At 47.0% G+C, this 72,089-nt stretch overlaps 1 protein-coding gene and 2 pseudogenes across 1 annotated transcript in view; 2 read left to right on the top strand and 1 right to left on the bottom strand.

Annotated features, from left to right (window-relative positions):
• The window catches only part of LOC126991541 (proline-rich protein 36-like), a 2,000-nt gene extending 1,744 nt beyond the window's left edge, over positions 1 to 256 (bottom strand). Inside the window, exon 1 of the mRNA XM_050850279.1 lies at positions 1 to 256. This exon is cut by the window's left edge and continues 272 nt beyond it. Within this exon, the coding sequence (XP_050706236.1) occupies positions 1 to 256 (256 nt within the window).
• Positions 257 to 24,806: 24,550 nt separating this feature from the next.
• On the top strand, positions 24,807 to 24,965 carry LOC126991562 (5.8S ribosomal RNA; annotated as a pseudogene).
• Positions 24,966 to 25,528: 563 nt separating this feature from the next.
• Positions 25,529 to 29,891, top strand: LOC126991563 (large subunit ribosomal RNA; annotated as a pseudogene).
• Positions 29,892 to 72,089: the final 42,198 nt, after the last annotated feature.

Here is a 72,089-nt window from a genome sequence, read left to right as displayed (position 1 = left end):
TGGCGGTCGTGGTAGCAGCGGTGGCGGTGGACGAGGCAGAGGGTCGAGCAGCGGTGGCAGTGGGCGTCAGCCGAGAGCGGCGTCTACGTCTACCCTCCACCAGCACCCACTCATCATCAGACGAGGGGGGGACCGGGGCAAGGGTCGCCTTATCGCACTCGCTCTCAGACTCAAGGCGGAGCTGTTTGTCCAAGGGCGATCCGGAGTCGGAGACTTCCGGGTCGCTGACAGGGCGGTCACGTTTGTCAGAGGGCATCCTATCAACGAGACAGCCCGAAGGCTGAACCACAGCTGGATATAGAAAACAAAATAAAATAAAAAGTACAAAAAACAGAACTAGCCTAACAAAAAAGCCGCTAGCCTACAACAGCAGGGGGCTACAGCAAACCCACCCTCTAAAAGGCTCGGGAAACACTGTTGTTGCCCCTAATGGGTCTTGGGGGACCTAACAAGAGCCCCCTTATCCTAGGGGGCCCCCTCGTGGCAATGCCCTCGGGGTTCGGCTTCGTACCACACCAGGGTCTAATGGCTCAAGCACACAAAAAAAACAAAAGAAAAGAAAAGCAACAGTCACACAGTCGCGTGTAACAAACGACACGTGAACAGGTGCACGACAGTGCAACCTGACACGGCATCACGAAGCAGGAGTGCAGCGCGGGACAGTGAGTGAGGTGGCGGGCTGGGAAGCAGGGCTGCCAGGCGCAGAAGTGCAGGTGACAGCGTCAAATCAAATTCAAATTCAAATATTTATTAGATCAGGTTGGGGAAAATTACAGAGGGGTGGGGTGGGGGGGGGGGGGTTGTACATACAAGGATATATAAAGATATAACGATACATATCCATACACGGCCTAGTACGTACAGGGAGAAAAGTTTTGGAAAAAAACAGAAATAAAGGAGGAGGTAGAAAGTTGCCGAGCGGTTACGGCACTGCTATTTTTTGTATATAGTTTAAAAAGTCGAGGGTAGGAGGAAACATTTAAGGGAAAGAAATGGGAATTAGGGCTACAATGGCTTACCAGCCTATCACATATACATAATTTTAATCGCGGGTTGCATACAATTTTAGCGATTTACATAAAATTAATAAAAAAAAATGTTAAAATTAATTTTGCAGTTTACAGGTATACGATAACAATATGGCTACATAAGAGTGTTTACGGGAGACATGTAAGGGAGTGATTCGAAAAACAATATGGGCACAAGGGAAATACACATTTACGGGAGAGAGGGAGTGATGAGAAAATACGGACACGGGAAAATACATCGATAAGGGGAAGATACCTAACACATACAGATACATATACATATACATACATATACACACACATACACATACATAGATATACATACATATACATAGACATACATATACACACATACATATACATATACATATACATATATACATACATATACATACACATATATATATATATATATATATATATATATATATATATATATATATATATATATATATATATATATATATATATATATATATATATATATACATATACACACACACATACACATATACACACATATAGATATATATGGGAGGGTCGGCGAGGAATGCGGTGTTATGAGTAAGGATTAAAAACATCGCATACTGTCAAGGGGGGTAGCGTGTAAACGTACTAAAAGGCATATATGTGTTCAGGGGGTCAACGTGAGCATGTGAGGAAGGGGGCGTGAGCGTGGAAGTTAAAATATCGGTTCGGGATCATGGTTCGCCTCCAAGGCTAGGAGACTCCGCGGAAACCACGGATGACTCCTGCCCGGGGCTTCTCTGTGGAGGTCCCGAAGGGTCCGGAACTGCTCCCAGCCCTCCGTCTCCATCCGGGTCCATATATTAACCGACATCTGATGGAGCAGGATATTTAGGGGAGGAATGCTAGCTTCCTCGTGGAGGGAACGCGTGGTCCTGAAATTATCCCACCTTACGCTGAGGGCAAAGCGTAGTGCCGCGTTCTGCACCTTCTGGAGCCGACCGAGGGCCGTCGCACTAAGCCCATGGATGGGAATGGGCAGGTAAGTGAGGACAGGGATCACCAAGGTCTTAACGAGATGCAGTTTTATCCTGGGTTCGAGATCCCAGAAGCGATACAACATGGTCAGCGCCGCCCTCGCCCACGCCGCCCTCTCGGTGATGTGGGTGGTGAACCCACGCCGGGAGATCTTAAGACCGAGAAGACGTCCCTGAGCGCTGAAGTCAACGAGTTCGTCGTCGACAATGAGCGGGGCGGGGTTTCTGGACGCCAAAGGTATGACGGTAAACTTCGCCATGTTCACAAAGGAACACAAAGGAAGAACAAACAACAGCAGACCTGCTGGTCCTTACGAGGTTGTTTGTGACAAGCTACATTAACTATCTAATCAAAGGTGGAAGATGAAGGACAGCAAAGGCGAAGGCTCCTCCCCACCCCCCCATCCCTCCAGCCAAAGCTGGCAGGAAAGGAAAAAGAACCATGCAGCATGGAAAAACTGCATGGAATTTATGTAGGAAAGAGGAAAGAACTACCATTACTGCTACCACTAACCGGGCGATAAAAGCGGACAAGGACACCAGTATTCGAAAGAACTTAACGTTATTACGACAATGATTAATATCTAAGTTGCTGGTTGGATTCAAAACACTTGTCTACTCTATTCTTGAAGTCCGTAACTGTTGTACTATCAACGACATCACAAGGTAGAGAGTTCCAAACATTAACAACTCGATTGAAGAAGAAGTGTTTAGCTTCGTGCGACGAGAATCTTTTACCACTTATCTTCAAATTGTGATTTCTTCTTGTTCTATTTGATCGATCAATTGTAAAGTAATCTTCCGCATTAATATCACTGAATCCTTTGAACATTTTAAACACTTCTATTAGATCGCCTCGCATTCTTCGTTTTGATAGGCTGAATAAATTTACTTCTTTAAGCCTTTGTTCATATGACAAATTTCTCAACCTAGGAATCATCTTTGTTACTCTTCGTTGGACCCGTTCCAACTTTTCTATGTCTTTTCTGTAGTAGGGAGACCAAAACTGTACACAGTACTCTAGACGGGGTCGAACCAACGAATTATACAATTTTAATATTACTTTTTCCGATTTATTATTAGACTCGTCCGATGAAGCCAACCAATTTGTTTGCAGTTTTAACTACCTCTGAACAATGCTGACCGGGCTTTAAATCGCTTGATATAGTGATTCCAAGATCCTTTTCTTTACTTACTGCAGAAAGTCGTTCTAATCTGCCAGGCCTTCTCGAAGGCTCCGACCCTGGTGATCTCACTTGCCGTGCGGGTATTTAGCATCTCACGAGAGCGTCCTGGGTAGGGCACCACTTGGGACACGTCGTCCGCATACAGTATGTTAAGCCCAGTGCTGGAGTCTGGGCAGTCGCTGGTGAAGATGGAGTACAGCGTTGGGGAGAGTACACTCCCCTGCGGGACGCCGGTCTCCAGAGGGAAGGCGGGGCCGACGTGGCCGCCGACCCGGATCCGTGCTGTCCTATCCATCAAGAAGTCACACAAAATGCGCTCGACCGGGGGTGGGAGCCCCAGATGTAGCATCTTGTACTGGAGCCCAAGATGCCACACTTTGTCGAACGCCTTGCTGACGTCTCGGAGAACAAGGTTGCAGCGAGATCCGGATGCTAGGTTGATGGCAACCGTTTCCGTCGCCAACGCGATGGCGTTGACGGTGCCCCTCCCCCTGCGGAACCGTACTGGGCCGTGTTGTAGTGTTCCTCCCATTCTAGGTGGTCACGGAGACGTCTCGTGAGAACCATCTCGAAGAGATTCCCCGGGACCTCCAGAAGAGAGATGGGGCGATAGCTGTCTGGGCGGGTCGGGGCCTTCCAGGTTTCACTATCATCCTCATCTCTGCCTCCTTGAGGCGATCCGGGAAATACCCAGCCGAAAGTGCCGCGTTCAAAATGTCCCTCAGTCGGGCCAGGGCGCTGTCAGGAAGGTGGGAGAGTATAGTCTTGTTTATGCCGCTTGCGCCGGACAGGATGACTTGCTCCCCCTGTTGGCCTGTCGCAGCTCCTGGAGGAGATACGGCAGCTCAAGTGGGAAGCGCCGTCAAGCCTGTTCGGGTCAGCGACATCAAACGGGAGGGTCCTTGGGGCGTGCTCGGTGAGGTAGTTCCGGACAATGTCGTCGTTTTGTTCGTCTATGTCTACGTCTAAGTCTGCGGCGTCCCCCACGTCATCCTTCCGGAAGACTCGCTCCCAGTTGGACGTGTGGAGCCGGACCTTTTCTTCGTCAGTGCTGTGTCTGATGCCAGCGCCGTCGACTAAATCAGAGGCCCGACCCGAGGCTCTGCCGGAGAGGCATTTGAGCCTGTTCCAGAACTTCTTGGGGTCGGCGTGACAGGCGGGTAGCCCGGTCAGTGCCCTTCCCCAAGAATCCCTGGACTCGGCGAGTCTCGAGTCGTGGAGCTCCTGACGTAGTCGAACGAAGCGCCGGTACTCGTCGTACGTCCAGCCGAGTAGCGTCGCTCTGTCTCTCAATGCGTCGAATTGTATGCGCAAAAGGCACGTCGTGCGTGAGGGTCTAGCGTGTGGGATTAGTCGATACGTCGAGGTGGGGATGTGGCGGTCAGCAGCTGTCTTGACGCTCGACACCAAGAGTCGAGCGCCGCGTCAATGTCTTCTAACGTTTCTCCGGACATGTCCGGTTGGGCAGTCATGTCGAGGTTGTTATCGCTCTGAAAGGCCACCCAGTCGGTCTTGCGGAAGGCGTACCGTCTCGGGGCGGGGGTCAAGAGGGGAGACGTCGAGATGTCAATGATGACGGGGACGTGATCACTGGAGGTGAGGGGGCCAGGTGTGAAGCGGTGATTAAAGTGGTTGGAGGGGTTGGTGAGTACTCTGTCAGGTGAGGTCGCGGACCGAGGTCCGAAGTATGTCGGGAAGTTAGGTCCGATGTGTCGAACGATGTGTCGGCGTATGTAGTCGACGAGGTCTCGGCCGACACGGTTCGACGAGGCGGAGCCGATGTCGACGTGTCGGGCGTTCAGATCCCCCGCGAGAATCGGGGTGCGCCTGCGGAAGATCCTGAGGTAGTCTGGGTGAGGGAGGTACGGTCGTCTGGGCGGAAGGTAAGATGTCGTGACCATCAAAGGACCATCGGAGGTGTCGACTGTCACTGCGAGAGTTTCGGAGAGAAAGTCGTCCTCGACTCTGCAGTGCAATCGACATCTGACGGCGATGACAACCCCGTCCGAAGGCTCGGAGCTGAGGTTCCTTTGGTGGACTCTATAGCCCGGGATTTTGATCCTAGTATCGTCCGTAAGTCCGTGGCTGTTGAGAAGGATGATGTCAGGGTCAAATTGTCGGTACGTATTGTGCAAGTCAAACTTCCGTCTGTCCCAAGTCAGTACATTGTGTTGAACTACACGCAACCGAGTCACGGTAGGTCCGGGCGTTGCCTGGTCAAGCGGAGGCTGGGGAGCAGTTCCTGTGGGACAGGGCCGGGGGTGAAGGAGTGGAAGTCATCCTCGGGAAGGGAGTGGAGGTAGCCGGCCAGCTGCCCTGGGAAAGAGCGGAGCCAGCCCCTCAGGTACGGGATGGAGCCATCCGGGTCAATGTATCCTAGCTTGAAGCGACCGCCATCCAGGCCCTTTTCGAGGGATTGGTACGTGAGGCGAGACTGCCAGCGATCGGATCGGCGCCGGATGACGTAGGGCACAACCTGGCACAAGGCCCCCTCCCCAAGGTAAGACGCCTCCGAGGCGGTTAGTGAGCGGGCAGGGGAGACGGAGGATAGAGAGGAGGAGCGCCCTGAGGATCCCTGGGGGGGGGGGGGAGAGGAGGAGATGGGAGGGGGGGTAGAGAGAGGCGAGGAAGGCTGTGGCTGGGGCGGGGGCGTCGCCTCGGGCGTCACCGTCTCCTCCGGCACTGCCGGTAGTGGCGTGGCGGGGGACAGGAGGGCGATCGCAGCGTAGAGAGCCGTCTTCACGAAGTCTGCAGGCAGCCGAAAGGGGGGGAATTGGAGGTCGGGGAGGCCGTTCTTCTGAAGGGCCCCTGAGAGGACCTCCTGGAAGGTGCCAGGCTGCGTCGCGTTCAGGACGTGAGCGTGAAAGACGCAGGCAAGGCTTCCGAGGTTGAAGGACGGAGAGGGAGAGGGGGGAAGGTGCCTGCGCGGTCTGGGATTGAGCCGCCTGGGCGTAAGAGGAGGGGGACGTCTCTTGAAGGCGCCTCCGCTGTTGCCCTGCGGATGGGACACCGCATGGCCCGAGCACTGTGCTCTCCGTTGCAGTTGGGGCACTTTTTTTGCTCGGCAGCACAGACTCTGAAGGAGTGCGGTCCCGAGCACTCCGAGCAAAGTGGGGTGGCGTCAGGTAGGGGGTAGTTGGGGGTGGTGTGCTGCTCGATCTTATGGCAGCGGTTACAGGCCATGAGGGGGTGTACACCTCCGCCCTGATTTAATCCGGAGTCACGGAGAAAGAGCAGAGGAGAAGCCCGTTCTCGATCGCCTTCCGGGCCATCTCGCTGGACCGGAAGACGATCTTCAGGGTGTGGGAGTGAGGGAATTTATATATGTCCTCCACTTTCGCCCACCCATGAGCCCTTTCGAGCTCCACCCGGAGCTCGCTAGGGCTATTCTCCGTGACCAGCTCGTCTAGGCGGAAGCATATGACTGTCCGCCGACTACGGACCTCAGATGGCATGAGGGGAGTGAAGCCCTCTGCCGCAAGCGCCACCAGCAGGTTGCTTTCAAAGACAGCTTCGGTGTCCTAGTCCGAGGCCGTAACCACCACCACCCTGTCATCCGCGGCGAGTAGGCGAACGAACCTAAGTTTGGGCCCCAGCAGGTTGGATAGCGCGCATCGTGTCGCGATGGCCTCAGGCTGGGCGTGCCGAATTTTGACGCGGCCCATGCTCGGTTCGTGGGCCCGGGGTAGGGGGGGAGTGGTGTTAGGTGGTTGGGGAAAAAGACGCCGCAGGAACCCGCAACGTGAGGGGACATGGAGAGGCAAGGACAGAGGCCCCTGCCGTGAGGGAGGCGGGGCAAGGGCTGAGGGGGGACACAGGGGAGAGGGAGGGTAAAAACTGGGGGCTGGGGGTGCGGGGCCGACGAGTGGAAGCGGGGCACGGAAGTAAGGGATGGATGAGCCGGGAGAACCCAGGGAGGCGGGAAGAGGGGCGGGGAGTGGAGGTGGAGCCTAGGGGGGTAACCGTGCTACGACACTGGTGGCGAGAGGGCGGGGGAATGTGGGAGGACTCGGCAGGATGTGTCGGGGAGTCGCAGAGGGCGCGGGAGGAGGGAGTGGGGGAGGGGGTGAGTGAGTGGGCGACTAGGAGAAATGTCCCCTCTACGCCACACGGGCCCGAAGCAAGCCAAGACGAACCGCTCGATTGGGGAGTCCTGTCAGACGGGGACGGCGTCCCGGTAGACGACGGGGAGGTGGGTGGTGGGGGGATGGGTGAGGTGACTCGGGGATAAGCCCCTCAGCGCCACAAGATGTGCACGGGAAAACCGGGCGCACGCAGTGGCACAAGTAGATGAACCCTATCACATCAGCGACATTAATCAGTAATGAACATACCTTGCGTATCGGTTGTGCATACACCACAAACCAGATTCGGCCTGAAGAAACCACGGCGGCGGGGAATGGTAGGGAGGAGCAACGTAGTCAAGACTCAACTCGTAGAGCAGGCAGGAGAGGGGCCCACCACCGCCGGCGAGCGGGAGCGGGGCTGCCTGCCCCCGCCAATGAGAGGACGAGAAACCAGCCCCGCGCTTGGCCAAGCCACCACCGCTGGCTGCCCTCTGCCGTGTAGCGAGGGATGGCGGGGCGACACACACCCACAACCCGCCAATAGAAATGGCGAACCACGGAGTCACAGAGACATAGGCGCTCCGGGGACGACACTATCAGTCACCATCAATATGGGACGTTGCACGTGATATTTAACGGAAACGAAAACACCCGAAGACACACGGGCGACATTCGTCTCTCGGTGCAGGGCCAGCACAGAGGGACCCACCCAGCGAGCGGGAGGCGGTAGCTAATGGGAGGACGAGAAGCACTACCCACACACTCCCGGGCCCCTTGCCGAGTCAACTCTGTGCCGCCTGGCCACGGAGGAGGCCAAGCTCACCCCCAGCACACGCCGCTGGCGAGTCGGGACACTGAACACACACCACGGCACAGGGGGCCGCCACACACCGTCACTCGAAAGTTGGTACGTCGGAAGCACGCAGGGGCCACGGGGGCCGCCTGACCGGACTCGTGAGCACACACAGCTTGTTCAGGCCGCCGCCTCTGCACCCACACAAAACAATGAGCCCCGGCAAGAGATACACGCCCGCGGGCACCCAAAAAACAACAGCACAATGGAGAGACAATCACACGTGGTATTCAAACGGGGCGCGATATTGAGGAGAAATCCCCGCACTACGAGACGCTGGGGAGATGATGGGTGCACGTGGGACGGGAGCACCGCGGGAGAACAATGGAAAGAGGTAGCAGGTCCAGGGACGGGGAGGCGGGAGGCGGGAAGCGGACGAGCCAGACACAGCGGGGGTGGACGGGGCGCCCGAGAGGGACACCCGGCGGCGCCAGCCGCCCTTCGGGGGGAAGGACAGCGTCAGACGAGGTAACACTCCACGCACAGCAGCTGCGGCGCAGGCACGGGGTCGTATGAGGAAGGGGTGCCCGGGAGGGACACCCACGCCGCCTGCCGCCCTTCGGGAGGAAGAGCAGCGTCGGAGGAGATAAGGTCCTCGTCACGTGAAGCAGCTGCGGCGCCAGGCTCGGGGTAGTAGTGAGGGGGGGGGGGTGCCCGAGAGGGACACCCTACAGAGGCAGCCGCCCTCCGGGAGGAAGGACAGCGGCAGAGGCAGGCCGGAGGAGAACCCGACACACACGACAGCTCCTGGCCCACGCCCCGCTCAGCAACCGGGAGGGGAGGGGGTGGGATGCCCGAGAGGGACACCCGATGTCGCCAGCCGCCCCTCGGGGGGAAAGACGACTTCTGCTGGAAGAAAGGTTCAGCCACCAGGAGCGGCAGCCAATGAGAAGACGGGAATGGTCGTGGGGCGGCGTCGTCGAGTTCCTCTTCTTTCTTCTTCGCAGGGCGCGGGGTGGAGGACCGTCCTCTTCCAAGACGAGAGTGGGACTGTTCAGTTGATGAATGACCATGAATGAATAGCGTCGCGTGGTGGTGGTGAAGGATTTACCCCCTAAAAAGGGGGTTTGTCGCGTGTGTTGTGTGTGTTGTTGTGTGAGATTTACCCCCTAAAAAGGGGGAACGGGCCTTTGTCGATTGACGGCCCGTCGCGTGTGTGTGGGATTTACCCCCTAAAAATGAGGGAACGGGCCTTTGTCGATTGACGGCGGGTGTGGGGAAGCCTCCGCCGCCGCCACAGCCACGGGTAGAAGCCGGCGAGCAGCGACGGAGGCACGGGCCCTCCGAGCAGGCGCTCAGTAGCAGCCCGTAGCTGAGCCGAGCGAGCAACTCAGCAGTCTATAGGTGGCCCAGAGGCCTGGAGAGTTGCTCGCTCGACGAGTGCTGGCGGTCCACTGGCCACTGTCCCGTTACCGTCAGCAGTGGAACGCCAGCACACAGTGGACCGCCAGCACTCCTCGAGCGAGCAACTCTCCAGGCCTCTGGGCCAACTATAGACTGCTGAGTTGCTCGCTCGGGTCAGCTACGGGCTGCTCCTGAGCGCCTGCTCGGAGGGCCCGTGCCTCCGTCGCTGCTCGCCGGCTTCTAACCGTGGCTGTGGCGGCGGCGGAGGCTTCCCCCACACCCGCCGCACGCCAGCGGCGGGTTCCCCCCTGCGACGGGCCGTCAATGGACAAAGGCCCGTTCCCCATTTTTAGGGGGTAAATCCCCCAAAAAAAAAAAAACGCCAGCACTCCTCGGGCGAGCAGCCGGGTGGCCCTTCTGCGGAGGCGAGGTGGACCCGTGGGGTCATCCTCGCTTGCCCCCCCCCGCGCGGTCAAGTCAACCAGTCGGCTGCTCTCACGAGTACCGCTACGGGTGTCTGCTGGGCGCCTGCGCAGAGAGCCCGTGCCTCTGTCGCTGCTCGCCGGCTATTACCTGTGGCTGTGGCGGCGGCGGCGGAGGTGTCCCTACATCCGCTGCACGCCAGCGGCGGGCTCCCCCCTGCGACGGGCCGTCGTAAGACAAAGGCCCGTTACTCCTATTTAGGGGATAAATCCCATAAGAAGAAGAAGTTACCGTTAGTGGCACTCCTCGGGCGAGCAGCAGGGTGGCCCTTCTACGGAGGCAAGGTGAACCCGTGGAGTCATCCTCCCTTTGGGCGACCCTCCGCGGTCAAGTCGACCGGTCGGCTGCTCGCGCGAGTACCGCTGGGTGTCTGCGGGGCGCCTGCGCAGAGAGCCCGTGCCTCCGTCGCTGCTCGTCGGCTATTACCCGTGGCTGTGACGGCGGCGAAGGCGTCCCCTACATCCGCCGCACGCCAGCGGCGGGTTCCCCCCTGCGACGGGCTGTCGCTTTGACAAAGGCCCGATCCCTCTATTTAGGAGGTAAATCCCATAAGAAGAAGTAGTTATCCGTGGCTGCGGCGGCGGCGGAGGCGTCCCTACACCCGCCGGGACTTAAATTGCCCCCCCTTACAGGGCCGCCTTTGTGCAAAGGCCCTGCCCCCCTTTTTAGGGGGTAGATCGTATGAAGAAAAAGAATGGGCGCAAACATTGGCTTCCCGGACCTGACAGTGTGCACACCTCTCCCCCATCTTCTAGCAACAGCTCTCGCGGGCGAGCGATTGAGCTGCTCTGCTAATGCCATGCTGCGAGTCACCGTGTCAGTGTTCCACAAAGGAACACAAAGAAAGAACAAATAACAGCAGACCTGCTGGTCCTTACGAGGTTATTTGTGACAAGCTACACTAACTATCTAATAAAAGGTGGAAGATGAAGGACAGCAAAGGCGAAGCCTCCTCCCCACCCCCCCATCCCTCCAGCCAAAGCTGGCAGGAAAGGAAAAAGAACCATGCAGCTTGGAAAAACTGCATGGAATTTATGTAGGAAAGAAGAAAGAACTACCATTACTGCTACCACTAACCGGGCGATAGAAGAGGACAAGGACACCAGTATTCTAAAGAACTTAACGTTATTACGACAATGTGTAATATCTTAGTTGCTGGTTGGATTCAAAACACTTTTCTAATATATTCTTGAAGGCCGTAACTGTTGTACTATCAACGACATCACAGGGTAGAGAGTTCCAAACATTAACAACTCGATTGAAGAAGTGTTTAGCTTCGTGCGACGAGAATCTTTTACCACTTATCTTCAAATTGTGATTTCTTCTTGTTCTATTTGATCGATCAATTGTAATCTTCCGCATTAATATCACTGAATCCTTTGAACATTTTAAACACTTCTATTAGATCGCCTCGCATTCCTCGTTTTGATAGGCTGAATAAATTTACTTCTTTAAGTCTTTGTTCATATGACAAATTTCTCAACCTAGGAATCATCTTTGTTACTCTTCGTTGAACCCGTTCCAACTTTTCTATGTCTTTTCTGTAGTAGGGAGACCAAAACTGTACACAGTACTCTAGACGGGTCGAACCAACGAATTATACAGTTTTAATATTACTTTTGCCGATTTATTATTAAAGACTCGTCCGATGAAGCCAACCAATTTGTTTGCAGTTTTAACTACCTCTGAACAATGCTGACCGGGCTTTAAATCGCTTGATATAGTGATTCCAAGATCCTTTTCTATACTTACTGCAGAAAGTTGTTGGCCATTCATTACGTACCGAACGCGATTGTTATTTTTTCCGATGTGCAACACTATACATTTGCCATTGATTGGCCCAACGTGCAAGTCGATCTAGATCTGATTGTAAAGATTTTTCGTCGAGTGTCGCATTTACTTTACTAGCAATTTTTGTGTCATCAGCAAATTTTGATACTTTGCAAGTGAGCCCATCATGGATATCATTAACATAAATTAAGAAGAGCATGGGGCCAAGCACTGACCCCTGAGGTACGCCGCTTTTGACATCGAGCCAATTAGATGTTACACCGTTTAGAACTACTCTCTGTTTCCGCCAATTGTGAACGTTTCCCGAGATACCGTGCGCCAGTAGTTAGCTGAGCAATCGTTGGTGGAGCACCTTATCAAATGCCTTTTGAAAATCCAGATATATGATATCTACTGATCTGCTTTCATCGAACACCTCAAAAATATAGTGAAAAAAATTAAGTAAGTTAGTCAAACACGAACGTTTACTACGGAAGCCATGTTGCGAACTATTTATCATATTATTTTCTTTGAAGAATTTCACCATATTGTCGCGAATGATAGTCTCCATTAACTTACAAACAATAGATGTCAGGCTAATTGGTCGATAGTTTCCTGGACGAGACTTGTCCCCCTTTTTGAAAATTGGTGTGACATTTGCAAGTTTCCAATCCGACGGAGCTTTTCCAGCTGTTAAAGATTTATTGAATATGATGGAGAGCGGTTTACAAATTTGATGTTTGATTTCTTTTAAGACCCTAGGGGTAATTTTGCCTGGACCAGGAGCTTTGCTTACTTTAATCTTTTCAATTGTGCGTAAAATGTCACTTTCTACGATGAGCACGCCACTTAGCATCTTTTCGGCCCTTCTAACCTCCGGCGGTTGAAGTGATAAACAATCTTCGTCGGCAAATACGGATGCGAAAAAGTTATTTAGGATTGTAGCCATTTCATTTTCATCGTTCGTGTGGTTACCTTTTTCATTAGCAAGCGGTCCGATACCACAAGTGAGTGACTTTTTATCATTTACATAGCTGAAAAATTCTTTAGGATTAGATTTACTTGTTTCCGCTATATATTCTTCAATTTTTTTTGCTTCGTTTTATTAATTTCTTGGTTTCGCGGCGAATTCTGTCCAGCTCTAGTTTGTCAGCCTCGCTCTGAGTTGATATGTTTCTACTGTATACGCATTTTTTAAGAGATAGGCTATTTTGAATTTCGTTATTCCACCATTTGGGTTTCTTCTTAGAAGCTGAACGTCTCTTACGATAGGGTACGCATATGCTTATGGCATTGTGCAATATTGTGGTGAAGGCCCCCCAAGATTTATCAATATCTTTTTCCGCCGTGATTTCAGTCCAGTCAGAATTATTTAGAATTGATCGGAGTCCTGCGAAATTCGCTCTCTGATAATCAGGCACTTTTTCTTTACTAGGAGTTACTTTACTTTCTTTCATATTGATGCTGAATGTGATTGTTCGGTGATCGCTAGAACTAAAAATTGGACCAACATTTACTTCGTTAACTAGATCAGCTGTCGTTGAAAAGATAAGGTCATGTATATTATTTTCCCGAGTCGGTTCTTGAGCGTGTTGATGCAAATCACTTTCTAGTAAATTTGTGTACAGGTCGAGCCTTGTATGACAGTTCAACGGTTCACCCCATCTTTTCACTGGCAAGTTAAAGTCCCCAACAATTACTGCCTCGCAACTGCTACTTGTTTCTAATAATAATTCACTTAATGCGTGGTCGATATCAAGAGTCTGCCTTGGCGGTCTGTAGACAAGTCCAATTACTATTTTACGAGATTTATTTTTAATTTCAATGAAGACCGTGTCTGCATTGGTTATAATATCTGTTTTCACGGATACTGGATGGAGAGAGTTGTGGATATAAAAGATAAAGCCTCCACCCTGTCTGTTCTCTCTTTCATGACTAAAAATGGTATAACCCGGTAATCTATATTCCGCAATGAATTGTCTATTTGAAGTGTCTATCCAAAAGTCTGTGACTCCGATGATGTGATAATGATTTGTAGCTGCGAGGACTTCTAAGTCTTCAAATTTGTTACGTAGGCTACGAGCGTTTACATAGCAAGCTTTAATGTGATTCGAGTCGGGAGTTTATCGGTTTGAGTGCACCCTTACGGTGGAGCTGCTGGTGTTCTCGCCTCCGCGTTTTTTGGCTTTCGAAGAGCCACTTGGTCACAGAGCAACCTCCCGAAACGGGCTGCTCCAAAAGGGTTTAAGTGAATGCCATCAGGAAGGAACAAGTCTGAATCGTAGTAAAAATTGTTCCACAAGTTAGCGAACTGGACGTTTTCATGTGAGCAAAGGGACTGAAGTCTGTTGTTTGTGCTGAAGGTCTTACTGTAAAAGTTAGATTCGGCACCGACCCTCGGGAGGATTCCTGAGATTATGATGTTACTGGCATCCGTTTTACGTTTATACTGCTTGATCATGCGGCTGTATTTCTCAAGCAGTTCCTCAGAAAGAGTTGTCTTTACGTCATTTGTCCCCGCGTGAATGACAAAAAGGGTGTTTCGGTCGGCATTTCTCGTGACATCATCGCACGCTGCAGTGATGTCGTCCAGTCTGGCACCTGGATAGCAGTAACATTTTATGCTGCCGTTTGATGAACGACCACAGAACTCAACCAGCTGGCCACGCACCATGGAGTCCCCAACTAGGCGAGTCTCGAACTCATCCTCCATGGTGTCTGCTAGCACCTGGAACCTATTGAAGGTAGTGGGGGTCAGTAAATCCTTGGTTGCCTGCTTCGGTTTGGCTCCATTCCTTACAGGTTGGAACCCGACATCCTGTGAAGCAGGAAGAGAAGCGTTAAGTGGGGCAGGCTGGAAGTAGTCCTCTGAGGCAGGCTGGGAGTTAGCCTGTGAAGCAGGCTGGGGGTCAGCCTGTGAGGCCGGCCGGGGGTTAGCCTGTGAGGCAGGCTGGGGGTTAGCCTGTGAGGCAGGCTGGGGGTTAGCCTGTGAGGCAGGCTGGGGGTTATCCTGTGAGGCAGGCTGGGAGTCAACCTGTGAGGCAGGTAACACGTCCTCCCGTGAAGCAGGAGGGTCGTCTGGAGAGGGCACAGTCTCGGTGGAGGGCCTTTCCTCCATCGATGGTGGAGTCACTGCCACATTAGTTAAAACAAATTCCTGAAGGGCTACAATTTTTTTTTCAAGTTCATTGTGCTTGACTTTCCATTCAGTCACAGCCTTCTGAAGATGTAATCTTTGAACGCAGAGGCGGCAAGTTTTACTCAGCTGGAAGAACTGAGCTGCAAAACGTCCGGGACAGACGTCACACTTAAGGTTCGAAGACATTGTTACAAATTTAAGCGAGTTAACAGTTTGGGCAAATATTAAAAGCGCTTTCGAAATAACTTAAATTGTGACCATAAATTGAGTTGTATAAAAATTGTGCATGGAAATTAGATACTGCTGTGTTAGATGCCTCCAACACTGGGAGTTCGCCCCCACAGGGTCTTGAAAACGCCTCAAAGACCAATCGCTTGTCCTGAGCCTCGGTCACGAAAGACTTTCACAACCCGGCGCTTTTCAGCTATTGTCCCTGTTCACGTGTCACCTCCAGAGTTGCCAGCCCTCACCACGCGCCTTCCACCTCGCGCGCGCCGACTCCCTGCCCCGCGCTGCACACTTCACCCTGCTCCTCGCTCTGCCGTGCCAGTGTACACTGTCTACGTGTCACTGGTCACGCGTCGCAAGTTACACGCGACTGCAGCCTTCCTGCTGCTGTGTGCTTGTGCGTTTTTTTGTGTGTGTCTTTTGTTTGTGTGATTGAGCCTTCAGACCCTGGTGTAGTACGAAGCCGAACACCAAAGGGGATAAAGGGGTGGTTAAAGGAAACACCAGGGTTATTGTTAGGTTCCCCAAGACCCGGAAGGGGCGACAGCGGCGCCTGCCGAGCCCTTTAGAGGGTGGGCTGGCTGTAGCCCTCTGCTGACGTAGGTTACCTCTCTCCCCGTAGGCTAGTTTTTGTTATACTTTTTTTTTTATTATTATGTGTCTAGCTGTGTTCCAGCCCCCGGGCTGTCTTGTCTTTAGGATGTCCACGGACAAGCGTGTCCGCCCCGCTAGCGACTAGGAGAGCTCCGACTCCGAGTCGCCCTCAGATAAGCAGCTACGCCTTGAGTCGGGGAGTGAGGCCGATGAGGCGGCCCTTATCCCGCTCCCCGACTCTTCTGATGAGGATTGTGTGGTAGTGGGGAAGGTGCTTGACCGTACCCACCGCTCCAGCCCACCTCCCCCACTTTCCCCTTCCCGCTCCCGCTCGCCACTTGGCACCGTTAACTCTCCGACCTATGCTACCCCCACTCTGCCCAGCGGCTCACGCCCGAAGCCGTTCCCCCGTACTACTGCTGCTGCCACCTCACCTGCCTCCACCGCTGCTCCCTCTCGTGCCTCCGTCGCTACTGCCCTACCTGCCTCCGCCGCTGCCCATACCACCCTGCTCGGTGCCGTTTCGCACCCCGAGCAGGCTGCTACCCACCAAGCTGTTACGGCCCCTGTCAGATCCAAGGTTGTCGTCCCTCCTACACCGGGATTCAAGACTGCCCTCGATTTGGCGGAGGCCCTGGATGAGAAACTCGGGCACCGCTTCCAGATGCGCTTCCTGGAGAACGGCAGCGTGCTGGTCACCCCGCCCTCCGAGGAAGCCCTCCGCGCCCTCCTGGACACCAACCGGTGCACGGGAAGGCGGTGAAGCTGCGGCTGATGTGCGACGCAACCACCAAGGGGGTGGTGACCACTTACCCGGTAGCCATGCCTCTCAAGGCTCTCCTCCGACACCCGAGCGTCGTCACGTCGGAGCGGTGCCTGACGCGGGACAACCTTGCCACGAGGCAGGTCGTCATCTCGGTGAGGGGCCCCCTGCCGGGCATGCTCGACCTAGGGAGCTGGGGCATCTTCTATACGCGCTCCTTCAACACCGAGCACCAGCGGTGCTATCGATGCCAGCAGTACGGCCACCATCGCACCCGCTGCAATCGCCAGGCGGTGTGCGGCATGTGCTCGGGGCCGCACATGACGGAGGCCTGCCTGACGAAATACAAGGCCGGCTAGAATGTGCCCACCCTCTGCCCCAACTGTCGCCAGCGTCATAACTCATGGATCCGCCACTGCCCCTCCCGGTTGAAGATAGTGGACCGGGGAATACTGCGACAGGAGGAGTGGCGTGCGGCGCACAACCCCTCTCGGCCGGCGTGGACCGGGCGGTCCCGCTCGAGGTCCCAGCGTCAGCCCGCCCCACCCGGCAAGACAACGCTCGCCTCCCAAGAGCACTTCCCGGTCCTCCCACCACCGGGCGCATCTCGCGGCAACGCTGCTCCGGCTGTGCCACCGCCCGCCACGCCTCCTCCACCGCCCGCCACGCAAACGCAAGCGGCCTCCACCTCAACACCTGCCCCGCCCCCACGCCCGGCGTCCGCCTCGGGCCCCTCCGTGCAGCATAAGAACATAAGAACATAAGAACGCAGGAGTCTGCAAGAGGCCGGCAGGCCTGTACGAGGCAGCTCCTTTTAACTCACTCCCGATCTGCCTCCACCGGCCTTCCCCCAGCGCGGAACGCGTGGAGGAACCGCGCCCCCCCTGAGCGCCATGTCCCTGAGCGCCATGTCATGGTCACCTGGGCTGCGCTAGAAGGGATGCTGACGGGCTTCACTCTGGCGTTGACCGGCCTCCTACAGCTTACACCGGACGAGGCGACGCTACGAGTAATCGCGAAGGCGACGGTGGAGGAATGCTTCCACACCGTAGCTAGTCCGGCCGCGTCTCCCGCCACCCCGCTGCAAACTCCAGCTGCTGAGCCTCCAACTGCGCAGACCCGAGCCAGCGATGACTCTCCACCTCCCGTGGGGGAGGCCCGCATGGAGGTCGACACGCCCTCCCGGTCCTCCCAGCCAGCGGTGGCACCCGCCGTCTCGGTGGCCCAGCCGGCGCAGGCAACCCAGACCGCCAAGCCTCGCTCACACATCCCAGTGCGGGCGGCTCCAACCCGCTCCCGCATCCCGCAGCCCAATCGCATGGTGACCCCGAAGCGCCGGAGGCCGGCCCCCTCGCGCGCGGCGGCCCCTGTGACCACCCCGGGGGCCTCCTCGGCGACCGGCCGCTAAGCGTACTGCAGTGGAACGTATGCGGCGTTCGCGGCAAGGTTAACCTCCTGAGAGCCGCGATCGGCACCGACGGCTTTGATGTCATCTTATTTATTACAGGAGACTCTCCTTCGGGAAGTCCAGTCGGTGCCTTTTAAGGGCTACAGGGCCTTTTACCTCCCTGCCGTCGCCGGTGCGGCGCGTGGGTGTTCTATCTTGGTCAGGGATGTACTTCCCTGTTCTCGAGGGCATCGCCCCGTGCTGTGCGGTGCCGGCGTGGAGGTATTGGCAGTCATGGTGACCTTGCCGAGCGCGTGTGTCGCGTTCTACTGCGTGTATATCGGGCCACGTGCCGAGCCCGACTTCACCGATCTCCTCTCCCTGGCCACCGACGAACCCACCTTCATCGGGGGCGACTTCAACGGCAACCATGAAAGGTGGGGGACCAGGGGGAGGAACCGCGCCGGACGCCACCTTGCCGCGGCTTTGGAGGACGTGCCTGGGGTCGCTCTCCTCAATACCGGGGTGCTCAAGCACGGGGCTTAAATTACAGGCTCACGGAGTAGAGGGTAAAGTTTTGAACTGGGTCAAGGCGTGGCTTAGTAATAGGAAGCAAAGAGTGCAAATCAATGGTAAAAGATCTGACTGGGGAGGTGTTACGAGTGGGGTCCCACAAGGTTCGGTATTAGGTCCACTTTTGTTTATTATTTATATCAATGACTAAGATACAAGAATTAGTAGTGATGTTAGTAAATTTGCAGATGATACCAAGATCGGTAGAGTAATTGAGTCGGATCAGGACGCTATTATTCTCCAGGGTGAACTCAACAGATTGTATGACTGGGCGGATAAATGGCAGATGGAGTTCAATGTAGGGAAGTGCAGTATTCTGAGTGTAGGTAGGAACAACCCCTCACATAAATATTGATTAAATGACACTCTCATAAGCAGGTCTGGGTGCGAGAGGGATTTAGGGGTCTTAGTGAGCTCTGATCTCCGTCCAAGGGCACAATGCATTCAAGCTAGAAATCGAGCTACTAGGGTACTGGGATTTATTTCAAGGAGCGTAAGCAACAGCAGCCCCGAAGTCTTCCTCAAACTATATTTAGCATTAGTTAGACCTCATCTTGACTATGCGGTTCAGTTCTGGTCACCTTACTATAGAATGGATATCAAAATGTTAGAATCGGTGCAGAGGAGGATGACTAAGATGATTCAGGGGTTGATAAACTTGCCATACGAGGAAAGACTCAAACAGTTAAACTTGCATTCTCTAGAAAGGCGAAGGGTGCGTGGAGACATGATCGAGGTTTATAAATGGATGAAGGGCTTTAATAAGGGAGACATTCATAAGGTTTTGTTGGTAAGAGAACCGGGTAGGACACGAAGTAATGGGTTTAAACTGGATAAATTCATATTCAACAGGGAAATAGGCAAAATTGGTTTACTAACAGAGTGGTGGATGAGTGGAATAGGCTTAGCAGTCATGTGGTGAGTGCCAATACAATTGTCACACTCAAAAATAGACTAGATACATTCATGGACAGCGATATTAGGTGGGGTTAGATACACGGGAGCTTAGGGTCATAGGAGCTGCCTTGTACAGGCCTACCGTCCTCTTGTAGACTCCTGCGTTCTTATGTTCTTATTTTCTTATGCCTTCGGGATGGGGACAATGACAGCGGACTTCCAGGCAGCGGGGACAGTGCGAGAGGCGTAGGAGGCGTTGAAGAGGTGGAGTATCTCCGCTTCCATGGCAGGACCAGCATTGCGCAGCATGGAATAGCTGATCTTGTCCTCCCCTGGCGATGTGTTGCGGCCCGGAATAACACGCCGGAGCTCATGGACGAGAATGGCAGCATCCGCTGGATGTTACAGGAGGCAAGCCCGCTGGTACGCCAGCCACCTTCCAGGGTTTACCCGGCGTTGCCTCAGTTGGACCGCAGGGCGGAGACGAGCGGAGGCAGAACGGGAGGCGAAGAGCTCGGCGAGGCGTTCAGCCTCCCGAGGCCGGGGGTGAAGCGCCGGTCTGGTAACGGCCCCTCGGCTAATGGAGCGAATCTTTCGCCAGAGGAGGAAGACAGGCGTGGCGGAGTCGAGGGAGGCGCACCAGGCGAGCCAACGCTCCTCCTTCACCCGGTCGGTCGTTACCCTGGCTATACGGCCCGCGGCCAGCAGGAGGCGTCGAGTCTCCTCGGTGTTATGGCAGCGGTTGAGCTTTCTCGCCATGTTGACGCGGTGGTTTACCTCCCGGATCTCCTCGTCATAGTACCACCTGTCCCTGGGAGACGGGTATGGCGGAGTCCGCCGCGGAGTGGAAGGCGGCGAACAGGCGGGCCTCGGCAGCGTCAACCTCGGCAGGGCGGGGAGTTTCGGCCAGGTGGGTGGTTAGACAGTGGCGGAATTAATCCCAGTCCGCCCTGCCGAGATTCCAGCAAGGTGGACGGGGAGGGATAACGGGCGGCAGTACCGGAGGGTGACCACGGAGGCGATGTGGTCGCTCACGAAGTGGTGGTGGAGCTACCATGCCGCGTCTACCCTTAAGGGCCTCGACACAAAGGAGAGGTCTAAGACCTCCCCCGCTAGGTGTGTCGGCTTACCAGTGTTAAGGAGGGACACTCGAGGGGTCTCGTCGAGGGTAGCAGATAAGAGGCGCCCTATCCGGTTGCGCCTGGCATCGCCCCATCGTTCGTGGTGAGCGTTAAAATCTCCCCCGATGAAGGTGGCCTCCTCGCTGGCAAGCGTGAACAGCTCACCGAAGTAAGGCTCCTCCGCCGCCGGCCCACAATAGATGCAATAGAAAGTCAGGCGCGTCCGGGCAAGCGCGATGGTGACAGCCAATACCTCCACGCCGTCGCCGGAAGCCACGGGGTGCCGCACTCGAGAACAAGGAAGTGAATCCTTGACCAAGATACCACACCCGCGTGTCTGACCGGCCACGGCAGGGAGGTAAAAAGACTGGTATCCCCGGAAGAAGGGCACGCGCTCCTCTGGAAGGAGCGTCTCCTGCAGGAGAACCACATCCAGAGACTCTCGCGCCATTGCGGCACGCAAGAGGTTGGACCTACAACGGATGCCACAGATGTTCCATTGTAGGACCGTGAGGCGGTGGGCATCTACATGGACAGCTTTCTGGAGCGTGGGTCCAGGTCCACCACCGGGTCGGCAGCCCGCCCGCGTTCAGAGAGGTGGGAGCAGGGGGCGGTGCCACGGAGAATGCTGGCTGGTTGCAACGGGCAGGGGGGTCGGTAGGGGCGCGGAGCTGTTCGCGCGCACGAGGGAGGAGGGGGGGTCTTCAGAGCACGAGGGGGCGGCGTGGATGGGTTTGATGGCGGATCGCTGGGGGATGGAGCCTGAAGAGGCCGGGCCGGAGTTTCCGGGAAGAGGTTTCCCACTACCTGCTTGGCCGCGTCCGAGAACACTCTCGGTTCGACGTCCGACTTGAGTACCGTCGCTATTATTAAGTGGCCTTGCCGAGCACAACTATCACATTTTACTGCGTGTACAGCGATCTAATTGCTGTACCGGACTTCACAGAGCTCCTCTCCCTCGCTAACGATGAGCCCACCTTCATGGGGGGCGACTTCAACGCCCACCATAAGAGGTGGGGGAGCAGGAGGAGAAACCGCGCTGGGCGGCACCTCGCCTCAGCGTTGGAGGAGGTGCCTCAGGTCGCCCTCCTGAACACGGGGGAGCCAACGCACGTCAGGGGAGGGGTGCTAGATATTTCCATGGTCACGCGGCCGCTCGACGTCGGGGCGACGTGGGCCATCCACCACAGTATTGCGAGGGACCACCTTGCAACCCTCGTCAACCTTCCGGTTCCGCCACCACTGCTACCTCCCACACCGGTGCGCTGGAACCTAGGCCGAGCGGACTGGGCGAGATTTAGGGTAGACGTCGACGACACAGAGGGGGCGGAGATGCGCCTGATTGACGCCTTCCGGCGGGCGGCAGACGGGGCGATACCCCGCTCGCAACCTTTGGTGCCGGGCCGTAAGGACCGATGGTACTACTGCCCCGAGTTACGCGAGGCCAACCACCGCGTAAATCAGGCCCTGAAACTCAACCGCCGGGTCAACACTGAGGCGACGAGAGATCTGTTAAGGGCTGCCATCCGACTGGCTAGGGCGACTGCGGCCAGAATGCAGGAGGAGCACTGGCTGAAGTGGTGCGGCTCACTCGACGCCAGTGTGTCCACTGCCGTACTCTGGCGCAAGCTAAGAGCAGTGGCCGAGGGGGCGGTCGCCTGGCCGGCGCTTTTTTTTTTTTTTTTTTTTCTCCACTCTCCAACACCTTCGACTATACTTGCGTGGTTCGAATGACCCACTTTAAACAAATGATCCCTTTGCTATACAAAGGACCCTTCCACCTGTCACTTACTGTTCAACCTTTCGGTCTCCTGCAATCCCCTCCGTTCCGCTCACCTCCTCTTGCTGGACCCCACCAAAAAGGTATGTTTCTAATGCCTCCCACTTTACTTGCGTGGTTCGAATGACCCACTTTAAATAAATGATCCCTTTGCTATGCAAAGGTCTCTTCCTCCTGTTATCTAACTGTGCCGCCTTTTACCCTCATGGAATCCCCTCCGTTCCGCTCGCCTCCCTCCGACTATCAAGGCTGGACCCTATCAAAAGGTCCCTCCGCTATACGGAGTACTTCTCACACCATCCACTCCGCAAAATATACGTACAAACCACTATCGGCCTCTGACTTCCTTATTTTCAAATATTCACACCTTTCAGTCCTTGGGACCTGGAGTGGGGTTGGGTCGGTCTCTCATTGTACGCTGCGCACTGGCCGTTGGAGCCGCGCTGGGTGCGGCTCTGGCGTTTTTGGGCGGGGCGCGTCCATGGCTTAGAGAGATTAAAGAGAGAGACGGGCCAGCCTATGGCATACAGCCCGCGAGGGCTAACAACCCTCGAAACGAAAAGGAAGGAAGGAAGGCCCACTACTCCAACCGCGCTCCCTATTGGTCCGCGCTGCACCCGGAGCAGGCCAGGCCTCGCGACGGGAGACTGCCGCTCTTCCCACACTCCCTTCTGGTGCTACTTTTGATGCTGCCTCCCTGACTCTGTTGCTGCTGCTGCTGGCGCTGTAGCTCGCTACGACGCGACTGCAACCAGGAAACGTCGAGGATTCATCTACTGCATCATCGCGGCTGGAACACCATCGGTTTCCGCCATCCCCCGCTGACACAACAAAGAGCCCTTGCTCAAACAGAAAGAGATATTGTGTTTGTTTTTTTACCTACTCCGCATCTCTTTGCCTTTACCCCCTTCCCCCTCTCATCCTATATCCTTTTCTGGCCAACGCCCCAGACGCTGCCCTGCGTGAAGGTGAACCCCGCGGCTATATGCACAAGGGGGGCTCTTCTAGCTGCCTTAGGCACAGGATCAGCAGGGCACCAGTTCTGGACTGACGGTTCACCGCCCGGTGCATACTGTCACGCTCCGAACAGCCTCAACAGCCCGCTGGCTCGCACGGGGTGCTCTTCATCGAGTGTCCCGCGTGGCCGGCAGAGTTTATTTTGAAAAAAAAATAGAGTGCTCAGAGCAGGCTACACTAACGGCCTGAATGCCTATGCATGGAATAATGGAATAGGACCTCTGTTCTATTTTGTCGGTTTTCTGAACCCGAGGTAATGACTAATAGGAACAGGCGGGGGCATTCATATTGCGACGCTAGAGGTGAAATTCTTGGACCGTCGCAAGACGAACTACTGAGAAAGCATTTCCCAAGGATGTTTTCATTAATCAAGAACGAAAGTTAGAGGTTCGAAGGCGATCAGATACCGCCCTAGTTCTAACCATAAACGATGCTGACCAGCGATCCGCCGGCGTTTTTCCCATGACCCGGTGGGCAGCTTCCGGGAAACCAAAGTCTTTGGGTTCCGGGGGAAGTATGGTTGCAAATCTGAAACTTAAGGAATTGACGGAAGGGCACCACCAGGAGTGGAGCCTGCGGCTTAATTTGACTCAACACGGGGAACCTCACCAGGCCTAGACACCGGAAGGATTGACAGATTGAGAGCTCTTTCTCGATTCGGTGGGTGGTGGTGCATGGCCGTTCTTAGTTGGTGGAGCGATTTGTCTGGTTAATTCCGATAACGAACGAGACTCTGGCCTACTAACTAGTCGACGGATCTCCAGCAATTGGTGTCCAGTTCGCAGCTTCTTCTTAGAGGGATAAGCGGCAACTTTAGTCGCACGAGATTGAGCAATAACAGGTCTGTGATGCCCTTAGATGTTCTGGGCCACACGCGCGCTACACTGAAGGGATAAACGTGTCCTCCCCCTCCGAGAGGAGCGGGTAACCCGTTGAAATCCTTTCATGATAGTGATTGGGGTTTGCAATTGTCTCCCATGAACGAGGAATTCACAGTAAGCGCAAGACAAAATGAGCTTGCGTTGATTACGTTTCTGCCCTTTGTACACACCGCCCGTCGCTACTACCGATTTAATGATTTAGTGAGGCCTTCGGACTGGCGCTCTTGGATGCCGGGCCCACTGGGCTTTCAGCGCCTCGAACTGACGGAAAGATGTTCAAACTTGATCATTTAGAGGAAGTAAAAGTCGTAACAAGGTTTCCGTAGGTGAACCTGCGGAAGGATCATTAACGTGTTTGCCCGACGCTGGCAAAAAACTAAAACCAAGCACGCTGGGTGGCCGGGACTCAGACTGTCCCGGTCTGGAAGCCCATCCTTCCCTCCCTTCGGCTCGTGCGAGGCGAAGGCGAGGACCAACCAAGCGTCGCTGGCGTGAGGCGGGCAGAGCATCCGCAGCGGGCAGAGCTTCCGACGCCCCAGCCGGCGACTACTCTTCTTAAACCAACCCTTCCCCGGGTGGAATAAACACACAGTCAAACCCTAGACACTATGTCTTCCCACATCGTCTCCCGAGGCAGAGACGGCGGAAGTCTGATGAGAGTCGGCAGCGTCCGACGTAAAACAAAAATACATCTCTTAACGGTGGATCACTCGGCTCGTGGGTGGATGAAGACCGCAGTAAGCTGCGTGTCGGTATGTGAATCGCAAGAATACCAGATACATCGACAAGTCGAACGCACATTACGGGGGCGGCACTCTATGTGCTGCCGACACTCCTACACGAGGGTCGGATATACATTCCATGCATCGGCTTTGTCAGCTATGACATCGACCGCATTGGGGAGTTTCACCTGTTGCGACTAGCGGGCGTTCCCTTAAGGCCATGAATGGTTACCGGCCGCGTCACGTCTCTGACGGGCGCGTACGTCGGTGACACGGAGCTTATGGACACAGCGGGGAGGAGAAGGAGGAGGTGGTCTCCTCGGGACTTGGTCTCGGGACTGCCTCTTCTTCTTCTTCCTCCTCGTCTGCTGTTGTCGCTATCCGTGTCCTGTCTCGTTTCGGAACCCCAACCTGTGGCGCTATGAGTCGGACGGACTAAGGTGGCTCTGCTTTGCGTGATAGGCAGGAGAAGGCGACCGGGCCGGTTATTTACTCGACTAACCCGGATCACCCTACCTCTCCTTGCTGCGAGCAGACGGAAATAACCGCGGGATCACGTCCCGCGTGTCTGTGTGCACCACCGCCGACTGGCCGCCATTATTCAAAGGAAGGGACCGACGAGCTGAAGAGCGAATCAACTCCTCCCCTCCCGCCAGCAACAAGGATCTCTTATTGCTGCTACTCCAATGTCGACCTCGTGTTAGGGTAGAGTACCCGCCAAATTTATGCATATTAATAAGCGGAGGAAAAGAAACCAACAGGGATTCCCTTAGTAAGGGCGACTGAACCGGGAAGAGCCCAGCGCATAACCTGGCGTCGTGACCCGGCGCCAGGGGTGTTGCGTTTCGGAGGGTCCGGCACGCAGTCTCTCACCGCCAAAGTTATGCTTGAAAGCGGCCACTACCCATGGAGGGTGACAGGCCGGTGTGGCGGAGCCCGCGAGGGTACGCGAGATATTGTCGGAAAGGGCCCCTCCGTAGAGTCGGGTTGCTTGAGAATGCAGCCCTAAGCAGGTGGTAGACTCAATATAAGGCTAAATATGACCACGAGACCGATAGCGAACAAGTACCGTGAGGGAAAGTTGAAAAGAACTTTGAAGAGAGAGTTCAAGAGTACGTGAAACCGTTAAGGGCCAAACGGGTGGGACCTCGAAGGTCGAAGCGAGGGGATTCGGCTCGTCGGCCAAAGCTTGCTGGGGGGCGGGATTCGCTTATGCGACCCAGGAACCCTTGGGCGTGCCCACGTCCGAGCCGGCGCCGGCGGGCGTATTTCCCCTCGTGATGTAGGTCGCCGCGACCCGTTGCTGGGGACGTCGAAGGCCCAGGCGGATTGGTACCCCGACGTCTGCGTTTACGCGGTCGAAGAGGGAAAGCTCTGGTGTCCTGGCTGCCCTGCGACGGTCGTGCAGTAGAGGGGCAAACCCTCTCGCGGCGTGCAAAAGGTCGGTGACCCACCCGACCCGTCTTGAAACACGGACCAAGGAGTCTAACATGTGTGCGAGTCATTGGGCGCACTAAACCCAGAGGCGTTATGAAAGTGAAAGGGGAGCGTCCCGGGGTCTTCGGGCCTCGGTCGGCGTCCTCCGGGGCCGATCCCCGACCGGCCGCTGCCGCCGAGTTTCCCATCCCAAAGCGTGGTCGAGGGGGGTGCGCGGGGTGAGTCCCCTTACCCCGTCGCTTACCTCCGGCCTCGCGGGTGCTCGGTGCGCACGGTGGTCCGTCTCCTTCGCGGGAGGCGCTTGTACGCAGGGGGGCGCAGGCCCGGGACTTGCCATTCGACGCCGTCGTGCAAATCTGTTGTTGGCCTCGCAAGCGTTGCTTGGGCTCTCGGTTGGCGCGCCGCGCGTCAGGCGGGCTTCGGGTGGGTGTTTCGGCTCTCATTTGCCTTTCCGATCCTGCTCTGTCTAGAGTGGCCTAGCACGCGTGCTGTCGGCAAGTACCATGAGCAAACATGTTGGACCCGAAAGATGGTGAACTATGCCTGGCCAGGATGAAGTCAGAGGACATTCTGGTGGAGGTCCGTGCAAATCGATTGTCACAGCTGGGTATAGGGGCGAAAGACTAATCGAACCATCTAGTAGCTGGTTCCCTCCGAAGATTCCATCAGGATAGCTGGTATTCGCGGAAACGGAGGAGTTTCATCCGGTAAAGCGAATGATTAGAGGTCTTGGGGACGAAACGTCCTCAACCTATTCTCAAACTTTAAATGGCTGAGATGCCGAGCTTGCTTGAGCGCTGAAGCTTCGGCGACTAATCCGAGTATCTAGTGGGCCAATTTTGGTAAGCAGAACTGGCGTTGTGGGATGAACCAAACGTCGAGTTAAGGGGCCTAAACGAATGCTCATCTAGACCCCATCGAAAGACGTTGGTAGCAGGACGGTGGCCATTGAAGTTGCAATCCGCTAAGGAGTGTGTAACAACTCACCTGCAGAAGCAACTAGCCCATAAAATGGTATGGTGCTCAAGCATTCTCCCGATACTCGACCGCCGGTGGCACTAAAGGCCAAGCTCCCCTCCTCACCGGGGGGAGCCCAGGCCCCCAAGCCCCAGCGAGTAGGAGGGTCGCAGGGGTGAGCGCTGAAGGGATCCGGCGCGAGCCGGCCTGGAGCTGCCCCTGGTGCAGATTTTGGTGGTAGTAGCAAATAGTCCAGAAAGACTTCCCTTGAAGGCCGATGTGGAGAGGGGTTCCATGTGAACATCAGTTGGACATGGGTAAGTCGCTCCTAAGCCCAAGGCTAAAGCCTTATACCACGCTAAGAGGCAACGGCCAAGCGAGTTGTCGTCATCCGTGGCGGCTCATCCGTGAGAGATTATTCTCAGTTGCCGATGGGAATTCGTGGTGAAAGGGAATACGGTACTTATTTCGTAACCAGGCCTGGATGCCAACCGGGACTAGGTTCCTTCTTGGGCCGGCCCTTGGTGCAGGAACCTGGTAACGGGAACCAACTTGCGTCCATCGGCGGTGGTCCGGGGAAGAGTTTTCTTTTATGTTTAAGGCGCCGTGACCCTATAAGCCACTCGCAGAGCGAAAGGGTGTTGGTAACACGGTCTGCCGTAGAGCATCTCGATTCTTGCGGCGTCCCGCGTACCACTGCCGGTCCGTGAAACATGCGAGGCAGGTAACTGCATGGGGCGAAGCGGGGGGGTCTGCTGCTGCGTTCTGCGGCGTCACGGCTCGGCGCACGTGCGCACGCGGCCTCCGCGATGCACCCCAGTTTCGGGCCTGTGCGTACCCATATCCGCAGTCGGTCTCCAAGGTAAGAAGCCTCTGGTCGATAGACTAATGTAGGTAAGGGAAGTCGGCAAATTAGATCCGTAAATTCGGGATAAGGATTGGCTCTGAGGATCGGGCCAGTCGGGCCTGTGCGGGAAGCGGGCCTGGCCCTGGGCTCAGAGGCTCTGAGCTGCGCGCGGTGATGGGTGATGCCGTCTACCCTGCGGCACCAACGTCGCCGGTGTCCGATCATCCGCACTGTCTCGCCTTCCCCGGTGGCGGCGACCCATTCCAAATGCGGCCTCGCGTCGCGCTGTCCTTGTTACCAGCTCGCCGGTGCGGCGGTGCTTGTGTGGTCCGGGTTCGCAAAAGCGGCCGGCAGGCGATCACCGCGTCGTTGGGGCCCTACGGTCGCTCCCGGTCCCACTCCGCCGTCCGCGCTAAGGCCGGCGCGGCGGGGCAGCGCGTGTTGGGGAACCACCGCAGGGTTCGCGCAGCGCCGGTCGCAGGCGGGACACGCTCATGCGAGGTGGGGCCAACAGCCCGGCGTGCGGTAGCTCGCATTTCGCGGTGGCGGCTCTAGCCCTCTCGCCACTCGTGCCGAGAGCTCGGACCGGCGTGTCTCTGGCCCTCCCGTGGAACGTGCTAGGCTGCGTGGGCGCGGGGGCTCCGGCTCTCTCTATTGCCGGCTTTCGGCCGGTTAGGTAGCAGCAGTCGTCCTCGCTCCAAACCCACTTCGGCTGGCGCCCAGCGATCAACTCAGAACTGACACGAACCAGGGAATCCGACTGTATAATTAAAACAAAGCATTGCGATGGTCAAAGACAGATGTTGACGCAATTTGATTTCTGCCCAGTGCTCTGAATGTCAAAGTGAAGAGATTCAACCAAGCGCGGGTAAACGGCGGAGTAACTATGGGCAGAATACTTTCCAAATGAAGATGAACGATTCCCTGTGTTCGGCGGGGCTCCGCCCTTGTTCCCGCTCGCTAAGCTCCTTTTGTGGATTAGACAGTGAGTGGAGGATAAGCTGCGCGGCTAATAGGGGAGGAGGAGACCGTTGAGCCAAATGCCTCGTCATCTAATTAGTGAAGCGCATGAATGGATTAACGAGATTCCCACTTCCCTATCTACTATCTAGCGAACCCACAGGCAGGGGAACGGGCCTGCGCCTAACAGCGGGGAAAGAAGACCCTGTTGAGCTTGACTTTAGTCTGATTTTGTAGAGAGACATCAGAGGTGTAGCATAAGTGGGAGGTCGTCACATCAGGGGCTTGCTCCGTGCGGAGACAATGAAATACCACTACTCTGATCGTTTCTTTACTTACTCGGTGAGACGGAATCGGAGCTTCCCCACGTGGGATTGTCTCCTGTTTCTAGACTAAAGCGGCGGAAGCAAGGGAGCGCCGCGATCCGCTCCGAGGACATTATCAGGTGATGAGTTTGACTGGGGCGATACATCTGTCAAACGATAACGCAGGTGTCCTAAGGCCAGCTCAGCGTGGACATAAACCTCGCGTAGAGCAAAAGGGCAAATGCTGGCTTGATCCTGATTTTCAGTACGAATACGGACTGTGAAAGCAGGGCCTATCGATCCTTTTGACTTTATGCGTTTTAAGCTAGAGGTGTCAGAAAACTTACCACAGGGATAACTTGCTTGTGGCAGCCAAGCGTTCATAGCTACGTCGCTTTTTGATCCTTCGATGTCGGCTCTTCCTATCATTGTGAAGCAGAATTCACCAAGCGTTGGAGTGTTCACCCATAAAAAGGGAGCGTGAGCTGGGTTTAGACCGTCATGGGACTGTCCTATTTGCGAAAGTCCAATTTTCGTATCGGACCGTTTTCGACAACCGGCTATATCTCGGGAACTGAGGCAGACCCCGGGAATACGATTGCGCCATGTCCTGGGACTACAGCGACAATGGGTTAGGTGGGGTGACCACTTGAAGGGGTCGCTTAAGTAACAAAATAGGATAGGACCGTGGTGGGTGAGACGGTCCTAAACATTTTTTTCACCATTGTGCAAAAACTAGGCCACCGAGACCCACGAAACTCGAGTGACTAACGTATCAACCCATTGCGCGTCGAATGAACGCGGTCTCGTCAAAATCACGAAAAAACTACACCTACCACAAAAGACGCTCTTAAGTAACATTGATTCCACCTGACATGTTAGGCCACTTGAACGAAAAAAGGAAACCAGCGATAAAACCATTAGTATGCAGTCTTTTGAACTCATTTTCGGATATGATGCGGGCGGTGCACTAACGAATCAAATTATGGGAGCTCATCAAAATACAACGTGTTTGAAGGGACTTTAACTCGATTTTTCGGTTTCGGCCGTCATTTTTCTTAAGTAATATTTGGGGTCGACCGAGAAGAACTCAACACTGGAAACGCAGACTCACAGGTATAAGGTAGTTTTGCATGCCGAACTCAAATCTGAACTGAATGAAGCCCTAGCGATGCAACTTTTCGCACATCAACGCGATATCAACGGCTTAAGTACACTGAATTGACGAATCCCGCTTTTCACCCGTCGATTTTATAGAAGGACCGGGACAGTTTACACAATTTTCGGACACTGTCCTGGACCGTCCCGCTCATATCATAACACCCTTGTAAATAGGATGTACAGAGTCAGTAAACAGTGTTTCCGGGGCGTTGGAAGCTGGCGAGCAAGAATATGACCTCAAACTTGGCTGATTCGCAAATTGAAGTGGGTTTCTGAACACCTCAAATATGCTAAGAAACCGAATGGTATCAACACTCACTAAGTGCCCCATGCTTCCCTGAAACTTAGATCTTCAGTGGTATAGTGCACTTTTGCTATTTTAAACCATCTACGCCTACTTTGATCAATTTTCGAGCAATATCTCCACAATAATCGCCATTTTCTTAAATACTGGGGGTTTTGAAGCTGCTTAGACTATCCATGGGTACTATAAATTATTTACAATAAAGCCAGAGTCGAATAACCTTCCTACATAGGATAGTAAGGGATTTATCTCGTTCTCGTCGCTTAAGTAACATGAAATGTCTCAGTCCTAAGCTTGCTCTAACCGACGGGTCCTTTTCATCGTCCTAAGTAACATGAAGTGGCTTAGTCCTAGTTTTTATTAAACTGATAAGGCCCCTGCACACACCCTTACACACATATGAGGTTTTTGAAGCTGTTTAGACTATCGACGGGTACTATAGTTTATTTACAATAAAGCCAGAGTCGAATGACCTACCTACATAGGATAGTAGGGATTTATCTCGTTTTTATCGCTTAAGTAACATGAAACGTCTCAGTCCTAAACTTGCTCTAGCCGACATCGTCCTAAGTAACATGAAGTGGCTCAGTCCTAACTTGTATTCAACTGATAGGACCTGCACAAAGCCTTACACACATGGGGGTAAAAAACTTTGAAGATAAGGAAAGTGGGAAACAATCCCCCCAGAAGAGTAGTAGTCTTGAGGCACACACCCTTACACACACTGGGGGTAAATAAGCAAGCAACTTCAAGGCTCGTGTCCGGAGGATTTCGCCATCACGTTGCGTGACGAAACCTCCAGCCTTGTCAAATAGCTAGCACTAATGACGGGTACTATAGTTTATTTACAATAAAGCCAGAGTCGAATGACCTACCTACATAGGATAGAAAGGGATTTATCTCGTTTTTTGTCGTTTAGGTAACATGAAACGTCTCAGTCCTAAATTTGCTCTAGCCGACATCGTCCTAAGTAACATGAAGTGGCTCAGTCCTAACTTGTATTCAACTAATAGGGCCTACACATAGCCTTACACACATGGGGGTAAAAAACTTTGAAGATAAGGAACATGGGAAAGAATCCCCCCAGAAGAGTGGTCTTGAGGCACACACCCTTACACACACTGGGGGTAAATAAGCAAGCAAATTCAAGGCTCGTGTCCCGAGGATTTCGCCATCAGGTTGCGTGACGAAACCTTCAGCCTTGTCAAATAATTAGCACTATCGACGGGTACTATAGTTTATTTACAATAAAGCCATAGTCGAATATCCTACCTACATAGGATAGTAAGGGATTTATCTCGTTTTTGTCGTTTAAGTAACATGAAACGTCTCAGTCCTAAACTTGCTCTAGCCGACATCGTCCTAAGTAACATGAAGTGGCTCAGTCCTAGCTTTTATTTAACTGATAGGGCCTACACATAGCCTTACACATATGGGGGTAAGAAACTTTGAGGGTAAGGAATGTTGGAAACAATCCCCCCAGAAGAGTAGTCTTGAGGCACACACCCTTACACACACTGGGGGTAAATAAGCAAGCAAATTCAAGGCTCGTGTCCGGAGGATTTCGCCATCACGTTGCGTGACGAAACCTCCAGCCTTGTCAAAAAATAATTAACACCGTTAAACTTGACACTCAAAACACATAAAATACAGGTCTGTGTAGCGTAGCTCTATCTAATATTGAAAACATAAGAACATAAGAACGTAGGAGTCTGTAAGAGGCCTTAGGCCTGTACAAGGCAGCTCCTTTGAACCTAAGCTCCCGTGTATCTAACCCCACCTATTATCGCTGTCCATGAAATTATCTGATCTATTTTTGAATGTGAGAATTGTATTGACACTCACCACATGACTGCTAAGCCCATTCCACTCATCCACCACTCTGTTAGTAAACCAATTTTTGCCTATGTCCCTGTTGAGTCTGAGTTTATCCAGTTTCAACCCCCTTATTAAAGCCCTTCAGGAGGACATCTCGTGACTGCGTTGGCTCAAGCGCACGCCCTTTAGGCAGAAAGGCATCTCAAGCGCCCCTCGAGGCAGCGAGGCACCTCTAAGACTAGGTGTGAACACGATTGCCTTATTAAGGGCCGAGTTCGGGAAAAAAAAAACTTTCGGCAGGAAAGAGAGTCGTTGGGTGATGGACAAGCTGGGTCTGTCCATCTCTGTCTGTCAATGACTCTCTGTCCGTCTCTCTGTGGTATTCGGTACCTCTCCGTCCGTGTTTGTCTGTCTTTCCGAGTGTCTGGGCCTCTTGGGGACACTTTGGCGGCCAAGGCCAACCGTTGCGCTTCTTTCCCGAACATTTGTGATGTTAAGCCATCTAATGGAGTCGAGCGCTGCGCCGGCAGTGTTAAGTGACCAGTCATGGTTTCAGCTCCGTCACGGCCCTCTTTCAGGAAAGACCCGCTCCAGCAAGGCGGGCTAGTCGAATATCAACTCAGAATGGGACGGTCTAGTTGCGTCGGGTGAACGGGTGAACCGTCGGGTGAAGGCTCTTAAGTAATGTCTGAATCGTTCAGGTAATAATACAGTTGGCGAGTTAGTTTGCGGACTCGCCAATTCAGGCCGAAAATGTTACTTAAGCGGTATGGCGATTTTCCTTCTGGGCAGTCCGTCCGAGTTACTTAAGGGTTTCTGATATTGGACAGTTGGTCGCGAGACAGGTTAGTTTAACCCTATTGTTGGCAGTTGTGTCGTTGATACATCAGTCCTGCTCGGTACGAAAGGAACGGCAGGTCCTGACATATGATTCCGCTCTTGGTCGATCGACCAGTGGAGCGAGGCTACATCCGTGGGATTATACCTGAAAGCCTCTAAGACAGCATCCCGGCTGGATGACCAACGATACCGCGTACGGCCTACATCGGGATGGTCACCATTGAATTTTCGAGAGATTCGCTCCCCGTTCGTTCGCTGGCGAGACTAGAAGATGGACCCGTGCAGAAGGAACTCGGGAGTGCCTCAACAAACAGGTTCAGGCTCTCTCCCCCGTAGTAGAGAACACCCAGATGCTGATGTGCCGTACCGAATCGTTCGCAAACGACGTACGTATCGGTCACGGTGTTGTTGGCGGCAGAGCAGCATCCTCACTACGAACTCCCAGTGTTGGAGGCATCTAACACAGCAGTATCTAATTCCCATGCACAATTTTTATCCAATTCAATTTATGGTCACGCTTAAGTTATTTCGAAAGCGCTTTTAATATTTGCCCAAACTGTTAACTCGCTCAAATTTCTAACAATGCCTTCGAACATTAAGTGTGGCGTCTGTCCCGGACGATTTGCAGCTCAGTACTTCCAGCTGAGTAAAACGTGCCGCCTCTTCGTTCAAAGATTACAACTTCAGAAGGCTGTGACTGAATGGAAAGTCAAACATAACAATCTTGAAAAGAAATTCGAAGCCCTTCAGGAATTTGTTGCAAGCAATGAGGCAGTGACTCCAGCATCGATGGTGGAGAGGCCCTCCACCGAGACTGTGCCCTCTCCAGACGAATCTCCTGCTTCACGGGAGGACGTGTTACTTGCCTCACAGGTTGACTCCCAGCCTGCCTCACAGGCTAATCCCCAGCCAGCCCCACAGGCTAATCCCCAGCCAGACACACAGCCTAACCCCCAGCCTGCCTCACAGGACAACCACCAGCCTGCCTCACAGGCTGACCCCCAGCCTGCCTCATAGGCTAACCCCCAGCCTACTTCACAGGCTAACTCCCAGCCTGCCTCACAGAACAACTTCCAGCCTGCCCCACTTAACGCTTCTCCTCCTGCTTCACAGGATGTCGGGTTCCAACCTGTAAGGAATGGAGCCAAACCAAAGCAGGCAACCAAGGATTTACTGACCCCCACTACCTTCAACAGGTTCTAGGTCCTGGCAGACACCATGGAGGATGAGTTTGAGACTCGCCTGGTTGGGGACTCCATGGTGCGTGGCCAGCTGGTTGAGTTATGTGGTCGTTCATCAAACGGCCGCAGAAAACGTTACTACTATCCAGGCGCCAGACTGGATGACATTACCGCAGCGTGCGATGATGTCACAAGAAATGCCGACCGAACACCCTCTTTGTCATTCACGCGGGGACAAATGACATAGAGACAACCCGTTCTGAGGAACTGCTTGAGAAATACCACCGCATGATCAAGCAGTATAAACGTAAAACGGATGCCAGCAACATCACAATCTCAAGAATCCTCCCGAGGGTAGGTGCCGAACCTAGTTTTTACAGTAAGGCCTTCAGCACAAACAACAGACTTCATTCCCTTTGCTCACAAAAAAAACGTCCAGTTCGCTAACTTGTGGAACAGTTTTTACTATGATTCAGACTTGTTCCTTGGTGATGGCATCCACTTAAACCCTGTTGGAGCAGCCCGTTTCGGGAGGCTGCTCTGTGACCAAATGGCTCTTCGAAAGCCAAAAAACGCGGAGGCGAGAACACCAGCACCTCCACCGTAAGGGAGCACTCCACCCGCGAAACCCCCGACTCGAATAACATTAAAGCTTGCTATGTAAACGCTCGTAGCCTACGTAACAAATTTGAAGCTTCAACTTGAAAGTCCTCGCAGCAACAAATCATTATCACATCATCGGATTCACAGAATCTTGGATACACACTTCATATAGATATTTCATTGCGGAATATAGATTACCGGGTTATACCATCTTTAGTCATGAAAGAGAGAACAGACAGGGTGGAGGCGTTATCTCTTATATCCAAAACTCTCTCCACCCAGTATCCGTGAAAACGGATATTATAAACAATGCAGACACGGTCTTTATTGAAAAAAAAAAAATCTTGTAAAATAGTAATTGGACTTATCTACAGACCGCCAAGGCAGACTATTGATATCGACCACGCATTAAGTGAATTATTATTAAAAACAAGTAGCAATTGCGAGGCAGTAATTGTTGGGGACTTTAACTTGCCAGTGAATGGGGTGAACCGTTGAACTGTCATACAGGGCTCCAACTGTACACAAATTTACTAGAAAATGATGTACATCAACACGTTCAAGAACCGACTCGGGAAAATAATATACTTGATCTTATCTTTTCAACGACAGCTGATCTAATTAACGAGGTAAATGTTGGTCTAATTTTTAGTTCTAGCGATCACCGAACAATCGCATTCAGCATCAATATGAAAGAAAGTAAAGTAACTCCTAGTAAAGAAAAGGTGCCTGATTATCAGAGAGTGAATTTCGTAAGACTCCGATCAATTCTAAATAATTCTAACTGGACTGAAATCTCGGCGGAAACAGATATTGATAAATCTTGGGGGGCCTTCACCACAATATTGAACAATGCCATAAGCATATGCGTACCCTATCGTACAAGACGTTCAGCTTTTAAGAAGAAACCCAAATGGTGGAATAACGAAATTCAAAATAGCTTATTTCTTAAAAAAACGCGTATACAGTAAATATATATCAACTCAGAGTGAGGCTGACAAACTAGAGCTGGACAGAATTCGCCGTGTAACCAAGAAATTAATAAAACGAAGCAAGAAAAAATCTTGAAGAATATATAGCGGAAACGATTAAATCTAATCCTAAAGATTTTTTAGCTATGTAAATAATAAAAAAAAGTCACTTACTTGTGGTATGGGACCGCTTGCTAATGATAATGGTAACCACACGAACGATGAAAATGAAATGGCTACAATCCTAAATAACTTTTTCGCATCCGTATTTACCGACGAAGATTGTTTATCATATCAACCGCCGAAGGTTAGAAGGACCGAAAAGATGTTACGTGGCGTGCTCATCGTAGAAAGTGACATTTTACGCACAGTTGAAAATATTAAAGTAAGCAAAACTCCTGGTCCAGAAAAAAATACCCATAGGGTCTTAAAATAAATCAAACATCAAATTTGTAAACCGCTTTCCATCATATTCAATACATCTTTAACAGCTGGAAAAGTTCCGTCGGATTGGAAACTAGCAAATGTCACACCAATTTTCAAAAAGGGGTACAAGTCTCATCCAGGAAACTATCGACCAATTAGCCTGACATCGATTGTTTGTAAGTTAATGGAGACTATCATTCGCAACAATATGGTGAAATTCTTCGAAGAAATTAATATAATAAATAATTCGCAACATGGCTTCCGTAGTAAACGTTCGTGTTTAACTAACCTACTTGATTTTTTCATTATATTTTTGAGGTGTTGGATGAAAGCAGATCAGTAGATATCATATATTTGGATTTTCACAAGGCATTTGATAAGGTCCCCCACCAACGATTGCTCAGCAAACTATTGGCGCACGGTATCTCGGGTAACATTCACAATTGGCTTGTGGACTGGCTCTCTGAGCGGAAGCAGAGAGTAGTTCTAAACGGTGTTACATCTAACTGGCTCGATGTCAGAAGCGGCGTAACTCAAGGATCAGTGCTTGCCCCATGCTCTTCTTAATTTATGTTAATGATATCGATGATGGGCTCACTTGCAAAGTATCAAAATTTGCTGATGACACAAAATTTGCTAGTAAAGTAACTGCGACACTCGACGAAGAAGCTTTACAAACAGATCTAGATCGACTTGCACGTTTGGCCAGTCAATGGCAAATTAAATTTAACGTTGACAAATGTAAAGTGTTGCACATCGGAAAAAATAACAATCGCATTCAGTACGTAATGAATGGCCAACCACTTTCTGCAGTAAGTAGAAAAGGATCTTGGAATCACTATATCAAGCGATTTAAAGCCCGGTCAGCATTGTTCAGAGGTAGTTAAAACTGCAAACAATTTCGTTGTCTTCATCGAATGAGTCTTAAATAATAAATCGGAAAAAGTAATATTAAAACTGTATAATTCGTTGGTTCGACCCCGTCTAGAGTACTGTGTACAGTTTTGGTCTCCCTATTACAGAAAAGACAGAAAGTTGGAACGGGTTCAACGAAGAGTAACAAAGATGATTCCTAGGTTGATAAATTTGTCATATGAAGAAAGGCTTAAAGTAAATTTATTCAGCCTATCAAAACGAAGAATGCGAGGCGATCTAATAGAAGTGTTTAAAATGTTTAAGGGATTCAGTGATATTAATGCGGAAGATTACTTTACAATTGATCAATCAAATAGAACAGGACGAAATCACAATTTCAAGATAAGTGGTAAAAGATTATCGTCGCACGAAGCTAAGCACTTCTTCGATCGAGTTGTTAATGTTTGGAAGTCTCTACCCTGTGATGTCTTTGATAGTACAACAGTTACGGCCTTCAAGAATAGATTAGACAAGTATTTTGAATCCAACCAGCAACTAAGATATTACTCATTGTCGTAATAACGTTAATACTGGTGTCCTTGTCCATTTTATCGCCCGGTTAGTGGTAGCAGTAATGGTAGTTCTTTCCTCATTCCTACATAATTTACATGCAGTTTTTCCATGCTTTGGCTGGAGGAAAGGTGGGGAGGAGCCTTCGCCTTTGGTGTCCTTCATCTTCCACCTTTGATTAGATAGTTAGTGTAGCTTGTCACAAGCAGCCTCGTAAGGATCCGTTAAGACTTCTCCCTAACAAGGCTGGAGGTTTCGTCACGCAGCCTGATGGCGAAATCCTCCGGACACGAGCCTTGAATTTGCTTGCTTCTCCGCGGAGATCGATCCTCCGACTAATGAGGAGGCGCCTGCCTCATCCTAGTATGGTGGTGGGTGATCCAGCGTCATTTATTAAGTCGTGTGCTAGCTCCTACGACAAGCTGGATATGTTCCCTACAAGTGATGTGAAAATTTTCACAAGAATTTGGGAATTATGGCATAAGTCAAGGGGACACTGGCCATTCGTACAACATACAATTTGCTGTGTGGCGGGTAAACTTTGATTCTCGAGCGCCGGACGGGGCCCTCAGTCACGAACCGTGTGGCGGATAAACGGCTCGCTTTGTCTCTTGAGCGCTGGCCAAGGCAGCAGTCACTGACTGCTCGAGTGACGGATGAACGGCGGGAATAACGGACTCACACCTAATGCCTCTTGAGCGCTGGTCGAGACAGAGTCAGTGATCGAGTGGCGGAATAACGGACTCGCACCTATAAGGCCTCGGGAGCGCTGACCGAGGAAACCGGGTAATCGGCAGCGGTAGCTCGCCTGCTCGCCCGCCTGACCGCCCGCTGGCTTGTTGGTATGTGTGCCGGGTAAACGGTGAGGGTAGGTCGCTCGCCCTTAATGGCTCGCTTTGCCTCTTTAGCGCTGGTCGAGGCAGTCACTGACTCCTCGAGTAACGGGTTAACGGCGGGAGTAACGGACAAGTCAAGGAGACACTGGAAACGACATACAATTTGCTGTGTTGTGGGTAAACTTTGCCTCTTGAGCGCTGGACGAGACACTCATTCATGAATCGTGTGGCGGGTAAACGGCGGGGGTTACGCGCCAGCACCTGATGGCTCGCTTTGCCTCTTGAGCGCGGGTAATCGGCGGCGGTAGCTCGCTCGCCCCTACTGGCTGGGTTTGCCCCGTGAGCGCTGGACGAGGCCAGCGGGTAATCGGCGGGGATAGCTCTCGCCCGCCCGCTTGTCGGTGCGTGTGCGACTGTGTGCGCCTGTTTTTAAAGGCACAATACTTTAGTCTTATCAGCAGCTTCCCATAGCTTATCTGAACCCAGTGGAGGAGATAGCTAGGTAGATGAACGTAATAATCGTCTGTCAAGTACCCCAAAATTCGGACTGAGCCCTTTCCTGTTTCTTAAGACTACGAAAACGAGGTGATTCCCTTTGTATCCTATGAACGTAAGTTCTTCGCGTCTCACTTTCAATTTGTTAGCGTCTCTCTGAATCAGCACTAAGTAACTCACTCCAGGTAGGAAGGCTTCGCTAATGCTCCTCGTCATCGGCCCTGAAGGAAGGAAGGAAGGAAGAATCAGCAGTAAGTATAGTCCTGCGTGCAGACGGGTTTGGTGTTTGGTGCAGTGTGTTTGGCAAAGAAAAGCAGAAATGAATGAACATTCAAAAACATGACTAAGGAAATAAATCGGAGAAAGAAAAACTACTACTGCTACTACTACAACCACTACTAAAGTATCAGAGCGAGTGAACTGACTGACTGCCCCTGGTTCCCCGTCCGCCAGGAGAACCCACGACGGAGCTCTCTGCAATGTTCGTCTTAAACTTTTTTTTAATATATATATATATATATATATATATATATATATATATATATATATATATATATATATATATATATATATATATATATATATATATACTACTACTACTATTACCACTGAAGGATCCACACGAGTTAACATGACTGTCGCGGGTGACCCGCCCGCTCGGGGAACCCCCGGAGAAGCTCTGCAATGTTCGTCTTAAACTTTTTTTTTAATATATATATATATATATATATATATATATATATATATATATATATATATATATATATATATATATATATATATATATATATATATATATATACTAAAACAACAACCACTACTAAAGTATCTTGAGCAAGTAAACTGACTGACTATCCCGGGTTCCCCGCCCGCTGGGGGAACCCAAGGCGAAGCTCTCTGCAGTCTTCGTCCTAAACTTTATAATATATATATATATATATATATATATATATATATATATATATATATATATATATATATATATATATATATATATATATATATATATATATATATATATATATATATATATATATACTACTACTACTACTATTACCACTGAAGTATCCGACCGAGTGAACTGACTGACTATCCCGGGTTCCCCGCCCGCTGGGGGAACCCAAGGCGAAGCTCTCTGCAATGTTCGGCTTAGACTTTTTTTCTTATATATATATATATATATATATATATATATATATATATATATATATATATATATATATATATATATATATATATATATATATATATATATATATATATATATATATATATATATATATATAATACTAATACTACTGTTACCGTTAAAGTATCCGAGCGAGTTAACATGACTGTCCCGGGATCCCCGCCAGCTAGGAGGGCCCCCGGCGAAGCTCTCTGCAGGGTTCGTCTTAAACTATTTTTTTTTTAACTCCTGCAGCGCTGGCGGCGTACGCCGCAGTGTTTTACCCTTTAACAGCACTGGCGGCGTACGTTGTACGCCGCAATATTTCGCCATCTCCAACAAATTTCCAGGACTTTTCTGCCCTTTCATTTGGAGTTGGTATCACTCCCACATGTCAGAGGAATAATTGCCTGGCTCGGGAATCGCTCATCTGTGTACCTAGCTGCCCTGGTGTCACATGCTCGAAGTGTCACGCAAAAATAGTTGGAAACTACGCACATTTTTGCAATTACATATTTTTACCGATACTTGGTAGGGTGGAACTGAAAGCCGAGAGCTCCAGCTATTCCTCGATGCAGTTTTGATACAAAGAAATGACATATCAACGTCATATATGAGAATATTCGGGGACTAGGCTATTTAGTAAAAGCTACCACCTCACTGCCCCGAAACTAGTGTGAGATTACTAGATGAGATATCAGATTACGCTCCCGATATACAAATGTGGCATATATAAGTGATATATGGGAATTTTGTTACAATTAAGGTACGTCCACACGATTGAGCACTGCCCGTCGGGCAAACACTGTTTGTTACCAGATCACGATAGGAAGCGGAAAATGATCGCTGATGTCGTCACTTGTACCTATCAAAAATTTCCCATATATGACATGGATATTGCAGATCTTTATATTAGGAGCATAGTCTGATATCTCATCTAATTAGAGAATGCCAGGTGGAGGTGGAGAGGTAGGTATATCTGTACAATTAGCCAATTGCAGTGAGGTGGTAGCTCCCAGGTAGCCTATTCGCTAAATTTTATCATATATCATGCTGATATGCCAACCTTGTGTATCATAAGAACATCAAAAGAATAGCTGGAGATCTTGTCTTCCATTTAGACATTTCCAAGTGAGCATAAGATGTATATGCGTAAATGTGACTCATTTGCAACTTTTTCATGTGCCCAACTATGAGTATGTGACATCGGACCCAGACGCGCCATTTGGTCCCTGACTCTTGAACTGGGAGGATGGCTTCGTCGCGGCGCCGCTGCCTCAAAGACGAAGAAATTTATAAAGCCCTGAATGTTACTGTGTCATCCTTGGGATCTAAAAATGAAACTACGAGGAGAGTAAATAGTGATGCAACAGTGATCTGGATGACAGTGATCACGATTATGACTATCTTCCCTCAAGAATTGAGGATAGTGATGAATCAAGCGATGATGGTTACGATGTTATAAATAAACTTGTATTATTGAAAGGGGAAATAACAATCCCTGAGGGTGATGGTGATGGTGATGAGAGTGGTGGTGATGAGGGATAAGGTGAATCCGCGAATTGGCTATACTCGGAATCCATGTTAAGGAAAAAACGAAAGCATGAGGAAAGTGAGTGGGAAGACCAAGGTAAATATAGTCTACTGACACGTAAAATCGTCCCCTCCAAACGCTGGCTCTAAATTTGCGCTTCTGAGTGCGGGTGTGTGTGACGTCAGAGTGGGTAGGATGAGAAGTTGCAGAGCTGACAGCGGCTGAGTCTCAGACTTGACCCCGTGACGTGCAGTGAGTTGCAGGACATGCATGGGGAAATTCTCTACACGCATACATCACATACAGCATGTGACAAGAGGCAAACAAAAATATACCAATTATGTAGACAATGAAAAGAATAAATAACCTGCTCGACACAAAAAAATAAATCAAGACAAATGGGAGCTCCGTTGAATGAAGAGGCTCACCCACACCCAAGACCCACACTTATACCACTATGACGTCACGGGAAATGGGCGGAGTTTACCTATACCACTCTTTGACGTCACGGGTATGGGCAAAGTTTGGTACCTTGCCTGGGCGAGGGAGGGGGGATGATTTTACCTGTCGGTTGACTATATTTACCTTGGGGAAGACCATGCCTCCCGCGGTCACAGTTCGCGACCCTTGCCCCCCTCTCTCCCCCGTCTCAAGTCCCCCCAGCATTCTTCGAGCTGCGTTATATAGAGGGGGGAGTAAGCGGCGGTGGATGATCCACCTGTGGAAGAGGGTGGAGAGGCCACATAAACCACCCCCATCAGGCCTTCTGCCCCCTTCTCAAGTACACCAAGTAGACCACAAGATCAACACCACATCCATGACCGCCACACAGTACCCCCATTCATCTCCCCTAGTCTTCGCCCCCCAACTACCTACCCCCTCCACTCCCTTACTGCCGGCCAAAACCTAGGAGGAGCTTTGGCAGCACGAGGGAAAAAAATGACAGCCACTTGGTGGTGGGGGTGGGTGTAGGCGTGGGCGAGCTGGGTGCCGCCAAACACGTGTTGCTCCAGGTAATGGTGGAGGTGATGATGGATATGATGGTGATGATGCTGATGACCATGGGGGACTGGAATGGAATTGGGAAGAAGTTGCCGACTTTCAGACAGCTCTGCATCCATTCCTAGAGGAACACCTGTCAGGGAGCACCTGCGCCCACCTCAATTGTACCTCAAGTCGTCTTGCATGCTTCAAGAATTATTTTACTCATGACCTCGTACAATATATTGCGATGAATACAAACTTGAACAACTGAATGTACTTGAGGGTAAAGTTGTAAAAAAAAGCCGTCGCCTGGCTTGGGTTCCTGTTTCACTGGATTATATTTTTTTAGTGCTTGCTCCTGTTCTTCTGATGGGGATCATAAAGAAATCCAGCTACAAGAAATATTGGACCACTGACCCCCTCCTCAATACCTCCATATTTTTTCCAAGCTTTGTCCCTAAATCGTTTCGAGGATATTATGGGGAACCTCCACTTTTTTTTTTTATATATTAGGCAACAATGTATTGCCACAAGGGACCCAAGACGCCATGCGTCGGATAGGGCCGATTGTTGACTCTCTACGCAACTCCTTCACCAACTCCTTCCATCCTTATCGGAAATTTTGCATTGACGAGAGTCTGGTGTTGTGGAAGGGTAAGGCATGTTTCCGCCAGTATATTCCCAGCAAACGTCACAAATTCGGTCTAAAACTGTTTGTCCTGTGTGATTGTAACACAGGATAAATTCAGGACATGATTTTACACACAGGAGGGGAGACAGAACTGGCGGAACCTGCTGGTATGGGCTTGTCAGGCCAAATAGTCCAAACACTTCTGCAGAGGTACCTTGGCAGAGGACATATCCTATATACGGATAACTTCAACACCAGCCCTCTGCTTGCCAGTTACCTGCACGACATGGAAACAGGTATATGTGGGACGGTCAAGGCTAAAAGGAAACACATGCATCGCCAAGAAAAAGTGACTAAAAAGGGTGAAATGCACTTCTACGCTGCCAACAATAGAAGTAAAAAATTGGACTGAGTCCGTTCCAAGACGATGACAAGTAGGACGGATCGGTTAAGTACGAATTCGGATTGAGCCCGTTCACGTTACATAAGATGACAAGAACGCGTCGGTCACGTAAGAATTCGGACCGAGCCCGTTCACGTTACTTAAGATGGCAAGGACGCGTCGGTCACGTAAGAATTCGGATTGAGCCCGTTCACGTTACTTAAGATGACAACCCAGTAAACACAAGAACGTCGGGCATCCAGCGGGCCGACGTGTGTAGTTGCGGCGGCCCGACAGTGCAAAACTCTGTCGGCCTGATGTCCTTTTGCTCATCGTTTTAACGGAGGCCCGACGTAGTATACCGGTCATATGTCTCCCATATGCCGAACTTTGCCTCCCATATGCCGATCACATAGTATGCTAGCCCCAGCCCCACTCACCCACTTCCACCTTCACTTTTACCACAAGCCGCACTGGCTTATATATATATATATATATATATATATATATATATATATATATATATATATATATATATATATATATATATATATATATATATATATATATATATATATACTACAGCACCACGTATACATAGGGACATAATAAATAAATGTACTGCAACGACTGATATTGTAATTCTAAATATAGTATACTAGGGTTACTTAACTAAATCAATAAAAAATAAATTTGCATGTTAAGTTATACCATGTTGCAAATCACTTTTGCATGTCACATGTAAATCAAACTAAGTAAGAATCTTGAAGGGTATAATAATCAGTCACCTAATATAAGTATTACTGGCGATAATGAAACTTCATTGTCCACTTTGAATTTATGAATGATTAAATTACAGCAAATAAAATATAATGGTCTTAAACAAAATTATAGACACCTGTAGTAGTTTGTGGTAGATGTCATTACAACTTAAACTAAATTTGTTCCCAGGCATACATTTATCGTGCAATATACATATATATCAGACCATTTAAATGTATATTAATTATGATGATATATCAGCTATATAGATCCCTTCTAATTAACCATATCCTTATTATTCTGGTTCAATTATCTTTCCCATAGTTAATGTTAACTTTGCCAGAAATGGCGCATGAACTATATAACAACCGTCATGGAACTGCAGATCATTCGTAAATATTCCATTACCTGAACTTTTTTTGGTCCTCCGGCGCATAATTTGAACACATAAATCCTAGTCATTGACAGTAGGCTACATGTAGGTACTTGAAGTAAAAAAAAAAAAAAAAAAAATCTAAATTATTAATTAGTCCGTATAAAATTGTCACTTTTTTTTAGGAGCTGTTAGCTGCAACCGTCCTGTAGATTATTGGCATCAGTATGTTGTGTACACTTACACTAGGCAGTAGGCTATGCTTACACATAAAAAAACAAAAACATTATGCACCTACACTATGCAGTAGGCTATGCCTACTCAAATGCCCACGGACACGTTCTGGAAATTAATAAAAAAAAAAAAAATGCATTTACAATATCCTGTAGGCTACTATATTACTAAATATTATGACAACGAATTTGCCATTGACACATATATTATTACATTATTAGGAAAAGAATGTGATAATTTAAGTAAAAAAAAAAGACGAGAAAATGTAAAGTAGCTAGGTTATCGAGTTGTGAATGAGTTATTTCACCAGTTACAGCTAATCTTATGCACTTATTACAACTAACTACCACAGTACAACATAAGATACATGATAAGAACTTCAGCAGACTTACCTTGCACATAAAAGTATTTCAAAATACAGCAGGGAAGAGCAGACGCTTCACGTACCACGACCCACACCCGCCGCCCGCTGCATACTGTGTGCCGGCGTCCAGCGAACACATCATCTTTGCATGACTTTTTTTCCCCGTCACATTATGGGTATAGAACTCCACATAGTACATAATTTAATTTTGATTTTCATATATTAATAATGATAACACTATGATTGATTTACAAAAAAACAATCGAAGAAGGATTAACGTCACTGGTGAATGTTAATTGTGCTGTGTGTGTGTGTGTGTGTGTGTGTGTGTGTGTGTGTGTGTGTGTATCTCAACAATAATGTGCATGGCACCTGTATAGGTGCATAACACGCATATATGTGTTGGTTTTGTGGGGACGTGGGAGCCGAGTGTGCAGGGGAGGGAAGTGAATCAAGTGCAATAATTACGGAGTATATCCTAGCCTACTCTTGGTTGTTGGGCGAGGAGGAAGTACCGTATTTACTTTACGCTAACAGAAATATATGTCCTGACTTTTTTGTAGTACTATGATAAAGAAGTAACAAGAATAGGAATAACTATGGCGCCATGTAATTTATTACTCCTCCCTGTTTCTCTGCGTGAGGAAAGGTTTGGTGGAGGGCGTCCGGTGATGCAGGCCAGCTTCACGAAGCCGCCTCCTCTCCGTGTGCACTGCAACGTGGACTTCTATGTTTCTTGTTATCTTGACTGCCGTCGTGAGAGGGTTCTGGGTGGCTGACTGAATGATGGAGTCGCCTTCTTGCCGGGTGGTGTGACGAGGGCCTCCACATCATTTTGTATTATCTAAACTTTCAGTCTCAGCATACCTCCTTTTCCATCCTTGGACTGTTCATTAACTGATCTTCGTCATCTTGGCTATTTTCTTTGTTGACATGTCAGCATTGGCCAAATCATCGACAGTTGTCTCCTTCCTGCAAGGAAGCGCCGCGGTGCCGTGTGCAAAATGGCGTCGTGTGCATTCAACCGCCAGTCACGGTCAAGCGAGCGTTTGAGAAGGCATGTTATTATATCATTATTTAGAATTATGAAAATGACACATAAATGAGTGATTTCATTTCAATTACAATGCTCTCTTGATTTGAGTATAACCATGGAAAATATTTATTATTTAAGGCAAGGTGCGACATCACTCCTGTACGGTAGTGAGTGGGTACGGTTGAGGGACCACGTTGGGTGTCGACCAGTAGTAGGTTTTGGGGGGGTAGTAAATAGTATGGGAGGGGTGACAAGGGTAAGAGATGGTTTTCGTGGTGGTTATTGTACTGTGTGTGAGCGAGTGTGTACGGTCTTTTTTTACATTCTTTGTACCCAAAAATGTATATTTCTCTAAATATGAACCAGTGTATCTCAAAAAAAATGTTCACTATATATATATATATATATATATATATATATATATATATATATATATATATATATATATATATATATATATATATATATATATATATATATATATATATATATTTTATTTTTTTCAGTCGCTCAAATTGGCCCGTTCCTATCATCAAAAAGTAAAGCTGCCGTTCTATGGGTAACGTTTTTTTTTTTTTTTATGGGAGAGAGAGAGAGAGAGAGAGAGAGAGAGAGAGAGAGAGAGAGAGAGAGAGAGAGAGAGAGAGAGAGCAACTACAGATTCATCCAGCCAGCCAGCTAGAGAGACAGACAGACAGAATATTCATGTGGCCCCCCCCTCCCAATAACAACCGTTGCTACATGCCTTCAGAGAGAGAGAGAGAGAGAGAGAGAGAGAGAGAGAGAGAGAGAGAGAGAGATGTAGGAAGTGTGGGCCACGTTTGGGTGTCTACTAGTAGGATTTGCGGGGTAGTCAGTAATACGGGAGATGGTTACAAGGGGCTATGGTAGTTATGGAAGGGGCTTGATATGGTAGAGGGGTCATGTTGGGTGTTGAACATAAGGTATATGAGGGTCGTAAGTAGTGTGGGAGGGTTCAAAAGTGGCTGTGCTGAGGAGAGTAGGTGTATGGTAACGAGGGCTTCTGTAGTAATGGTGGAAGGAAGGAAAGAAGGAAGGAGGAGAAGACGAAGAGGAAGAAAAGTAGAAGAGAGAGGAAGAAGGTGGACCACAGAATTGCTACGGGTACTGCTATAGTTAAACTGTTACAAATAGTCCGTTAGGGCGAGTTAGCTACACTTCCTGCCTGGCGCATGACCTCGGGCCCCTGTGGGGCGTGGGCGGGCTTGCTCCCTGCCCCTGCCTGCTGCTCCCGCAGTCTTCCAGAGGCCCATAGACCCCGGGGGAAGCTTCCAGCACAACACTATGTTATTAAAGTAGCGTGCTCAGTGATAATGGTGATCTGTGGTGTATATGGGTGTTACAGTGTCTCAACTGCGGAAAGTCGTCAAGGTGTTAAGTTCATTAGGTTTCCTAGAGACAAACAAACCTTGAAGAACTGGATTTTGGCCTGCAAACGAAAAGATTAATAAAGTGAGGGTGAAGTCTGCGCGGGTGAAGTCCAAACATTTTCCAAGAAAGTAATAACATTAAAGAAAAGCCAACAAAGCTCTATAGTGAAAGTTTGGTAAAGGTAAATTCATTTAGTTAAAAATTTGCGTAAATATTATACAATATAAAGATATGTATATAACAAAAATATTTTCATTATATTACGGGATTAGTTACCCCTGCAAATTAGGCTGTAGAACACTAATGTTCAGAAAAGATAAGAAAACGTAAGCAGGCGGTGGTGGCTGAGTCGACATAGTAACGGCCCCGTGTTCAGGAGGACGCGAGTTCAATCTCCGCCCGGTGCCACCAAGCTGGGATTTTTCAGCAGCCGCCGAGTGGCTTAAAACTACCCACATGCTGTCCAGAAGACCACCTATCAACCCGGACTCTAGATTCTAGGATCAAATATGAGCTCTGGGAGGGCAGCATGAGCCAATGCAAGATGGCGCCACTATAAACACTCGCCTGCGCCAGAACGGACTGGGCCGACCATCAGGACCCACCGGAAAGAAGCCTTGGACCGACCATCAGGATCCACCGGGAAGAAGCCTACCGGCGCAATAGGCCGTAATGTAAGAAATAGATAAATAAATAAATAAATAAATAAATCGATGGCAAACAGAGCAATCAATATTTCTGCAGCTTGTTTACCATGTTTCTCACATTATTTATATTATTGTATAGTATTAGCCAACACAACAGCTGCCTAATTTAATGACTTATCCTTAGCAATGAAAAAAACACAAAATCTAACCATGACAAAGAATTGATAAGGGTTTTCTAGTACATTTTATACCGTTAGAGTGAACCAGATGACATACCGCAGTCATGACGTCATCGATGATGTTTCAGTGAGCTATCCTTATAGTCTATCATCCTCACGGCCCCCCCCCCCACACACACACACACACATTGGAAGGCAGCGTGACGTCATAGCATGCGTAATAAAGCTGTGTAATGAAACACACGAGAAAAAAAAAATCCTCCTCCCGTCGGGAATCGAACCAGCGATTAAAGAGGCGGGTATGCCCCGCCTTCACCACTCGGCCATGGCGACGCCCTTCATATGAGGCGAGCTAGGGAAGACTTGCTCATCAGCCCGGCCGGTCAGCTGCAACACAAAGTAAAGCCAGCGCAGAGTAAATAATTATAAGAAATACTAAGCTTTGCAAATTCCTGTCCATTAAGGTATGTCCATAAGATACGCCTCTACTTAGAGCAAGAGAGTTTCGATAAACAAGTTTTGGATCACTTACTTAATTGACCGACGCGTCCTTGACATCTTAAGTATAAACGTGAACGGGCTCAGTCCGAATGCTTACTTGACCGACGCGTCCTTCCCAGCAAACCAGCACCGTTAGCAGAAGGACGTCAACTCGACGGAGGGCCTCCGTACTCCCAGTAAATAAAACCGTCGGCAGAAGGGCGGTCACCGTCAGCAAAATTTCTGACGTCAAATTGACGGATGGCCTCCGTACTCCAACGACTTTAAGTATCATCTCCTGCAGTGACATGCTGTAAATGCGTGTGGAAAAGACGTTGTTAATGAATGTGACCCAATGGTACGTATGTGATGGATAATGAATCGATCAGTCTTTCCAGAAACTGCAAACGACCATGGGCATATAGTATATACACTTATGTGCACGCACACACACGCGCATAACACAATTAACATTCACCAGTGACGTGAATCCTTCTTCTATTTTTTTTTTTTTTGTAATTTAACCATTGTGTTATCATTATTAATATATATAAATTAAAATGAAATTATCTACTACGTGGAGTTCTATACCCATAATGTGATGCGAAAAAAAGTCGGCAATCATGATGTGTTCGCTGGAACGCCGGCGGGTGGCACACGACACAAGTCAGTGTGCACTGTGGAGTAGGGATGGGCAAGTACCGTTAATTTGAGTACCGGTAGTACCGGTACCGAAAACTCAAGTACCGTTAGTACCGGTACCGGTACCGGTACCCAAAGGAGTTTTTTTTTTCTTAATGAATTCTGATGAAATTCCCAAACAAATTTCCTGTAAAGAAAACTCTCTTCCTTCAACGTTTAGGAGCCTTCTGATTAATGTAAAATCACTTAGGTTTAAGGACAGACCACCTAGTCTGTACCATGGGGTCTGTGTGGTCTAATTTTCTATGTAAATCTATGTAAATCTCTCTCTCTCTCTCTCTCTCTCTCTCTCTCTGAATGAAGTGAATATTTATTTTTTCGAAAAAAAAAATAGCATGTATAGTTATTATGGATGTACTCGATCATAGTCTAATAACAATAAAAATATTTATTAGCAACCTAAAAAAGAAAAATAATCGGACATGAAGAATTATCCAGTAACTCCAATAAATAAATCAAATAATGGAAACGGGAGCTGTGATGGAAACGGAAAGCAGGACAAAATGGTGGGAACTTGGGGAGACGGTCAGCGGGGCAGTGACTCAGCGTCTACACACAGGGCCCATACCGCATGGAGGCGGGCGAGCATCAAGTGATCAGTAAGCTTCCCGGAACCCAAGTGATCATGATGCTTCGCGGTACCACTACCGATAGCAGTTATCGATACCAGGTAACGGTACATGGTTCCGGGAAGCTTAATGATCACTCGCCGGTACTGGTATCGATAACTGATATCGGTACTGGTACCGCGAAGCATCATGATCACTTGGGTTCCGGGTAGCTTAATGATCACTCGCCGGTACTGGTATCGATAACTGATATCGGTACTGGTACCGCGAAGCATCATGATCACTTGGGTTCCGGGAAGCTTAATGATCACTCGGCACTGCGCATTGCCGTTAGGATCTTAGTGACGCTCGGTGCTCGCCCGCCTCCATGTGGTATGAGCTAGGGGTGGGCAGGTACCGGTACCAGTACCGGTACTAACGGTACCAGCTAAACGGTACGATACCGGTACCAGATTGCTCGGTACCGGTACCAGCTGCTCGGATTTATTTATTGGATTTATTGATAATTCTTCATGTCCGATTTTTTTTTTAGGTTGTTAATAAATATTGTTATTGTTATTAGACTATGATCGAGTACATCCATAATAACTATACATGCTATTTTTTTATCGAAAAAATAAATATTCACTTCATTCAGAGAGAGAGAGAGATCACCACTTAGTAAGTGGATATCTCGGTGATATGGGTAGTGGGTACTCGATCATAGTCTAATAACAATAACAATATATATTAGCGTTTTCTAAAGACTCGTGGGACTCACTAACTTTTAACCCGAGACTTCGTTTTCTTTTTACTTGCCACTGTTAAATTCGTATGACTCGTTAACTTTTAGAGAGAGAGAGAGAGAGAGAGAGAGAGAGAGAGAGAGAGAGAGAGAGAGAGATCATATTTATCCAATAAAGCATTAACGAAAAAAGTTTGAATCCCTTGGCGAGAGTTTCTGGCTCTAAAGAATTGCATGATGAATTATATAAGATGATTAAATATTGGAGGTGTAGCAGGAGAGAGAGAGAGAGAGAGAGAGAGAGAGAGAGAGAGAGAGAGAGAGAGAGAGAGAGAGAGAGATCACCACTTAGTGGATATCTCGGTGATATGGAGGTATTGATCATAGTCTAATAACAATATTTATTAGCAACTAAAGAAGAATCGATGAAAAATTATCCAGTAACTCCAATAAATAAATAAAATAATGGAAACGGGAGCTGTGATGGAAACGGAAAGCAGGACAAAATGGTGGGAACTTGGGGAGACGGTCAGCGGGGCAGTGACTCAGCGTCTACACACAGGGCTCATACCACATGGAGGCGGGCGAGCACCGAGCGTCACTAAGATCCTAACGGCAATGCGCAGTGCCGAGTGATCATTAAGCTTCCCGGAACCCAAGTGATCATGATGCTTCGCGGTACCAGTACCGATAGCAGTTATCGATACCAGTATTGGCGAGTGATCATTAAGCTTCCTGGAACCCAAGTGATCATGATGCTTCGCGGTACCAGTACCGATAGCAGTTATCGATACCAGTACCGGTACCTGGTATCGATAACTGCTATCGGTACTGGTACCGCGAAGCATCATGATCGATGATGTTGCGGTATAGTACCGCTAGCAGTTATCGATACCCTGGTATCGATAACTGCTATCGGTACTGGTACCGCGAGGCATCATAATCACTTGGGTTCCGGGAAGCTTAATGATCACTCGGTGCTCGCCCGCCTCCATGCGGTATGGGCCCTGTGTGTAGACGCTGAGTCACTGCCCCGCTGACCGTCTCCCCAAGTTCCCACCATTTTGTCCTGCTTTCCGTTTCCATCACAGCTCCCGTTTCCATTATTTGATTTATTTATTGGAGTTAGTGGATAATTCTTCATGTCCGATTCTTTTCTTTTAGGTTGATAATAAATATTTTTTTTTTTATTAGACTATTATAGATTAAATAAATAATAAATATAAATTATATTTTTTTTTATAAAAAATAAATATTCACTTCATTCAGAGAGAGAGAGAGAGAGAGAGAGAGAGAGAGAGAGAGAGAGAGAGAGAGAGAGAGATTTACATAGAAAATTAGACCACACAGACCCCATGGTACAGACTAGGTGGTCTATCCCTAAACCTAAGTGATTTTACATTAATCAGAAGGCTCCTAAACGTTGCATTTCTACTCTAGTTGATATTAAGTTGAAGGAAGAGAGGGTTTTCTTTACAGGAAATTTGTTTGGGAATTTCATCAGAGTCATTAAGAAAAAACTCCTTTGCGTACCGGTACCGGTACCGGTACTAACGGTACTTGAGTTTTCGGTACCGGTACTATTGGTACTCAAATTAACGGTACTTGCCCATCCCTAGTATGAGCCCTGTGTAGACGCTGAGTCACTGCCCCTGACCGTCTCCCAAGTTCCCACCATTTTGTCCTGCTTTCCGTTTCCATCACAGCTCTCGTTTCCATTATTTTATTTATTTATTGGAGTTAGTGGATAATTCTTCATGTCCGATTCTTTTCTTTTAGGTTGCTAATAAATATTTTTATTGTTATCAGACTATGATCGAGTACATCCATAATAACTATACATGCTATTTTTTTTTCGAAAAAATAAATATTCACTTCATTCAGAGAGAGAGAGAGAGAGAGAGAGAGAGAGAGAGAGAGAGAGAGAGAGAGAGATTTACATAGAAAATTAGACCACACAGACCCCATGGTACAGACTAGGTGGTCTATCCCGAAACCTAAGTGATTTTACATTAATCAGAAGGCTCCTGAACGTTGCATTTCTACTCTAGTTGATATTAAGTTGAAGGAAGAGAGAGGGTTTTCTTTACAGGAAATTTGTTTGGGAATTTCATCAGAAGTCATTAAGAAAAAAAAACTCCTTTGGGTACCGGTACCGGTACTAACGGTACTTGAGTTTTCGGTACCGGTACTACCGGTACTCAAATTAACGGTACTTGCCCATCCCTAGTATGAGCCCTGTGTGTAGACACTGAGTCACTGCCCCGCTGACCGTCTCCTCAAGTTCCCACCATTTTGTCCTGCTTTCCGTTTCCATCACAGCTCTCGTTTCCATTATTTTATTTATTTATTGGAGTTACTGGATAATTTTTCATGTCCGATTCTTTTTCTTTTTTAGGTTGCTAATAAATATTGTTATTGTTATTAGACTATGACCGAGTACCCACTACCCATATCACCGAGATATCCACTAAGTGGTAATCTCTCTCTCTCTGCCTGCTACACCTCCAATATTTAATCATCTTATATAATTCATCATGCAATTCTTTATAGCCAGAAACTCGCCAAGGATTCAAACTTTTTCGTTAATGCTTTATTGATAAATATGATTCTCTCTCTCTCTCTCTCTAAAAGTTAACGAGTCATACGAATTTAACAGTGGCACGTAAAAAGAAAACGAAGTCTTGGGTTAAAAGTTAGTGAGTCCCACGAGTCTTTAGAAAACGCTAATATATATTGTTATTGTTATTAGACTATGATCGAGTACCCACTACCCATATCACCGAGATATTCACTTACTAAGTGGTGATCTCTCTCTCTCTCTGAATGAAGTGAATATTTATTTTTTCGATAAAAAAATAGCATGTATAGTTATTATGGATGTACTCGATCATAGTCTAATAACAATAACAATATTTATTAGGAACCTAAAAAAAAAATCGGACATGAAGAATTATCAATAAATCCAATATATAAATCCGAGCAACTGGTACCGGTACCGAGCAATCTGGTACCGGTACCGTACCGTTTAGCTGGTACCGTTAGTACCAGTACTGGTACCGGTACCTGCCCACCCCTACTGTGAAGCCGGCGGCGGGTGTGAGTCGTGTGGTACGTGAACGTCTGGTCTTCCGTGCTATATTTTGATATGCTTTTCTGTGCAATGTAAGTTTGCTGAAGTTCTTACGTATCTTATGAAGTACTATGGTAGTTAGTTGTAATAAGTTCATACGATTAGCTGTAACTGATGAAATGACTCATTCAGAACCCGATAACCTAGCTACGTACTTTATTTTGTTTTCTCGTGATCTTTTTTTTTTCTTTTTTTTTTACTTAAATTATCTCATTATTTTCCTAATACTGTAATATTATATGTGGCAGTGGCAGATTCGTTGTCATAATATTTATTAATATAGTACTACTGCATAGTGTAAGTGCATAATGCTTTTTTATTAGTTTCCAGAATGTGTCCGTAGTCATATGAGAGCGCATAGCCTACTACCTAGTGTAAGTGCATATAGCTTTTTTTATTAATTTCCAGAACGTGTCCGTGGGCATATGAGTAGACATAGCCTACTGCATGGTGTAAATGCACAATGCTTTTTTTATGAGTAGGCATAGCCTACTGCATAGTGTAAATGCATAATGCTGTTTTATGAGTAGGCATAGCCTACTGCATAATGTAAATGCATAATGCTTTTTTATGAGTAGGCATAGCCTACTGCATAGTGTTAATGCATAATGCTTTTGTTATTGTTAATTTCCAGAACGTGTCCGTGGGCATATGACTAGGCATAGTCTACTGCATAGTGTAAATGCATAATGCTTTTTTATGACTAGGAATAGCCTACTATATAGTGTAAGTGCATATGCTTTTTTTTATTAATTTCCAGAACGTGTCCGTGGGCATAGGAGTACGCATTGCCTACTGCATAATGTATGTACATAATGATTTTTATTTTTTTTGTATTAACTACAGGACTTCACAACATACTTATGCCAGTAATTTACAGGATGGTAGCAGCTAACAGCGATAACAAAGTGACAATTTTATACGGACTAATTAAGAATTTAGATTTTATTTATTTATTTATTATTTTTATTTTTACTTAATGTAGCCTACCTACATGTAGCCTATTGTCAATGACTAGGATTTCTGTGTTCAAATTATGGGCCGGAGTACAAAACAAGTTCAGGTAGTGGAATAATTACGAATGAGCAGCAATTACATAACGGTTGTTGTATAGTTCATGCATCATTTGTGGGAAAGTTAACATTAACAATGGGAAAGATAATTGAGCAAGAATAATAAGGATATGGTAAACTAGAACGGAGCTATATAGCTGATATATCATCATATTTGATATAGATTTAAATGGTTTGACATATATGTATATTGCACGATGAATATATGTATGGGAACAATTTTAGTTGAAGTTGTAATGACAACTACCTCAAACTATTACAGGTGTCTATATTTTTTGTTAAGACCATTATATTTTACTGTTGTAATTTAATCATTCATAAATTCAAAGTGGACAATGAAGTTTCATTATATTAGGTGACTAGCTATTATACTCTTCAAGATTCTTACTTAGTTTGATTTACATGTGATATGCAAATTTTTTTTTTTCCCACATGGTATAATTTATCATGCAAATCTATTTTTTTTTTTTTTTGGTTTAGTTAAATAACTTTAGTATACTATATTTAGAATAATAGTTACAATTCCAGTCGTTGCAATACATTTATTTCTTATGTCTTTATGGCAGTGTGGCTTGAGGTAAAAGTAATGGGCGATGTGGGTGAGTGGGGGCTGGGGCTAGCATATTATATATGATCGGCATATGGCAGGCAAAGATCGGCATATGGGAGACATATGACCGGCATGGTACGTCGGGCCTCCGTTAAAACGATGAGCAAAAAGGACATCGGGCCGACGGAGTTTTGCACCGTCGGGCCGCAACAACACATCGGCCCGCTGGAGGGCCGTCGTACTTGTGTTTGCCGGGAATTGTCATCTTAAGTAACGTGAACGGGCTCAGTCCGAATTCCTACTTGACCGACGCGTCCTCGTCATCTTATGTAATGTGAACGGGCTCAGTCCGAATTCATACATGACCAACGCGTCCTTGTCATCTTAAGTAACGTGAACGGGCTCAGTCCAAATGCATACGTGACCGATGCGTCCTTGTCATCTTAAGTAACGTGAACGGGCTCAGTCCAAATTCATACGTGACCTATGTGTCCTTGTCATCTTAAGTAACGTGAACGGGCTCAGTCCAAATTCATACGTGACCGATGCGTCCTTGTCATCTTAAGTAACGTGAACGGGCTCAGTCCGAATTCATACGTGACCGATGCGTCCTTGTCATCTAAAGAAACGTGAACGGGTTCAGTCCGAGTTCATATGACGTGACCGATGTTGCCTGTCATCTTAAGTAACGTGAACGGGCTCAGTCCGAATTCTTACTTGACCGATGCGTCCTTGTCATCTTAAGGACAGCGCTTACGAGGCAAAGCGAGCCATCAGGTGCTGGTGCGTTACCCCCGCCGTTTACGCGCCTCACGATTCATGACTGAGGGCCTTGTCCAGCGCTCAAGACGCAAAGTTTTCCCGCCACACAGCAAATTGTATGTCGTATGAAGGGCCAGTGTCTCCTTGACTTGTCCGTTACTCCCACCGTTTACCCGTCACTCGAGGAGTCAGTGACTGCCTCGGCCAGCGCTCAGGAGGCAAAGCGATCCATTATTAAGGGAGAGCGACCTACCCCCGCTGTTTACCCGCCAGTGGGCGGGCGGGCGAGCTACCCCCGCCGATTACCCGTTTGCCTCGGCCAGCGATCACGAGGCAAAGCGAGCCATCAGGTGCTGGCGTGTTAACTCCGCCGTTTACCCGCCACACGATTCATGACTGAGGGCCTCCTCCAGCCTCTCGAGAGGCAAAGTTTACCCGCCACACAGCAAATTGTATGTCATATGGAGGGCCAGTGTCTCTTTGACTTGTCCGTTACTCCAGTTGAGCACCTCAAAATGCTTCTTTTCTCCCGAAGCTTTTCCTAGGATATCTCATGACAGCGGTAGCGTATTTTAATTAGCACCGAAAACAAATTCATTGTAGACTTGCGAAGCGTAGGTATGTCTAAAGTTGAAGGAATTCCTTGGGACATCTCATGACTGGGGTAGCGTATTTTCAAGTAATTAGCACCCTCTGACATTACAGTTGAACCACATTAACTATACACTTGCGTAGCGTAGGAATGTCTAAAATTGAAAATATTCCTTGGGACATCTCATGACTGCGTGCTCGAATTTACAATTAATTTGCACCGTACACATTACAGTTGAACCACATTAAATATACACTTGCCTAGTGTAGGTATGTTGCTCAGTTTCAGTCCGGGAGAAAAGGAGCATTTTGAGGTGTTGAACTCAGTCCGTGAGATATCTCGCTCATTACTGTCCTAGAAAGTCTGAGTTTCGTGGTGGGACTGGAATGAGCGAGATAGGGAGCACGAAAGAATCGGTGCAGAGGAGGATGACTAAGATGATTCAGGGGTTGAGAAACTTGACATACGAGGAAAGACTCAAACAGTTAAACTTGCATTCTCTAGAAAGGCGAAGGGTGCGTGGAGACATGATCGAGGTTTATAAATGGATGAAGGGCTTGAATAAGGAGACATTCATAAGGTTTTGTTGGTAAGAGAACCGGGTAGGACACGAAGTAATGGGTTTAAACTGGATAAATTCAGATTCAACAGGGACATAGGCAAAATTGGTTTTCTAACAGGGTGGTGGATGAGTGGAATAGGCTTAGCAGTCATGTGGTGAGTGCCAATACAATTGTCACATTCATAAATAGACTAGATAAATTCATGGACAGCGATATTAGGTGGGGTTAGATACACGGGACCTTAGGGTCAAAGGAGCTGCCTTGTACAGGTCTACCGGCCTCTTGTAGACTCCTGCGTTCTTATGTTCTTATGTTCTAATTGAGCTGAGCACCCCAAAATGCTCCTTTTCTCCAGGACTGAACGTGAGCAACATACCTACACTACGCAGGTGTATAGTTAATTTTGGTTCAACTGTAATGTGTACTGTACTGACTGATTGAAAATACGAGCACTCAGTCATGAGATGTCCCTAGGAATTCCTTCAATTTCATACATATCTACGCTACGCAAGTCTACCATTAATGTGCTTTCGGTTCTAATTAAAATACGCTACCGCAGCCATGAGATATTCCTACGAATAACTTCGGGAGAAAAGGAGCATTTTTGGGTGCTCAGCTCAATCCGTGCTCCCTATGTTGCTCATTCCAGTGTCACCAAAAAATCGGACTTTCTGGGAATGGAATGAGCGAGATATGAAGCACGGATTGAGCTGAGCACCTAAAAATGCTCCTTTTCTCCCGGACAGAAAGTGAGCAACATTCCTACACTACGCAAGTGTATAGTTAATGTGGTTCAACTGTAATGTCACGGTTTTGCCTTTGACGACTTCTTCTGTTTTGACACACATGAAATATGTTCTTCACGTTTTACAAAGTGCCAAGGAAACGATAAATTGTGCGGGTGAGCTACCCCCGCCGATTACGCGCTTGCCTCGGCCAGCGATCACGAGGCAAAGCGATCCATCAGGTGCTGGCGCGCTACACCCGCCGTTTACCTGCCTCATGAATCATGACTGAGGGCCTTGCCCAGCTCTCGGGAGGCAAAGTTTACCCGCCACACAACAAATTGTATGTCGTATGAAGGGCCAGTGTCTCCTTGACTTGTCCATTACTCCAGCCGTTTACCCGTCACTCGAGCAGTCGATGACTGCCTCGGCCAGCGCTCAAGAGGCAAAGCGAACCATTAAGGGCGAGCGACCTACCCCCGCCGATTACCCGCTGGCCTCGACCAGCGCTCTCGAGGACTGCGTGCGTTACTCCAGCCGTTTACCCGTCACTCAAGCAGTCGGTGACTGCCTCGGCCAGCGTTCACGAGACAAAACGAACCATTTAGGGCGAGCAGGGATGGGGTATTCGTATTCGAATACATTAGAATACAGTATTTTGGTGTATTCGTATTCGTATTCGAATACTTGTCATCTGACATCAAAGTATTCGCCTTCGTATTCGAATATGTGGGAAAAGTATTCGTATTCTTCGAAAAATATGCCGAATAATCTTAAATCCATCATCAGAAATAAGTTATTGTTTCTTCCAAATTACAAATCTTCTTTCCTGTTTGTCTGACTTGTATGATACAGGACAGGTCAACTGCATTTCAACCAAATTGTGAGGCCTCTCTCGATCACTATATCCTTCCCCTACCGTTCACTCTTCCTTCCCTCATCCTCTAACGGTGTCATGACTTGTACGAGACCCGTATACCATCCCTCCCCTTCCCCCCCTTGTCCCTGCTAGCTAGCTGAATCTACGAGACCGAGACGCGTATTCACCCTGGCCGTTTCTTACCAGTACCAGTATTCTCCCTCGGTCTGTCTCACACTGTCACTCAGTTAAGTTTTCGTTTTTGTTACTAATACACAGTAGTCATGTCTAGTCCTCCAGCCAAGCGGAAACGACAGCCGTCTGCGCAGAAATACACATAAAAAATGGGAAAGTGACCCGTTGTTTAAAAGTTGGCTGACAAGAAGCGGCAAAGGGCCAATATATTTCCACTGTAAATTGTATAATTTGACCAATATATTTATAATCATAAATAAATATATATATATATATATATATATATATATATATATATATATATATATATATATATATATATATATATATATATATATATATATATATATATATATATATATAAAAAAAAAATACTACAAGGAAATGCTGTGCTAAATTTAGGCAAATCAGGGTACTTTAGTCAATTCGATCTGGCAGCCACAGGGCTGCGGCCCTCAATTGCCTCTTGCCAATGGTAAGGGGTGTGTTGCTCCAGGCTCATATGGAATCCCTGGATATTATATGTATTATAGTGATATAGATATTTTGTTGTGGTTCTTTCAGTATAGCTTAGAAATATACTTGAAACTTTAGCAAAACACACATGTCTAGGTGTGACAAATATGTACAGAATACTGGCATCAGTTATAAGTTCATGACGTCATTTTACTATTGAATAACTTTATTACCATATTAGGCTCATTGCCGAGCTACCTACATGAAAAGGTTATTTTCAACGAAAAGTATTCATGAATGCATTCACGAATACTCTCGTGAAGTATTCGTATTTGTATTAGAATTATCAGTATTTCAGAGTATTCATATAATTATGAAGTATTCGTATTCGTATTCGAATACACATTTCTTGTATTCACTCCATCCCTGAGGGCGGGCGAGCTACCCCCGCCGATTACCCGCTTGCCTCGTCCAGCGTTCATGAGGCAAAGCGAGCCATCAGGTGCTGGCGCGTTATCCCCGCCGTTTACCCGCCTCACGATTCATGCCTGAGGGCCCCGTCCAGCGCTCAAGAGGCAAAGCTTACCCGCCCCACAGCAAATTGTATGTCGTACGAAGGGCCAGCGTCTCGACTTGTGCTACAATTCCCAAAGTCTTGGGAAAAATTATCCCACCACTTGTAGGGAACATATCCAGCTTGTCGTAGTACACGACGTAGCACACGACTTAATAAATGACGCTGGATCAACCACCACCATACGAGGAGGAGGCAGGCGGCTCCTCGTTGGTTGGAGGATCGATCTCCGCGGAGAAGGGGGGCGACTATGTTTTTTTTTTTTTTTACGTATATATATAAAATCGGACACATACGTGTTTTTTTTTCGCTCAGCATGGCCGGGATAGCCAAAAATTGCCATGTGGTGAGGTTTCTTTTCGTAAAATTAAAGCCCCTGCCCCCTGGAAGCCATATTTAAATGGCCCGCGCTATTGCGTCATAGCCTGGCTCGCGCGCCAACACACGCTGTATCATACAGTGTTTGTATGTACATAACATTTGCATACGAATATTTGTTTTCTTCGTAAATTTTATCATCTGTCATTCCTCTCGTGCCGGATCGCAGGGAGGGTTTGAGTTGAGAAGTGTGTGGTGGAGCCAGTCCCTACCCAGACAACAACGGGGAAGGGCACGCAACCTGTTCGTTTGTACTCCAGCCTTGTCTCGGACACGTTCTGGAAATTAATGAAAAAAAGCATATGTACTTACACTATACAGTAGGCTATGCCTACTCATAAAAAAGCATTATGCATTTACACTATGCAGTAGACTATGCCTAGTCATATGCCCAAGGACACGTTCTGGAAATTAACAATAACAAAAGCATTATGCATTTACACTATGCAGTACGCTATGCCCACTCATAAAAAAGCATTATGCATTTACATTATGCAGTAGGCTATGCCTACTCATAAAACAGCATTATGCATTTACACTATGCAGTAGGCTATGCGTACTCCTATGCCCACGGACACGTTCTGGAAATTAATAAAAACAAAAGCACTATGCACTTACACTATGCAGTAGGCTATGCATATTAATAAATATTATGATAACGAATCTGCCACTGGCACATATAATATTACAGTATTAGGAAAAGAATGAGATAATTTAAGTAAACAAAAAAGAAAAAAAAATCACGAGAAAACAAAATAAAGTACGTAGCTAGGCTATCGGGTTCTGACTGAATCATTTCATCAGTTATAGCTAATCGTATGCATTTATTACAACTAACTATCACAGTACAGCATAAAATACGTAAGAACTTCAGCAAACTTACATTGCACAGAAAAGCATTTCAAAATATAGCAGGGAAGACCAGGGCCCGTATCCTCGAGAGTTATTAACTTTTACTCTTTAAGTTACTATCAAAGTTAATAGTTTCAAATTATTGAGAGTAAAAGCTATCCTCGTCAACTTTGAGTGTAAGTATTAGCAAATCCCTGGCCTGTATTATCTTCTTCTTCTTCTTCTTTATGGGGGGCTCGTTGCTAAGGACGCCTCCGTGCAAAACGTAAACATCCGACATGAATTAAGTATATATTTCAAAAGAAAAATGAAGAATATATGTATAAATGTACAACAGAAACATAATAAATGGCAAACACAAGAAAATACTGAGTTTTGTGGCAGATAGAAGCAGCCTCAAAGGCTGCTTTTAATCCGTCACTCGTCAATGCCCGTATCTCCCCTCCTGCGTCACGAATTGATCTGCTGAAATTACCGCACCATAACCATGTCATCTGCCCCAATGAACACATCTATGGGCCGGAGAACCAGCGCAGAAAAGGAGTAAGTTTAATTGGTCGCCAGATGAAACGGTCTTCTTGCATCAAATTCAAGAAAAAATACGTATAATCAGAGGGTGTTATGGGAAGAGTATCACCCTGAGGATAAGAAGAGAGGTGGACTGAAGTGACAGAAGCTGTAACAAGGTTGATAATCACATATTGATGGTTCAATCAGCTTACAAACTAACCTAACCTAATCAATTGGGTATTTTTTGCATAATAACACAACCACTGACTTTCCAAACAGAACATACCTTTTCATTATGTATCTGAATAGTTTCATTATGACCATTTCTGCCACAACCCCCTCTCCCTCAACAACCTAACATAACTAAACCTAACCATGCCAAACCTGCCCTGTCCTACCGAACACATCCTAACTTAGCATGCCAAGTTTGTCGGGGGGGAAGAGGGGGTTGGTATAGATAGTTAAGGCATATTTGCCCTGTTTTCATTCTATATTTATTTTTATTTGTTTATTATTATTATTTTTTTTACAGGGGAGGGGGTGCTAGGCATGCCAGACTATGGACTCTTTTACAAGTACTTTATGTCAAGACTATATGGGAATGGGTAGGTTTTGTGAGAATGGTAAAGTAAGATTAAAATAGTATATTTATAGCATTGGTCAAACAGATTATGGTGATATAATGTTAGATTGAAATGTACTCAAGATAATGAAATTAAGGTTAATGGTTTTATTTTTTTGTTACATATTCACATGTTCATGATTCAAGTAACTTGCAAACTAACCTAACCTCGTTAAATGGGTATTTTTGTATACAAACACAACCACAGAGTTTTCAAACAGAACATACTTTTTCCTACTGCTTCACGTGAATAGCATCATCATGACCATTTCTGCTGCAACCCCCACTCCCTCAACAATCTAACATAACTAAACCAACTCCTGCTAAACCTGTCCTACCTGACACATCCTAACCTAACATGGTAGGTCCCCAAGTGCCAAACCTGCCCCGTCCTACCGAACACATCCTAACTTAACATGACAAGTTTGTTGGGGGGGGGGGAGAGGGGGTTGGTATAGATAGTTAAGGGATATTTGCCCTTTTTTTATTCTTTATTTATTTTTATTTCTTTATTATTTATTTTTATTGGGGGAATGCTAGGCATGCCAGACTATGGACACTTTTACAAGTACTTTATGTCAAGACTATATGGGAATAGGTAGGTTTCGTGAGAACGGTAAAGTAAGATTAAAATAGTATATTTATAGCATTGGCCAAACAGATTATGGTGATATAATGTTAGATTGGAATGTACTCAAGATAATGAAATTAAGGTTAACGCTTTTATTTTTTTTGTTACATATTCACATATCCATGATTCAAGTAACTTGCATACTAACCTAACCTCGTCAAATGGGTATTTTTGTATACAAACACAACCACAGAGTTTCCAAACAGGACATACTTTTTCCTACTGCTCCATGTGAATAGCATCATCATGACCATTTCTGCTGCAACCCCCACTCCCTCAACAATCTAACATAACTAAACCAACTCCTGCTAAACATGTCCTACCAAAAACGTCCTAACCTAACATGGTAGGTCCCCAAGTTTGTTAGGGTGGAAAAGGGGTTAGTATAAGAGAGTGAAGGGGCTACCCAACAACTGGACAATAATATTCATTAAAAAAAAAAGTTTGCAGTACTTTTTCTTCAAACTTTCAGGGTCTGTTTAAAATCTAGGTGCCGAGATTGGGTCAAAATTTGAACATGCTAGTGCATAGCGTTATGATGTTATGAATGTATGACGTCATACGTTAATCCAAATTATGAAATTTGTCCTAGAGACTTCAGATTTTGTATGGTGTTACTTAAATAACATAGTAACAGCCCCACAATTTGTTTTTTGTCATAACTGTCAATACGCGTCTAGAAATAGCTGTCGAAATTTGGTATAAGTTATGACGTCACTTTTTCCCATCATTAAATTCCCCCGAGGCTAAACTTCTCACTATTCCCAAAAAATAGAATTGTGGCGATGTAGACAATCCCTTCATGTATATATATGAGCATTTTGAAGGAGCTGCAAATGTTTTTCTATTTAGCATTTTCTTTTAAACTTGTAAATTTGATGTTTTGAGATAAACGCGTTTAAAGATTTAGTTATCACATATCTATGACAAATATAGCGCGATTTGATTTATTTTCACACACAAAAGTCCCTCACATATACTGAATAAAATAACAATGAATCACCGTACAATATCAATATTTAATGTAGTTACAAGAACGAAATTTGTCCAGAACTTACCCACGAATCCTGTCGTATTTATTTTTGGTGTCTTATTGTTGTCTTCTTGTGCTTTTATCGGTAAAATACCTCACTGCTGGGGTGTTTCCACAGTGCCAAATCACTGCAGAGGGGTTTATTTTTACCAGCATACATTTTTTTCCCACAACTGCAATACGCAAAACTCTTCACCCATTGTAGAAGGCTTTCCTCATCTACAATCACATATTTTGTATCGATATTGTCACTCTTCTCTTCTTCTAGTGCAGGAACATTACTCAGTTTGAAGCCTGACCTGGTAACGTGTTGTGGTGGTGGTGGTGTCCCAGGCGGTGATGAGTCACGGCGTCCTGCCCGTGGCGGTGGTGGTGGTGTTCCGAGCCTCGCGCCAGTCTCCTGTTCCTCTTGATTTTTGTCTCTTCGTTTCTTCCTTCTAGCCTCACGTAGCTTCTTGAATCTTTCTCTTGTTCGAGGAGCCATAGCTGTGTCCCCAATAATATGTTGACAACAAGACAACATAAGAGGGGTGAACGATCCGTAAAGAAGGCGAGTGTTGTGGCGATGGAGCGTGACACAATGCACTCATCAGTGTTTACGGGGTAACTGATTGGCCGTGACCGCCTGGATCTGCTCGCAAACACACTTCGACGTACGTCTGGCAACTCTGTAAACCTCCTGGCAGCAAGTGGAGCGCATGAGGGCGGAAAACAAGGAAGAAAAGAAGCGAAAACTAACCATAAACGGCGGGTGTATAGAGTTTAAAGTCCCGCGGTGCTTTAAAATGCATACGCCCGCCGTCCCTTTAAATGGTATTTAAAACATTTTTGAGGAAAAATCTTTACATCACTGTTTTCTTATATATTTTTACTATTCATATCAGCAAAAAAAAAAAAATTGGGTTGGTGGTCCATTTTTTGGCCTCCCAGTTGTTGGGTAGCCCCTGAAGTCATATTTACCTGTTATTTTATTTATTCCTTATTTAATTTTTTTTCGAGGGGTTGGTGGGTTGGGCATGCCAGGCTCTCAACACTTTTACAAATATTTTATGTTAAGACTATATCGGAATAGGTAGATTTGATGAGAATGGTAAAGTAAGATTAAAATATTACTTTGATAGCATTGGTCAAACAGTTTCTGGTGATATAATGTTAGGTTAGAAGTACTCAAAAGAATGGAATTAAGATTAATGCTTTGATTTTTTTTGTATAGCTGTATTGTGTAATATCCTCCTACTTAGAGAAAAGCATTTTAGAAAAGTAGGTAATGAAAAGTATTATTTATGGCCATGTTCATAACAACTAAAAAGTTAATGTCTTATGATGCATGTAAATAAAATATTGGTACTGATTTAGCTTTCCATCACAGCATGTATTAAATGTTATTGGAGAAGGTATGGGAAATAAATTGCATGCTATAGTGAAACGATTAAGAAACTTGCTTCACATTTATACCCTGACAGTGCCTTCCCTGGGAGTGGACCCCGTACGCAGAATGACTGTGAGAGGCGTTGGTACAACGTACAACAAAAATCAAAGCCTTGCATTGCCAAGTGCAAGAATGAGCAGCGGCAGACTGGTAATTTTTTTAGTTGTTATGTCTTTAAATGTAAAACTTATATTAGTCAGTTTTTTATGTGCTCACAGAATGCAGCTATACTGGCCACAATGCCTTTATTTCAGCTTAAAGTTAATAAGTTAATAGCAGTTAACTGCATATTTGATATATAAATTTGTTTAATGTTCATCTGTCAATGACTATCAATCTATCTAAATACCTTGGTTGTCTTCCCCCAGTGAAGGGTTTTAGCCAAGACAGGCACACACTTACTCACACTCACACTCATGTACACCACTCTCTCAGCTGCACAGACCCTGAAGGAGTAAAAAGGCCCTAACTGTATGAGGGATTAGCTGCACAGTTCAGACAGGAACTTCCATACCAAGGCCTCACAGCATACACTGGTTTACCCCTGCCCCATCATAACAATGACATTTCCCCCAGCACCTGAGTACCCCACACGTGTGGCACCACAAATACGCAGGCGCCTGCCTATATAACTATGACATTAACTGTGGTAGATAAACTGGTGTATGACATCATAGGCTGCTCGTCTCATGTATTTGAAGGGGTACCAGGGCCATTCAGCATTGACATGATGTGCTAGGGATAGGACAGCATCAACAGTCAAGCAGCAGTGAAATATTGACTGGCCTGTATGTTTTTGGTAAAAACTTTTATATTCTTAATAAAACAATTTATTAATCACCCTTAAATTCATATTCTTTGTAGATACACACTTTATCAGTATTGCTAGAGACTATCCCAGCACATTGTTCATTAATTGTGGAAAAGATACTATTAGCTGCTCCGGCAACAGCCACTGCTTCAATATCTGCTGGCCCTATGACACCAGCCACTGCTTCATCATCTGTTGGCCCAATGACACCAGCCATTGCTTCATCATCTGCTGGCCCAATGACACCTGCTATCGCAAGGGATGACAATGAAGCTGCTCCATCACAGTCACCACCTAATTCCTCGGTTTTAAGTGTTGCCTTTCATAGGGCAGCATTATAATTTTTTGATGCTGGGGCTGAATATTACTGCCTCAAGGCTATTTTTTTGTCACTTTTTTTTTTTTTTACTGAGGTTAGGGTGTAAGGGGTGAAAAATAATCTCAGATGTTTTTCGACGGAAATGGTTAGCAAATTCATTCAAAGCACAAAATTTACGAGAAAATAAATTGTGTGCCATTGTGAGTGGGTTCACTTGAGATTGGGCTCCAATACACCTCCGTGGTAAGTAAGTAAGTAAGTAGGTAAGTAAGTAAATATTTATTGCCTTTAAAATATAAGAATATTGTTATATAAACATAACATAAAACATGGCAATGGCACAGCCTGTCAAGCCGAAGCTTCCCGACAGACATGGAATTATATTATTTTATTTAATGTTTACATTAGCACAAAATTGGTACCTAATATATTATTAACTAACGTATAGAACAATAAGAATAATTATAATAATATGTTGCTGAGAATAACAATAACAATATCAATTATAATAATAATAATAATAATAATAATAATAATAATAATAATAATAATGAACATTACACTTGTGAAACTAAGTTCATACCACACACTACAATTGATTACTACTTTGACAATTATATAAACAAGTTTTCACAGATTTTTTAAAAATGGATAAATTTATATGATTGAGAAGAGTCTTAATATGTAGAGGCAATGAATTCCACATTTGGGGACCTGAGTATAATATACTGTGCTTAAAGAGAGAAGTTCTGAACTGTGGACATATGAGATTGATATCATTACCTCGAATGTTGTATGATGTGTGTACCAGTCTGAAAGGTTGACCTCCACAATACTGTGTAAGGCACTTGTAAATGCTTAACAATAAAAAATATTTATGAATATTTGGAAAACTAAGAAAATTTTGTGTATTAATTATATTTCGTGTTGACTCAAACCTACTCATATAAAATATACACCTAAAATTTTTATTTTGAGCTACTGATATTTTCTTAATGAAGGACTGCCAAGTACAGGCCCAGACTGATACACAATAGGTGAGATGGGGATAACAAAATGTGTAATAAATACTAGTGAGGGATTCAGGTGTGAGATTATTGCGGACTCTGTATAACATACCGCACATCCTTGCTAATTTATTTGTGACAAATGAAATATGTTGATTCCAATTCATATTCTCATCTATGTAAACACCAAAAACTTGTTTGAAATTTACTCTGTCTAATGTGTTTCCCTCTATGTTTATAGGAGGAATGTTATATTGTAATGAACGATTTTGAAAAAATATGTAATTAGTTTTTGCAATATTCAGACTCAATTCATTAATTTTAGTCCAATAATTAATTTTTTCTAGTTCTGTAACTAAATTTATATGAAGATCGTTAATGTTTACATTATTTAATAAAAGATTTGTATCGTCAGCATAAATCGTATATTTGAATTTAGAACTTACATTAACAATGTCGTTTATATAGATGAGAAAGAGTATCGGTCCTAATATTGACCCCTGCGGTACACCCTTGTTGATTGCCCTAAAAGAAGAATACGTGGCGTTGCAATATACAGCTTGTGACCTATTGGTTAAATAACTTTCAAATAGTTTTGAGGAATACCTCTAACGCCATAGTGACTTAGCTTACTCAATAAAATTTTGTGATTCAATGTATCGAATGCCTTAGATAAATCTAAAAATATTCCAATTAAATAATGTTTCTTTTCTAAATACTGATATACATTAGATATGAACTGTAAAATAGCTGTTTCTGTGGAACGACCTGCCCTAAACCCATGCTGGTAGTCTGTGAGTAGATTATTGTTTTCAAAAAAAATTACAAGACGGGAAGTAATAACTTTTTCAAAAACCTTGCTAAATGCTGGAAGTATTGAAATAGGTCTATAGTTTTTAATATCGGATCTACTGCCTGCTTTAAGTAGTGGTACAACTTTGGCTTTTTTAAGTGCATCCGGAAATATTCCAGTTTTTAACATCAGATTCACTATGTGTGTTAATGGAATGGATATATTATTAGCTGTGCGTTTCAAAACAATTGGGGAAATATCATCAAATCCGGAGGAAGAAGTTTTAAATGCCGTAATATATTTTTCAATTTCTAAGTTTGTGGCAGGAAATAAATACATAGAAAAATTGGGAGAGTTGTGTAAATAATTTAAAAATTCATTACCTACAGTTTCTGCTGCTTGCTGACTTGCTTTCAAAAAATGTTCATTAAATTTATCTGGAATGTTATAACAAATTGATCGTAGCTCAATTTCACTGTTTTTACCATCTGTAGATCTACCTAATAAGTTATTTATTGACTTCCAGTGAGACTTAGGGTTGCCTTGGCTAGCTAATAGTTGGTCTTGGTGATACTTCTTCTTTGCTTCTTTTAAAAGTGATGTTAGTCTATTTCTGAAAGTCCTATATTGCTCTCGAAAAGTTAAAGGCCATTTATATGCTAGTTTTTCAAGTCTATGTTTTTCTCTAATGCTCTTCTTTAACCCTAGAACACTAACCTTAGAAAAAGTCACACCACTACTAACCATGGGTACATCATACCCGATTTTGAAAAGAAAAAAAAAAATTAAATGTAAAGTTTTAATGGAATAAAGTTACATGAAGGGACTTCAAACTTTGTATCTTGACTTAACATTAAGAAGAACTGAGAAACGTATTGTTTTGGTATGAAAATCAGGTACTGAAAAATGTTACTAAAAATAGGAAAAATGTTCAAAAATTTCAAAAAAAAAATTTCATAAAAAAAATTATCATCCGATGGCTTCCAAACTTCTTGTATGGCCTCCCAGGTCCTGTGATCCACTGCACAGGTGATCACTAAAAAAGTACGTAAACAATATACTAGGGACATGTACAACACCCTGTATCACCAACCATGGGTATGCCGCACCCGAATGTAGGCCTACAACAAAGGTGAGCAGAGAGAGCGAGACAACGTGACCTTCCCCTACCTACACTGTCAAGCGGGCACATGAAGCTACTGAGGAGGTGGGTACCCTCAGAGCACCGGAACCATACACAATGGCAATCTTCGCTTCGCTTCGGGTACCTCATACCCATGGTTAGCGTTCTAGGGTTAATGCTGGAGTAATGTGTGGACTGCGATTATTTTTGTTACTAACTTTAATTGTTTTCTTAGGGAAGCAATTATCATAATTTGTTTTGAAATTGTTGTAAAATAGATTATAGGAGTTGTTAGGACATGTACAGTTTATGACATCAGACCAATCTGTGTGAGAAAGTGCAGCACTAAATGTGTCTAAAGCTTCCTGGGTGAACGTTCTTTTCGTTATGAATGTGGGAGGAGATGGAATATTATTACATTTAAATAAAGATATCACTGGAAAATGATCAGTAATATCAGTTTTGATTACATAATTTCCTACGTTGTTCTCAACACATGTGGACCAAATGTGATCTATAAGGGTGGCGGATGTGGCCGTAACTCGTGTTGGCAGGGTTGTCAGTGGAAACAGGGAATAACTATACATTAAATTCATAAGGTCCTGAATGTTACCGTCATTATTATGTAATAAATTCATATTTAAATCTCCAAAATAAATATTTCACTAGGATTTTGTCTTTTGCAGTAGTTAAAATTTCATTGAGAACATTAAGAAAATTATTCACATTACCTTGAGGAGGTCTATATATACATATAAATAAAATATTTTACCATTAAATTTTACTTCCACTGCCACACTCTCAATAAATGTTTCCATTCGACTGAATTCATTTAGTTTAGGACCTGTGTACGTGTTCGAGACGTAAACTGCCACTACCCCACCTTACGTGTTCCTGTTATTTGTGAACATTTCATATGCTGTCAGAGAATACAATGTAGAAATGCCTGCGTCGAGCCTGGTTTCAGTGAAACCAAGCACGTCATAAATTACATTGTCAGACAGTACAGTGTCTTTGAAATATTGGAAATTGGTGGATATGGATCTTACATTCAGTGTTAATAAATTAAAATCACTATTGTTACAAAGAGAAGATAGATTATCAAGAAAAATATATTCAGATTTAGGAAAGTTAGTGTTTCTAGATCTTATATAAAACTGATTGACATCGATATCATTGTTATAATTGTTATCTTGCACATTTAAGGGATCAAAGCTTTCATAAATTTCTTGCCTGAATATTTCATCGAAATTAAAAACATCCATCAAATCTTCATCAGAAACATTATTAAAAGGAAACATGTAGTTATCTAGCGTAGTAGTAGTAGCAGTAATGGTAGTAGTAGCAGCAGTGGTAGAAGTAACAACAGTAGCTGAAGTAGTAGTAGTAGTAGTAGTTGTAATAGTAATAGTAGTAGTAGTAGTAGTAGTAGTAGTAGTAGTAGTAGTAGTAGTAGTAGTAGTAGTAGTAGTTGTAGTAGCAGTAATCAGTAGTAGTGGTAGCAGTGGTAGTAGTAGTAGTAGTAGTAGCAGTA

Source organism: Eriocheir sinensis, unplaced genomic scaffold (genome assembly GCF_024679095.1).
Source record: "Eriocheir sinensis breed Jianghai 21 unplaced genomic scaffold, ASM2467909v1 Scaffold3, whole genome shotgun sequence".
NCBI lineage: Eukaryota > Metazoa > Arthropoda > Malacostraca > Decapoda > Varunidae > Eriocheir > Eriocheir sinensis.
The sequence above is the reverse complement of the archived record's forward strand: the minus strand, read 5'-3'. Positions and strand labels throughout refer to the sequence as shown.